This window comes from Physcomitrium patens, chromosome 22 (genome assembly GCF_059467195.1).
Source record: "Physcomitrium patens ecotype Gransden chromosome 22, ASM5946719v1, whole genome shotgun sequence".
NCBI lineage: Eukaryota > Viridiplantae > Streptophyta > Bryopsida > Funariales > Funariaceae > Physcomitrium > Physcomitrium patens.
In genome coordinates, this window is record NC_143431.1 from 8,617,765 (window position 1) to 8,688,689 (window position 70,925).

At 36.5% G+C, this 70,925-nt stretch overlaps 6 protein-coding genes across 29 annotated transcripts; 3 read left to right on the plus strand and 3 right to left on the minus strand.

Moving 5' to 3' along the window:
* The first annotated feature begins 34,638 nt into the window (after positions 1–34,638).
* On the plus strand, positions 34,639–39,543 carry LOC112274918 (lecithin-cholesterol acyltransferase-like 4). Its single transcript, XM_024504773.3, has 12 exons — positions 34,639–35,082; positions 35,303–35,394; positions 35,544–35,662; positions 35,865–36,000; positions 36,295–36,346; positions 36,482–36,582; positions 36,774–36,956; positions 37,107–37,264; positions 37,414–37,468; positions 37,769–37,822; positions 38,113–38,389; positions 38,723–39,543. Exons 1-12 carry the CDS (start codon positions 34,815–34,817, stop codon positions 38,959–38,961), a joined length of 1,734 nt encoding a protein of 577 aa, XP_024360541.1. The 5' UTR covers positions 34,639–34,814; the 3' UTR covers positions 38,962–39,543.
* Positions 39,544–40,264: 721 nt separating this feature from the next.
* LOC112274919 (bifunctional protein FolD 4, chloroplastic) lies at positions 40,265–42,956 on the minus strand. Of its 3 annotated transcripts, none has more exons than XM_024504774.3 (6): positions 42,908–42,956; positions 42,510–42,587; positions 41,496–41,806; positions 41,152–41,388; positions 40,844–41,011; positions 40,265–40,710 (listed from the first exon to the last, which is right to left on the minus strand). In XM_024504774.3, exons 2-6 carry the CDS (start codon positions 42,565–42,567, stop codon positions 40,534–40,536), a joined length of 951 nt encoding a protein of 316 aa, XP_024360542.2. In that variant the 5' UTR covers positions 42,568–42,587; positions 42,908–42,956; the 3' UTR covers positions 40,265–40,533. The 3 variants fall into 3 exon arrangements, with proteins under 3 accessions (XP_024360542.2, XP_090102349.1, XP_090102348.1); XM_090246223.1 differs by having other exon boundaries at positions 42,510–42,793; XM_090246222.1 differs by having other exon boundaries at positions 42,510–42,935.
* Positions 42,957–45,953: 2,997 nt separating this feature from the next.
* Positions 45,954–53,427, minus strand: LOC112275308 (uncharacterized). Of its 2 annotated transcripts, none has more exons than XM_024505560.3 (17): positions 52,729–53,427; positions 52,096–52,187; positions 51,621–51,782; positions 50,874–51,252; positions 50,528–50,646; positions 50,265–50,337; positions 49,735–49,970; positions 49,512–49,583; positions 48,874–49,069; positions 48,399–48,596; positions 48,131–48,207; positions 47,915–47,948; positions 47,587–47,715; positions 47,238–47,381; positions 46,900–47,070; positions 46,633–46,692; positions 45,954–46,377 (listed from the first exon to the last, which is right to left on the minus strand). In XM_024505560.3, exons 1-17 carry the CDS (start codon positions 53,233–53,235, stop codon positions 46,273–46,275), a joined length of 2,754 nt encoding a protein of 917 aa, XP_024361328.1. In that variant the 5' UTR covers positions 53,236–53,427; the 3' UTR covers positions 45,954–46,272. The 2 variants fall into 2 exon arrangements, with proteins under 2 accessions (XP_024361328.1, XP_024361329.1); XM_024505561.3 differs by lacking the exon at positions 52,729–53,427 and adding an exon at positions 52,475–52,570.
* A 3,636-nt stretch (positions 53,428–57,063) lies between these two features.
* Positions 57,064–62,660, plus strand: LOC112275064 (uncharacterized). Of its 8 annotated transcripts, none has more exons than XM_024505025.3 (14): positions 57,064–57,459; positions 57,806–57,908; positions 58,112–58,614; positions 58,729–58,791; positions 59,033–59,263; positions 59,553–59,630; positions 59,916–59,990; positions 60,315–60,513; positions 60,699–60,859; positions 61,169–61,226; positions 61,513–61,604; positions 61,713–61,853; positions 61,963–62,259; positions 62,417–62,660. In XM_024505025.3, the coding sequence occupies exons 3-14, from the start codon at positions 58,150–58,152 to the stop codon at positions 62,504–62,506; spliced, it is 1,950 nt and encodes a 649-aa protein (XP_024360793.1). In that variant the 5' UTR covers positions 57,064–57,459; positions 57,806–57,908; positions 58,112–58,149; the 3' UTR covers positions 62,507–62,660. The 8 variants fall into 8 exon arrangements, with proteins under 8 accessions (XP_024360793.1, XP_024360788.1, XP_024360791.1 ...); XM_024505020.3 differs by having other exon boundaries at positions 57,064–57,452; XM_024505023.3 differs by having other exon boundaries at positions 57,064–57,452; positions 62,422–62,660.
* Positions 62,661–63,482: 822 nt separating this feature from the next.
* LOC112275065 (late embryogenesis abundant protein Lea14-A) lies at positions 63,483–64,379 on the plus strand. Its single transcript, XM_024505028.3, has 2 exons — positions 63,483–63,820; positions 63,942–64,379. The coding sequence occupies exons 1-2, from the start codon at positions 63,615–63,617 to the stop codon at positions 64,189–64,191; spliced, it is 456 nt and encodes a 151-aa protein (XP_024360796.1). The 5' UTR covers positions 63,483–63,614; the 3' UTR covers positions 64,192–64,379.
* A 158-nt stretch (positions 64,380–64,537) lies between these two features.
* LOC112275067 (uncharacterized) lies at positions 64,538–67,703 on the minus strand. Of its 14 annotated transcripts, none has more exons than XM_024505038.3 (4): positions 67,247–67,703; positions 66,204–66,307; positions 65,258–65,410; positions 64,538–65,094 (listed from the first exon to the last, which is right to left on the minus strand). In XM_024505038.3, exons 2-4 carry the CDS (start codon positions 66,270–66,272, stop codon positions 64,954–64,956), a joined length of 363 nt encoding a protein of 120 aa, XP_024360806.1. In that variant the 5' UTR covers positions 66,273–66,307; positions 67,247–67,703; the 3' UTR covers positions 64,538–64,953. The 14 variants fall into 14 exon arrangements, with proteins under 14 accessions (XP_024360806.1, XP_073386270.1, XP_090102350.1 ...); XM_073530169.2 differs by lacking the exon at positions 67,247–67,703 and adding an exon at positions 67,001–67,087; XM_090246224.1 differs by lacking the exon at positions 67,247–67,703 and adding an exon at positions 67,001–67,040 and having other exon boundaries at positions 66,204–66,310.
* Between the last annotated feature and the right edge of the window lie 3,222 nt (positions 67,704–70,925).

Below are 70,925 nucleotides of genomic sequence, written 5' to 3' on the forward strand. Positions count from 1 at the left end.
GTTCCAAAGTTTTATTGTATCCAAAATGTCGTGCTACTGGAAAGTCATGAAGAGCTTGAAGAACACGTAATCGAGCTTCACCTTCTAGAACATATAGGCGTCCCTCAAAATATAGTAGATTCTTCTTGAATTCAAACTTAGAAGTATCATGAGACTTTGAAGGATTTTCCTTAATATCACGAATAAGAGGACCAGAAGACATACTCATCTGTACTTGCTTAATGAAAGTTGAAATAACAGTTAGTATTGATTTCATTGCTCAAAGATTAAGATGCTCAAGCTTCAAGAGAATTATTCATTGTTGATCGAAAGGAGCATCTCTTTCCTTTGCTATAAGATAAGATTGTCTAGAGAGTGCATCTGACAAACCTTATTATTTTTTTGGTCGATAAGTGAACTTGAATTTGAATCTTGACAAAGACATACTTCAACTGGCTTGGTGACGATTCAAAACATGTGATGACATAAAATATTCAAGATTTTTATGATCCGTATATACTGTGACTAAGCTAAAGGCACCTTCTAGATAATGGCACCATTCTTGAAATAAATCCACGATTGCAAGAAGTTCTTTATCATGGATCTTGTAGTTGATTTCGGCTACTAAAAATTTTTTGGAATGAAAAGCTATTAGATGAAGTTTATCATTTGTTCCCATTTGTGATAATACGACACCCAAAGCAAAGTCTGATGCATTTTTTTCCATAAAAAATGGCTTAGAAAAATCGACGCAATATAAGATTGGTGCAGAAATAAAGGTTGTCTTCAAAGCTTCAAATGCTACTTCTGCTTCTTGATTCCATTAAAGTTTGTCTTTACAAGTCAAACGTGTAAGTAGAGTTGCAACTTGTTAGAAGTCTTTGATGAAGATCCGATAGTAGTTAGCAAATTCCAAATAGTATTAGACATCTTTTACTGTTTTTAGAATCTTCTAATCCATAATACTTTAAACTTTCTTAAGATCCATCATAAGTCCATCATTTGAAATGATGTAACCTAAAAAGTCAACTTGAGTAGTATGAAATATACACTTTTCTATCTTGGCATAGAGTCCTGCATCTCTTAATTTTTGCAACACACGACGAACATGAAGTTCATATTTTTCTGGATTCTTAGAATAGATCAAGATGTCGTCTAGATAATAAACCACAAAATCGTCCAAAAACTCTCGAAAAACATCATTCATTAGATGTTGAAAAGCTGTTGGTGCATTTGTAAGTCCAAAAGGCATGACATTGTATTCAAAATATCCATACCTTATTCGAAACATAGTCTTCCATTCATCTTCTACTTTGATGCGTACCAAATTGTATGCTCCTTGTAGATCTATTTTTGTATAGATCTTAGCTTGATTCAACTGATCAAAGAATCTAGATATCAAAAGTAGCAAGTATCTATTTTTTATAGTGATTTTGTTGAGCCTTCAATAATCAACATACATCCGCAATGATCCGTCTTTTTTCTTCACAAATAAAATTGAAGCTCCTGTTGGAGATTTGGAATGGCATATGAAGTTCTTGGCTAAATTCTCTTAAATATTCTTCTTGAGTTCAGCTAACTCATTTTGAGATAAATTGTAGATTGGTCCAAATGGCGGTTGTGCTCTTTCTTGAAGGTCAATTGAGCAGTCATAGGAATGATGTTCTGGAAGAGTATCTGCATTCTTTTTTTTAAATACATCTTAAAAATCTTGATATTGGCTTGGAATGCCACTTAAAGCCTTTCTACCAGTAGAAATAGGTGTGGCATAAATAACACAAGGTGATCTTTTTTTTGCAGCATGCAAGAAAGCTCTTGCACCTACAAATATAGGTTTAATTATACTAGACTTATGTCTTTCTATATAACTAACTATACTCTTAGTTATACTTTTAGAAAAGTCAAGACTATGAAAAGTCCAATGTATTTTAAGATTATATTTTTCTAGCCAAGATAAACCTAAAATAACTGGATAAAAGGAGATCTAATGATATTAAATATTACAAAGCTACTATGACCATTAGTTGCTATTTCTATAGGAAGGGTTTCATGAGTAACATCTCTTGAAGACAATGGACGACCATTTATGACTTCTACATGAACAAGTTTAGTTTTCTTCACTAAAAATATGCTATGTCTTTTAGCAAATTCTTCATCTAAGAAACATGCTGAGGCTCCTGAATCTAGCAAGGTAGAGGCTTTATAATATTTAGGTCCTAGAATAATATTTATCGTAAAATATGGAGAGGGTTCTGAAGAGAGGATAGGACCTTCACTAGGCGTTGTACAAGATTCCAGCTACACAGTTCCTATTGTAGCTGGACAAATTTATTTTTCGATATGCTATCTTCTTTGATCGCCATTGTCGTAATACGTGAACTCTTGCTTGAGAATGCTACAGATACCTGACTGTAGAAAGAAGAATAGAAATTGTAACAACAAAATCCTAATTCTAATAGAATACTAATTAAATTCTAATTAAATCATGATAATGTTAAGCAAGCTTCAATCAAATTCAAAAGAACCTCAAGAAACTTCAAACAAATAAAAAGAATTCTTAAAGAAATATTAGAAAGATCACAAATATCACTCAAATACATCTCAATTCAATCTTAATTTAATTCTAGTTAAAATCCTATTGAACTTCATTCAAACTTTAGGCCAAAACTAATTGAATCATAAATCCTAATAAAATCCTAAATCCTAAATCAAACCCCTAAACAAACCTTAAATCAAACCCCAATCAAATCCTAAACCAAATCCTAATCAAATCCTAAACCAAATCCTAATCAAATCCTAAACCAAATTCTAAATCCTAAATCAAATCCTAACCAAATCCTAATCCAAATCCTAAATCCTAAACCAATCCTTAATCCAAATCCTAAATAAAATCCTAATCAAACCTTAAACCAAACCTCAATCAAATCCTAAACCAAACCCTAACTAAATCCTAAATCAAACCCTAATACAAATCCAAAACCCTAAATCAAATCCTAACCAAATCCTAAACCCTAAATCAAATCCTAACCAAATCCTAAATCCTAAATCAAATTCTAATCCAAATTCTAAATTCTAAACTAAACTATAACCAAATCCTAAACCAAACCCTAGTAATTCCTACAACAGATTTAAACTTCAATAACTAATGAATAAACTGTCGATCTTAACTCAAATTTTGCACAATTCTAAAAAAATAAGTGAAAAATAAGCACAAAAAAATTGAAAAGGATCAAAATTACCAAATTGATGATAACTTCAAAAATGTGCTTGGGTATTGACTGGCCTCCTTCTCCAATCTTGATGCCAATCTTCCAGAGCCAATATCTCTCTTTTCCACCGTTTGATTGATTTCAAAATTCTCATACACATAAAAAAAAAATTCTAATATCCTTTCACATAAGTTTCACTCCAATCCAACTAGTAGATTGCAAGAAATCTTAAAAACCTCCACTAGATCTAAAATTCTATTTTTTGAGACGTTGACCCATTTAAACCTCAATATTCTTCAATTTAACTGTTAGATTGAGCTCAAATTCACAACACATATTAACACAACTATAAACATAAACCCACAAAATTTCACTTGTAGATCTATTACAAAACTCTTGAAAACATCCAAAACGTAAACCCTCTTTTATTTCATAAAATGCAAGTCATCTGAAACAAATCTTGTCTTTACAAAGCTCTTACAAAGTCATATCAACTTCAAATCACCTAAAATCAATTCCCATAAAAATCCTATCTAAACTTCTATCAAATTCCACTCTTCGATCTACCAAAGAATCTTGGAGTTGTCATCGAGACTCAGTTTCGTGCCTCAGGGTCTGATTTTGATCCTGAATCATAACCGGCCCTCTCTGAGTATCAACATCTAGTTTTTTTTTCTAATTTTTACTAGAATTTACTCTTAACTTCCTCCTAAAGATGTCTATATCATTTATTTTTCCAATCTACCTTATTTTACTTTATTTTAGATCCTACAAAGTAAGTAGAAGCTATTTTTTCTAAAATGGTAGTATTACTACTAAAAGTTTTACTACCTTCCTATCTTTTATCCATATTTTTCTATCCTTTCTTTTAACTTGGCTCTTCTATAATAAGATTCATATTATCATCTTTGACCATATAGTCATGTTACAACATGACACCATACTCCTCATTTTATGGTTGCATCGCTTCTTTGGGTAATGTTAAGCAGCATGCTTAGATTCTCCACAATATAAGCACAATCCTTCTTGACGATGATGAGTCTTTTCTTGCTGAGTAAGAGGTTTGAAATGTAATGCATCAATTTACATATCCTCTACTTTCGAATGTATGTGTTGAAGAGATGTTAGTGTTGCCATTGAATTATAATAATGTTGAGGTCTACTAGTACAGTTCTCAAATCAGAATTCAAAAAAATTATTGCCGTACTTCATAGCAAAGTCAATGGCTGCATTCAATGTTTGAGGATCAGGTAAGTTGAGCATTAATTTTTTACGTCATATTGTAATCTATAGAGAAATTGGCTAATAAGTGCAGCATCATTCCACTTGATATCAGTTGCAAGTTCTCAAAATTGTGAAGCATAAAACGTTTCTAATCGATTGCCTTGTTGTAAAATATGAATCTTATTAGTTGCAACATGAATTACATCATGTTCTCCATACATAGATCGAAACTCTGCCAAAAAAGCCTCTAGATTATTCAATATTGAATCTCGTCATTCAAGAAAAGATGAAAACCATGATAATGCAAATGTCACGGACATATATATTTACCTCAATAGTTACTTATATGATTAAGTAGAAGTAGGTAAAATAGAATAATTTCATAAAGTCTTCTAGATAAGCTTCTTAGAAGCTTTATAGATGCGGTTTTGACTTTAGATGTATTCGTAGGTCAGAAACTTGGCCAAAAAGCTAACCATGTATTAATAGCTTGTGAAACAAGTTACCTCCGTGTAATAGCTTATGGAACAAGCCAACTACATGGCGCATATATAGATAACTTATCTTGCAAGATAAGACATGTGGCTAGCAAAGTCAACACATGTTGGAGGTCCCATAGGACATCGCCACGTGGCTCTTAATTAGATAGTATATATGGAGGTAAGAATGAAGCCTTCTTCACTCTTGTTAATGCCATTCTAGTCTTGGTCTTATTTCAAGACTTTCTAATCTTCTTGTTTTTAGCAATAGCCATTCTAGTTAATATTACATCACCTTTTGAGTGACTTTCTAGTTCTCTTCAGTGATAGAAGAGTGTATTGACGATTCCATTTCTTTGAGATTCATGCCTTGATATTTTGACAAGAGTGCTAACATATTGTTTGTATCTTGTTCTAGAAGTGAGTGGATTACTCCACTTCTATTATTGTATTTTGAAGGTTGCGGACTACCCACCTTTAAACAAAAAATCTTATTTTCTAACACTGATCTTTTCTTTAAAGAGAGTGGATTATTCTTCTTTGTAGGTTTTATTTTTAGAAGTTGTGGATTACCTTCTTCTAATTTAACTTTTGAATTTGTTTGAGTTGTCTATGGAAGAAAAGATTATGGATGCTACTCTCAATAGAAGTGAGAATAGATTTACAACTATAGCTGATCTTCATGAGCTTGTCAATACTCTAAGAATAAAAATCTCACGTATTTCCAATGTGAATCATGGAAGTATTATGCCTACGCCTATGGAAGAAATTCAAAGTCTGTAATAAGAAGTTGTGTAGTTGAAAGAAACAAGTAGATCAACGTCTTAACCAAATCTAGGGAGTTTTGCTTCTGTAAGTATGATAAGGACAAGGATTAGTATGCTTGAGAAGTTTGATAGAACAAGATCAAAATTTCGAGGATTTTTATAATAAATCAATCTCTATCTAAGTTTCAACCTTTTCCAATATCTTGATGGATTTATCCAAGTCCGATTTATAGGTGCACTACTACCAGGAAGTACTCTCTCTTGGTTTTCACCTTTAATGAAAAAAGATTCACAACTCCTTTATAATTCGAATTCATTTCTAGAAGTATTTACGACCACATTTGGAAAAAGTGATCGAGAACGAGTAGTAGAGACCAAGCTTCTATCCTTACGACAAGGATCATGATCAGCCACTACATATGCTACCAAATTCTAAAATCTTGCTTGCGACATGGACTGGAATGACAAAGCACTTATCAACCAATTTTGATATAGATTGAAGGATAGCGTCAAAGATTTGTTATTAATAATGTTAAAAGTAGAATCTTTGGAACAATTTATTATTCAAGCCATTACATGCGACAATCGTTTATTTGAAAGGCATCAAGAATAAAGATTTAGTTGGAGAGGAACAAGTCAAGTAATGGCAGCAACTCCTAAGTTTTCTGAAACATATTTGTCAAATTGATATGATACGTTTTAAACTTCTCATAGAGTAAAAAAAAAAAAAAAAAAAAAAAAAAAAAAAAAAAAAAAACTTGACTTTGCCAAGAAAGATTGTATTTATATTGTGGAGAAGCTAATACATTACTCAATATTGTACAAAGAAGCAATACAATTACAAAATGAGGAGCACAATTAATAATGAAGATAGTATGTCAAAAAACGAGTTTCTTCAGCTACTATAAGGACCGTGCGATTAACATCATATACAACACCTAGTAAAGGTCTTATCTTCTCTTCAGATCCCTCACCTTATTTTATAATAGAAGTATGTTTAGGACCTAATAAATACTAAGTCTTTGTCTTGTTAGATTCAAGAGCCTCAACATGTTTTATAGATGAAGATTTTGCCAAAAATCAAAAAATATCTTTAGTGAAGAAAGTTAAATCCGTACATGTAGAAGTCATAGATGGTCATTCATTGTCTTCTAAAAATGTAACCCATAAAACTATTCCTTTATATATAGCAATTAAAGATCATAACAGTGTAGTAGTATTTAATGTAATAAAATCTCCCTCTAATTTGGTTATTTTAGGATTATCATGGCTAGAAAAATATAACCCTCAAATAGATTGGATTTCTCGTAACCTTAACTTTCCTGATAGTATAATCCAAGATCGCGTTAGCAAAGTAGAAGTATATAAGTCTAGTACGTCCAAACCTTTACTAGTAGATGCAAAAACTTTCATGCATGCTGCAAAAGAAGGATCATCTTTTGCTATATATGTTATACTGTCAAGGACAAGAACTCGATGAAAAATTAATCCAGACAAGTGAGCCTTCACTCAAAGAAAGATAAAATATAAATAAATAAGTATGTATATTGAAAGAAAAACTAGAATGGCTATTGCCAAAGATAAGAAAACTAGAGACCCTTGAAACTAGACTGGAAGCAAGAAAGGAGTTGACAAGAGTGAAGAAGGCTTCACTCTTGTCTCTATATATACTATCTAACTAAGGGCTACGTGGCGATGTTCTATAGAACCTCTAATATATGTTGACTTTGTAGGACACATGCCTTGACTTACAAGGTAAGTTTTTCTACGTGTAGGCCACATAGTTAACTTGATCTTCAAGCTAACAACATGTGTGATACATGGCCAACTTGTTGACCACGTTTCTAATCCAAAAAGTCAATTAAAGACACCTATGAAGTCAAAGCAGCATCTATGAAGCTTCAAGGAAGCTTTCATATTAAATACTATAGAATTAACTTACTTTTACTTATTTTTACTTACTTCCACTTATTTGTATATGTAATTACTAGCTTACATGAGTATGTCCATGACATTACCCTCCCTTCTAGAGACGAGTTCCACGAGGAGTGGCCATCATATGTTGAAAAAATCTATGATGCGACGAATTGTATTCGCCACATACTCTGATCCTTGTTCTCTTCGAAGATGATTGATAGGGCCTCTCAACCATTAGTAGTGTCCCATATCAGGGTGGAAAGACCACCCAGTTATTTGATCATTGTTAAGGCCTTCATAACTTCCTTCAAATAGAACATTTGGAACACCATTAGGAGTTGTTCCTATCTCTAGCAAAATCACTAAACATCGGGAGTCCCCTCCCAAGTAGTGATATCAAACACGTTGTATCTCGCCATCTATTCTAGGAAGAACATGTCATTCTTGAAGATCTTCATCTTGATTGCGTTGCCTTGAAGGTTGTGACAATCGTAATGTCTTATCTGGCAGATCAGCAAATGAAGGCTCTTGAGTCAAATCCACTGGTTGTTTTTTTTCCATCTTCTGAGCGTCACAACTACAAAGAAGTTACAAACAAGGATTGAAAATAGAATGTTATCTTGCCTAGATGTTGTTTCTTTTATAAAGAACGTTTTCATCTTGATTTTGATGGATGTCGTCGATGAAAAGCCTCCACCGCCTTTGCTGCATTTACAAGATTTTTTATTGGCTCCCATGTGCATTTACAAATATCATATCCGCGCCAATGGACAAGATATTCCAATTTATTTTGGCGCTGCCTTAAATCTAACACTTCTTTTACTTCAAACTCTTCATTATTGTCCACTACTATAGGAAGAAGTGGAGCTTGTCTTCTTCTTGGTATGTCCACTTTCTTGTATGGTTCAAGAAGAAACACGTGGAATACTGAATGGATTTTCATTGACTCCGATAGATGTAAACGATATGCAACTGAATTGATTTATCCAGAAATAGAAAATGGTCCAAGCCTTCGATAATCCAACTTGTCACAAGGATGAATGGTCTTGATATTGCAACAAAGTAACCATACCATATCACTCAAGAGGAATGGTGGTTATTCCTTTTGATAGACATCCGCATTGATCTTTTGTTGTTCTTGAGCCTCTTTTAACTATGCCTTCATCATTGCATATAGCTCTGATAAATGAATCGCCAAATCTTTTGCAGCAGGATTATCAACTTTTGAAAAGTCAAAAGTATCAAGTCATGGATGATAACCATAATTAGTAAAGAAAGGTGTTTGTTTTGTAGAATAATGTACCGTATTATTGTAAGCAAACTCTGCCAATGGCAAAAGAGTTGTCTAATCATCTTGTTGGTAATTAATGGTACATCTTAAATATTACTCCAAAACTTGATTAACACGCTCCGTTTATCCATCACTTTGAGGATGGAATGCGGAAGATAATTTAATATCGACTTTTAGAATCTTGAAAAGAGTCCGCCAAAATCTTGATACAAATTGAGTTTTCCTATCTGATATAATATCCTTGGGTAATCCATGATAGCGATAGATATTGTCAAGAAAGAGCTTAGTTGTTTCTTCACCTGTGATAGATTTTGTACATGGTACAAAATGTGCCATCTTGGTAAAACGATCTACTATCATGAATATAGAGTCATAAGAACCTGAGATTAAAAGATCCATGATGAAGTCCATAGAAACAAAAGACCATGGTTGTTCTAGAATAGGTAATGGCTGAAGAAGTCCATAAGGTCGTTGACGAGGAGTTTTTGATCTCAAGCAAACATCACAAGATTGTACAAAATCTTTGACTGCTTTCTACATTTGTGGCCACGAAAAATCCCTGGATATTAGTTCCAAAGTTTTATTGTATCCAAAATGTCTTGCTATTGGAAAGTCGTGACGAGCTTAAAGAATACGTAAACGTTTTTTTCTTTCTGGAACATATACGCATCCTTCAAAATAGAGTAGGTTGTTCTTGAATTCAAATTTAGAGGGATCATGAGATTTAAAAGAATTATTCTTGATATCATGAACAAGATGGTCTGAAGACATACTTAACTAGACTTGCTTAAGAGAAGTTAAATCAATAGTCAATGTTGATTTTATTGCTCGAAGATGAAATTGCTCCGGCTTCAAGAGAACCATTCTTTGTTGCTCAAAAGCTGCATCTCCTTCTTTTGATACAAGATAAGAACGTCTAGACAAGGCATCGGATAAACCTTGTTGTTTTCCTGGCCAATAAGTGATGATGAACTCGAATCTTGATAAAGACATGCTCCAATGAGCTTGACGATGATTTAATACGCGTGTTGACATAAAATACTTGACGTTCTTATGATTCGTATACACGATGACTGGACTAGAAGCGCCTTCTAGATAATGATGTCATTCTTGAAAAGAATCCACGATTACAAGAAGTTCTTTGTCGTGGATCTCATAATTGATTTCTACTGCTGAGAATTTTCTTGAATGAAAGGCTACTGGATGAAGTTTGTTATTTGTTCCCATTTGTGACAAAACCACACCAAGAGCAAAGTCTGATGCATCTGTTTCCATAAAGAATGCTTTGAAAAAATCAACACGATACAAGATTGGTGCAGAAACAAAACGCTGTCTTCAAAGATTCAAAAGCAACTTTTGCTTCTTGATTCCATTGGAGTTTGTCTTTATAAGTCAAGCGTATAAGTAGAGCTGCAACTCGAGAGAAGTCCTTAATGAAGATCCGATAGTAGTTGGCAAATCCCAAAAAGCATTGGACATCTCTTACCATTTTTAGAATCTTCCAATCTATAATAATTTGAACTTTCTTAGGATCCATCATAAGTCCATCATTTGAAATGATGTAACCTAAAAACTCAACTTGAGTAGTGTGGAATACACACTTTTCTATCTTGGCATAGAGTCCTGCATCTCTTAATTTTTGCAACACACGACGAACATGAAGTTCATATTTTTATGGATTCTTAGAATAGATCAAGATGTCATCTAGATAACAAACCACAAAATCATCCAAAAACTCTCGAAAAACATCATTCATTAGATGTTGAAAAGCTGTTGGTGCATTTGTAAGTCCAAAAGGCATGACGTTGTATTCAAAATGTCCATACTTAGTTTGAAACGTAGACTTCCATTCATCTCCTTCTTTGATGCATACTAGATTGTATGCTCCCCAAAGATCTATTTTTGTATAGATCTTAGCTTGATTCAGCTGATCAAGAAGTCCAGATATTAAAGGTAGTGGATACCTATTCTTGATGGTGATCTTGTTGAATCCTCGATAATCAACACACATCCACAATAATCCATCTTTTTTCTTCACAAATAGAATTCGAGCTCCTGTTGAAGATTTAGAATGGCATATGAAATTCTTGGCTAGATTTTCTTCAATATACTCCTTGAGTTCAGCTAACTCATTTTGTGATAAACTATAGATTGGTCCAAATGGCGGTTGTGCTCCTTCTTAAAGGTCAATTGAGCAATCATAGGGACGATGTTCTGGGAATGTATCCGCATTCTTTTTTTCAAATACATCTTGAAATTCTTGATATTGGCTTGGAATGCCACTTGAAGTCTTTTCACTAGTAGAAACGGGTATAGCATAAATAATGTATGGTGATTCTTTCATAGCAGCATGCAAGAAAGCTTTTGCACCTATAAATACGGGTTTAATTGAACTGGACTTATGACTCTCTACTTGCTTAACTACACTATTAGTTATACTTTTAGAGAAAGTAAGAGTTCAGGAAATCCAATCTATTTGAGGGTTGTATTTTTCTAACCACGATAAACCTAAAATGACTGGATTAGAGGGAGATCTAATGATATTAAATCACTACAAAACTATTATGACCATTGATTATTACTTCTATAGGAAGGGTTTCATGAGTAATATCTCCAGAAGACAATGGACGACCATCTATGACTTCTACATGAACAAGTTTAGTTTTCTTTACTAAAGATATGCTATGTCTTTTAGTAAATTCTTCATCTAAAAAACACGCTGAGGCTCCTGAATCTAACAAGGCAGAGACTTTGTAATGTTTAGGTCCTAAAATAACATTTAATATAAAACAAGAAGAAGGCTGTGAGGAGAGAATAGGACCTTTACTAGATGTTGTGCAAGGTTCCAGCCGCACAGTCCCTATTGTAGCTGGACAAATTCGTCTTCCGACATATTATCTTCTTTCATAGCCATACTCCTCATTTTGTGATTGTGTCGTTTCTTTGGACAATGTTGAGCAGTGTGCTTTGATTCTCCACAATATAAACATAATCCTTCTTGACGACGACGAGTCTTTTCTTGCTCAGTAAGAGGTTTGAAACGTACTGCATCAATTTGCATATCCTCTACTTCCGAATGTATGTATTGAAGAGGTGTTGGTATTGCCATTGAATTATAGTAATGTTGAGGTCCACTTATATGATTCTCAGATCGAAATTCAAAAAGGTAATTGTCGTACTTCACAGCAAAGTCAATTACTTGACTCAATGTTTGACGATCAGGTAAGTTGAGCATTAATTTTTTTACCTCATATTGTAATCTATAGAGAAATTGGCTAATAAGTGCACCATCATCCCATATGATATTAGTTGCAAGTTGTCAAAATTGTGAAGCGTATAACGTTATTGATTGATTGCCTTGTTGTAAAATATGGATCTTATTGGTTGCAACACGAATTGCATGATGTTCTCCATACATGGATCGAAACTCCGCCAGAAAAGCCTCTAGATTATCCAATATTAGATCTCGTCGTTCAAGAAAAGATGAAAACCACGATAGTGCTGAACCTGAAAGAAGCGTACGAATAAATCTAACTTGTGATCTTGGAGTTGGATATCTTTGGAATTGAAGTTCAATCACAAGTTGCACTTGATTGATAAATCTTCAAAACTTAGATCTGGTACCATCAAACTTCTCGGGTAGGGTAATTCTTTGTTCTCTAATATTTGAAGGGCGTTCCACGATAGGAGAAAGAACATGGTTTGGTGCGAATATTGAAGTAGCTCCAACCATTTCTATATCTTCACTTCTTGCCAATCTTGTTACTCCTTGTAGTGGTAAATTGAGTTGATGTATCGCAAGCATTAACTCCCTCAAGTGCTCTTGCATTTGTGTCATTGCACTCTTCATTTTAACAAGTTTTGCCATGATAACACTTAGAAGAGAGAAGATGTCTAATATCGCTCAAGACAAATAGAAGAGAGGACTTGGGAACAAAGAAAATACTAAGGACAATATCAGTTTAGAAGAAGGTAATCCGCAACTTCTAATATGTTTATATCTTATCAAAAAAAAAGGGATAATCTACTCTTAATCAAGATTAGACAAAGCTCTGATATTGTAGGTGTACTCTTGTCAATCTGTCAAGGACAAGAATTCGATGAAAAATTAATTCAGACAAGTGAGTCTTCACTCAAAGAAAGATAAAATATAAATAAATAAGTATGTATATTGAAAGAAAAATTAGAATGGATATTGCCAAAAGACAAGAAAACTAGAGACCCTTGAAACTAGACTAGAAGCAAGAAAGAAATTAACAAGAGTGAAGAAGGCTTCATTCTTGTCTCTATATATACTATCTAACTAGGGGCTACGTGGCAACGTTCTATAGGACCTCCAATATATGTTGACTTTGTAGGACAGATGCCTTGACTTACAAGGTAAGTTTTTCTACGTGTGGGCCACATAGTTAACTTGATCTTCAAGCTAACAATATGTGTGGTACATGGCCAACTTGTTGACCACGTTTCTAATCCAAAAATTCAATTAAAGACACCTATGAAGTCAAAGTGGCATCTATGAAGCTTCTAGAAAGCTTCCATATTAAATACTATAGAATTAACTTACTTTTACATATTTTTACTTACTTCCACCTATTTGTATATGTAATTACTAGCTTACATGAGTATGTCCGTGATATACACCGATTTCTAATGGTGAAATAACGTCAAGTGGTATTCCTAAGCAATATCAAGAATTTCAAGATATTTTTTAAAAGAAGAATGTAAATATCCTTCCCGAGCATCAACCTTATAATCATTCAATTGATTTGCAAGAAAGAGCTCAACCACCATTCGGACCAATCTATAGCTTATCGTAGAATAAGTTGATTGCATTAAAGGAATACATTGATGAAAATTTGGCAAAGAACTTCATATGCCATTCCAAATTTCCAATCGGGGCTCCTATCTTATTTGTAAAGAAGAAAGACGAATCTTTACGAATGTGTGTAGATTGTCGAGGACTCAACAAGATCAATATCAAGAATAGGTATCCTTTGTCTTTTATTTCAAGACTTCTTGACTAACTCAATCAAGCAAAGATCTATACCAAAATAGATCTACAAGGAGCATACAGCTTACTTCATATCAAAGAAGGAGATGAATGGATGACTACTTTTCAAACTAGGTACACATATTTTGAATATAATGTCATGCCTTTTGGACTCACGAATGCATCGGACGCTTTTCAACATCTTATGAATGATATTTTTTGTGAGTTTTTAGATGATTTTGTTGTTTGCTATTTAGACGACATTCTAATCTACTATAAGAACACAGAAGAACATGAGCTTCATGTTCATTGCATGTTACAAAAACTTAGAGATGCAAGATTATATACCAAATTGGAAAAGTGTGTATTCCACACTATTCAAGTTGACTTCTTAGGATACATCATTTTCAATGAAGGCCTTATGATGGATCCCAAGAAGGTTCAAACTATCATAGATTGGAAGATTCCAAAAACAGTACGAGATGTGCAATATTTTTTGGGCTTTGCTAATTACTATCGAGTCTTCATCAAGAATTTTTCTCAAGTTGCAGCTCCACTTACACGTTTGACTTATAAAGACAAACTTCAGTGGAATAAAGAAGCAGAAGCATTATTTGATGCTTTAAAGAAAGAATTTATTTTTGCACCAATCTTATATTCCGTTGACTTCTCCAAGATTTTTTTTATGAAAATAGTCACATCAAATTTTGCTATAGGTATAGTGTTGTCACAAATGGAAATGGATGACAAACTCCATCCAATAGCTTTCCATTCGAGGAAATTTTTTAACAACCGAGATTAATTATGAGATCTATGATAAAGAGCTCCTTGCAATCATGGATTCATTTCAAGAATGGAGTCATTATCTAGAAGGTCCTTTAAGTCCAGTTACCGTATATACAGACCATAAGAATCGCGAGTACTTCATGTCAGCACGTGTCTTGAATCGTCATCAACCTTATGGACTTCTTTAGTCATTATCTATTCCAGAACAACCATGGTCTTCTGTTTCTATGGATTTCATCATAGAACTTCCAATCCCACGTTTTTATAACTCTATATTTGTGATAGTAGATTGTTTTATCAAAATGGCACATTTTGTACCATGTACAAAATCTATCAGAGGTGAAGAAATAGCTAAGCTTTTTATTAACAATATCTATCGCTATCATGGATTGCCAAAGGATATTATATCGGATAGAGGGACTCAATTTGTATCAAGATTTTGAAGAATCCTATTCAAGATTCTCAAGGTGGATATAAAGCTTTTTTCAACTTTTCATCCTCAAACTGATGGACAAACAGAACAGATAAATCAAGTTTTGGAGCAGTATTTGAGATGTACTATCAACTATCAAGTTGATTGGATAATTCTTTTACCATTGATAGAGTTTGCATATAATAATTTGGTACATTCTTCCACTCAATAAACCCCTTTCTTTACCAATTATGGTCATCATCCATGTCTTGATACTTTTGACTTTTCAAAAGTTGATAATTCTGCAGTAAAAGATTTAGCAAATCGCTTATCAAAGCTATATACAACAATGAAGATACAATTAAAGGAAGCTCAAGAACGACAAAAGACCAACGCAGATGCCTATCATAAGGAGCAACCACAATATAATATGGACAATAAGGTATAGTTACTTCATCGTAATATCAAAACTACTTGTCCTTGTAATAAATTAGATTATCGTAGGCTCAGAACTTTTCCTATTTGTGAACAAATCAATTCTGTTGCCTATCGATTACATCTACCAAAGTCTATGAAGATCCACCATGTATTTCATGTGTCTCTTCTGGAGCCATGTAAGAGAGTGAATATCTTGGAAAGAAGACAAATGCCACCTCTTCCTATAGAAGAAGATAATAACCAAGAGTTTGAGGTGGAAGAAGTCTTAGACTCAAGGTGGTGCCGAAATAGGTTGGAATATCTTATTCATTAGCGTGAATATGATATTAGGGAATGCACATGGGAGCCATCAAAGAATCTTGCAAATCGAGTAAAGAAAGTTGAAGTCTTTCATCAATGACATCCATCAAAACCAAGATGAAGAATAAGAAACCATTGCTATAAAAGAAACAAGATCAAAGGAAAATAACATTCTACCTTCTATCTTTCATTGTAGCTTTTGTATATTTGTGATGAGATGGAGCACCAACAACTAGCAGATTCAACTCAAGAGCTTTCATTTGCAGACTTATCACACAAAACATTGTGATTGTCACAACCTTCAAGATGACAAAATCGAGATGAAGATCCTCAAGAACGACACGTCCTTCTTCAAATAGATGGCAAGATACAACATGTTTGGTATCACAACCTTGGAAGAGAATCTTGATATTTAGTAATTTTATTAGAAGTAGGAACTACTCTTGACGGTGTCATGTTGTAACACGAGTATATCATAAAAATATAAAGAAAGAGGACTTTTATTAATATTCAGTTATCTCGAATATTGGGAGCAACGACCAATTCTAGTGCAAATACTGAGAGGCCAGGTTCAGTCACCCCGTTACAGTCAGCCGGGGCATACTGAAATGCTCAGTTCGATTCCAATAACGGGAGTCAGTAGGAAGGGAAAGGACTAATTCAACGACGGGTGAGTCTGGTTCGAAGAACCAATTGGATCCAATTTCAAGACATCCAATCCGGGTCCTCTTAGCCAATATGAGATCTAAATTCATCGAGCAACCCAATGCGGACCAATTATGGGAACATCCAAGTCTTACTACGGGCCTCTTAGCCAATATGAGACTTGAATTGGTCGGGTGACTCAATGTGGTCCCGATTACGGGGCTCCGATTTTGTTTCAGGCTGTTCCGTCCTTTGTGTTGTTCCAGGAACGTCCTTTCGGTAAAAGAATCTTTTAAAGGTAAAAACGAAGGAGAAAGCTCTGACGGCGGGAGCCAATTTTGGATCTAAGATGGAAGATTAAAGAAATTTAGAGGTTAGGATTTGAAAGAGGGAGAATTAGGGTTAAAGGAGAGGATAGGTTAAAAAATGAAGAGGGGGGGAGAATTAGGGTTAAAAGGGAGGATAGATTAAGAAATGAAGGTTTTTTTTTTTTGGAGAGAATAAGTTTTTTTAGAAGGATCAGAGAGCTAGCTTCATGCTTTGGAGTGGGAAAAAAAGACAGAGAATTGGGTTTTTTTTCTTCGTAGGGTTTTGAGAAGACGGAGGAAATCGTTGCTGAAGTCAGTGCTGTACTGGTGAATCAAGATTTTAATGAAGTAGGTGTGATTACTCTTAATTGTTTTATGAAATTGAGTTATGTCTGTGATGAAGAATTAAAAGGGTGTCTATAAGATTGAGTATGCGAGTGAATGAAATTTATTGGGTTAATCTAACGAGACAATCAATGGATACAAGATCTTGAGTATAAAGCGATATCGAAGATTAGCAGTTTGGATTGTTGGAGGTTCTTTGTAACGTCTAGAGACCTATCGGCTGGGGAAAAAAGGACTTCGGCGAGCAGTCAAAAGACATCCGTATAGATTTACGGTATATTCTTGTAGTTGTTTATATTCCAATAGTCAAAACTCGATAGACTGCTTGAATATTAGCGAATCTCCATACTACCTTCTACAGCTAGACGCCCGGTACGTTCTCGAGTAGAAAAGTACATAATATGACATAAATTGATGAATCCGACATAAAAGCTTGAGGTAGAAGGTATTGGATTTTGTTTGGTTTTATTTTTATTTTATGAAAAACGAAAATAAAAATTTTGAAGGATCTTTGGGAGGAGTTTTTGGTGGGGGTTCTTCTAAAGGACAAGGTATGCACATGGATCCGTCTATTGCTAGTATGTTTCAAGCCTTCTCATTATCAATGCAGCAACAGCAAAGCAATCATCGAAAGGAAGCTTTGGCAACCAAAGCATTGCAAGCAGTGGTCAATAAAATTGATCAATTTGATGGAAGAAATATTTCAAGGTATTTAAGATGTTATGTTCGTGAAATGGAATTAAATCGGGTTTCTGAGAAGAAAATGGTTGAATTATTTGGACTTGCCATAATGCCGGAGATAAGAAACCATATTGCATCAATTACGGATCGTTATGGGAATTCATGGGAGGTTTTTTCACATGCATTGAAAGACAAATATTTCTTGGAAGATGCTGATCGCGTTACTAAGAAGTTGTTTCTGGAATGGATTGAACGGCCTAATAAGAATTTGCAAGCAACAGAGCTACTAAGGGAATTTGAGAGGCAGTATTCTCAATTGTTGAAGGTAGAAAAATTGACATTGGAGCCGAACAAAGTTGATCTATTTCTTCAAGCTACTGATGGAGAATTGCAAGGGAAATTAGAACTCTTTCATGAAGACAAAGAAGAAGATGAAGGATTGACAACAAAGTGGAAGAACGTTGAAGATGCGGTGGGGTTGCTTACAAAAAGAGAAAGGAGGAAGGATAGGAGCAATATTCCGAAAATAGTACAAGCACCCAAAGCTCCAATACGTACAACACCACCAACAATGCCTACAGTTCAACCTTCGACATTCTTATGAAAGAAAGCAGATATGGAGATGGAAGAAATTATACGAGGAATGTGAGATCTTCAAATCAAATTGGCAAGACTTGAAGAGAATACTTCTACAAACAATTTGAAGAATGTTTCAAAACAAGGATATGTACAAAGATGCATTTGGTGAGATGATGCTTCACACACTAGAAAAGATTGCAATGAATTTAATAATATGATATGGCAAGGAATTATTTGCTAGAAAGATGGAAAGATAGCATTAAAAGATAGAAAGGATCTTCTTCAAATCAATTTTGGCAAGGGAGAAATGAGAGCATTGGTTCAAGATTATTTAAAAGAGCATGAAACAGCAACATGAGAAAGTGCAAGTTATGGTGCTAGAGTAGATGATGACCTTGGTGGAAGTACGAAAACTAGTGAGTTTTGGGCTTCTGCCATTTCTACAATGCAAGAAGGGAAATTACCTCGAAAAGCGTTATTGAGGACTGCAGCTACAATACGAGGTGCAACAGGTTAGGAGGATCCTGTTGAGTCTCTTTCAGTTCATGCATATATTGCTAAGAGCCAACATGAAGCTTTGATGAAAGAAAAGAAACGAGAAAATTTTGATGATACGAGAGAAGGAAATTTTTCTAAGAGGCAAACTCGAGGAGACAAGGCTCGGGAGGCAGCTTCATAAGAATTGCCTGTAAAGGATACCTCAGCATCATTGGAAAAAAAAACAAAGGAGACAAAAGATAAGGGCAAATCAATTATTTATAAGCTACTTTCTGACATTGAAGCGGCAACAAATTTGAAAGGGGTGTTGAAAGAACGTATATTAAACGCTAAGGTGGAATTCACATTGAAAGAAGTTTTGGAAATTGCAAAGAAGGAGTTTCATGATGTTATCATTGACAGCATTAAGCGAAAGAGGCAATTAATGGGTGAAATTGGAATTAGTCATGCTATTAATGCAAGAATATATAAAGATGAAGAAGAGGTTGATATTGGTTACAAGCAACCAACAAATGAAAAGAATGGATATAATCAACGAGTACGTTTCGAAGATTATAGTGATAAGGAAATGGAAACTTTGAGTCATTATACTCGAAAGCATTGGGCAAGGACAACTACTGAGGTATTGGTGAAAGTAAGAGATATAAAAGAACCAATTGTTGCTTTAGTCGACCATGGTTGTAAAATAAATCTCATGTCTAAAAATCTTTATAAGAAGCAAAAATGGCCAATTGATATGGAATATAGATGGACAATACGAGCAGCTAATAACACACGGGGCGAATTATATGGAGCTTGTCCAGATGTCAAAATTCGGATTGGGGATGTTGCAATGGAGCAACATTTCTTTGTTCAAGATACAACGTCTTATCCGTTGATTTTAGAACAACCTTATATTACGGCAACATGGATGGAAACAAAAATACTTGACGATGGTTCTGCTTATGCAAGGATACGTAACGAAGATGGGAGGAAAGTTGTACAATTTCTAACAGTACCTCCTAACCATGAACGGAATCGAGATAGGTTGAGGGAGAAATCATTACCAAAGATTGTTGAAGGATTTAAGGATTTTGGGGAGGTACCACTGTAAAGTGAGATTATGGAGGTACAAAAGAGGAGGTACTCTCACGAGATAAAGATGCCTTTGATGCGAGTTTTATTGATATTTTGGAGAATAGAAATATTATGTATAAGAAAGTTGATGATTTTAAAAGAAAAGAAAGAAAAAGATTATGTAATATTAAAAGAGAATTATGCAAGTTAAGTACATTACAAGATGATGAGAGGATTTTAGGTGTTTATGAAGAAAATGGACTGGAAGATTCATTGGAATTGATTACATCTATTGGGTTAGGGGATAATGATAAGATTATTGAGATTCATTCAAGAGAGGTTTATAACATACTTGAATCTTTTCAAGCACCAAAAGTCACAGTAGAGACGAGATATAAAACAGCAGATAAGAAGGTAAAGCCTGTTGCCGGACCATTATCAGATGATTCGAAGGAACAAATGGGAGAAGCATCAAAAGAAGCAAGTTTAAGAGATCCAATGAGTATTGGACATCAGTTTACTAAAGAGACTTTTGAAGAATTGAAGATTGGTTCTGATGGTTCTTTATTGTCGGAGGAAATTACTTGCTTCAAAAAGATGTTGGCTAAACAAGGTAGATCATTTGCCTTCGAATCTCATGAAATTGGGTATGTGGATCTGAATATTATAACACCTATGGTTATCTTCACTGTATCGCATGTACCTTGGAATCTAAGACCGATTCCAGTACCGAGGGCACATTTACCTAAATTGGTGGAACTATTAAAAGAAAAGATAAAGATGAAAATATTAGAACCTTCATTTGCGTCATATTCTAGTCGATGGTTTACGGTGTCGTATTACGTGTTGTCTTGTTCAGGAATACACTGGGTATCTGGCTGTGGAAGGTATAGTTATTTTTGCAAATAACAAGGAAACCCTAATAGATTTTATCCATGTATGAAGAATATAATTGAAATATCAATTTCCAAGTATTTAAAAACACTCCTCATAGTCATTTTAACCATACAATATTCCAATTGCTTTATTTCTTTTATAATTAAGTTATTTTTGTTTTTCTTAACAAGCCCTAACCCTAGCCATTGAGCTTTGACAAGCTGTAACTTTTGATCCAATCATCCACTTAGTGTGAAATTTTGCACCCAAATACCAGTATAAGCCTTCTATATGCTTAGAAAATTTCAGCCCAACCCAACTTACAGATTGCAAGAAAACGCCCAAAAACCGCACTGATGACACTCGGCCGCAACCTTGAAATTTGATGTAGAAACTCCAGAAGTGATTTCTCCTTTGTCAACCGTTAACTCCAATTCAAAATTGAATAGCTGCTTGATCTCCAAATCTTCTATTACCAAGCCAAAAATTACGTCGATCCAACTAATAGATCTTCAGATATCACAGAAACCCTATCCAACCCTAGACTGCCAACTTCCGACAATCCTTTGTACTAAAACCCAGATATCTCTTGCTTGCATCGTTAGATTAACACAAATTTTTGTATACACTTAGCACACCCAACTATCCAAATAATACCAAATTTCGATCCATAGATGCTATACGACTTGCACAAACCAATTAAAAATGCAAACCATCAATGTTTTATATAAAATCCGAAACACCAAAATAAACACTGACTTTGAGCAGTGATTGCTCTCCCCTCACAAACCCTAATGAAACCAAACTAATGACCTTGAAAAGAGCTTGAAGCTAGCTCTTCGATTCAAAAAACCCCTAATGAAACCAACCTAGTGACCTTGAAAAGAGCTTGAAGCTAGCTCTTCGATCCAAAAACCCGATCTGAAAAAACCCCTAATGAAACCAACCTAGTGACCTTGAAAAGAGCTTGAAGCTAGCTCTTCGATCCAAAAATCCAATCTGAAAAAAAATCCCCCCCTCATTTTTTAACCTTCCTCCCCTTTAACCCTAATTCTCCCCTCTTTCAAACCCTAGCCTCTGAATTTCTTCAATCTTCCGTCTTGGATCCGGAATTGGCTCCTTCCGTCTTGGATCTGGAATTGGATCCTTCCGTCTTGGATCCAAAATTGGCTCTTGCCATCAGAGCTTTCTCCTTCGTTTTTACCTTTAAGAGATCTTTTTACCAAAAACAACGTTCCCTGAAACGGCACAGAGAACAGGACAGCCTGAAACAGAATCGAAACCCCGTAATCGGGACCACATTGAGTCGCCCGACCGATTCAGGTCTCATATCGGCTAAGAGTCCAGTAGTAAGACCCGGATGTTCCCGTAATTGGATCAAATTGGTCCTTCGCGTCAGATTGGCTGAGGCCCGTAGTAAGACCTGGATTTTTCCGTAATTAGACTGCATTGGATTGTCCGACCAATTCAGGTCTCATATTAGGTAAGAGGATCCGGATTGGATTCTTGAAATTGGATCCAATTGGCTCTTCGAACCAGGCTCACCCGTCGTGTGAATTGGTCCTTTTCCTTCCTGCTGACTCCCGTTATTGGAATCGAATGGAGCATTTCAGTATGCCCTGGCTGACTGTAACGGGGTGACTGAACCTAGCCTCTCAGTATTTGCACTGGAATTGGTCGTTGCTCCCATTATTCGAGATAACTGAACATTAATAAAAGTCCTCTTTTTTTATATTTTCACAGTATAATCGTGTTACAACACGACAACAGTACCTAAGAAGAATGGATCACTATGGTTTATTCAAGATATGCAACCGGTGAATGCAGTAACTATCAGGAATGCAGGAATTGGACCTATTGTGGATGAATTTGCTGAGGCGTTTGCAGGAAGGGCGATCTATTCAATGGGTGACTTGTATTCAGGTTATGATCAATTTCAACTTACCGAAGGAAGTAGAGATATGACAACAATGAAGACACCACTTAGATTGGTTAGAATGTGCACTCTTCCTCAAGGCGCGACCAACTCAGTTGCGCATATGATGAATGGGATGAATAAGGTATTGAGAGATTTTATTCCGGAAAAGACTGTGCCTTTACTGGATGATGTTTCTATAAAAGGGTGCAAAGAAGGAGACAAGGATGAAACTTTAGATAAGAGGGGGTGTCGCAGATATGTTGTTGATCATATACAAGATTGTGAAAAGATTTTAACTCGGCTTAGAAAAGCTCATCTTACATTATCGGGTATGAAGTCCGTATTTGGAGTACGAGAAGTTGTGATTGTTGGACATTTATGTAGATCTTACGGAAGAAAACCAGATCCGACTAAAGTTGATGCAATTGAAAGGATGAAAGAGGATTGTGATTCTTTAACAAAGGTTCGCAGGTTTTTAGATGCATGTGTATTTTATCAAATCTGGATCCCTCATTATGCTCACATAGCGGATCCATTATATGAATTGTTACGCAAGGACTATCGATTTAAATGGGAAGAAAGGCATATTCAGGCAATGTAAAGTTTCAAGAAATTATTGATGTCACCTCCAATATTGAGGAAGGTTGATTATAAGTGCAATAGACCAGTGATTCTTACTGTCGATGCTAGTCCAATTGCCATTGGATGGACTATGGGTCAAGATGATTCAAGTAGGAATAAATTTGCAATTCGATTTGGAGCTAAAGTTTTAAGTATTCGTTAGCGTGCATACTCGCAAGTCAAAAGAGAACTTTGTGGAGTCGTTTCGGCTATGAAAATTGAAAAGGACTATTTGATTGGGGCAGTAGTAGTAGTTGAAACAGATTGCTTGCCATTGCTTGGAATGATTACTAACTGTTCAATGCCAGATATTGCAATGTTAAGATGGATTGCTTATATTAAGTCACTAAATCCAAAATTTAAGCATGTTACTGGGAAGGACAATTTAGTAGCAGACATGCTATCTTGACCAAGATACGAGAGGGAGGACGAAATGGTTGAAGACATTGATGACGTCAGATTGAAATTCTATTCAATATCAAATCTCAACAGAGAAGACAAGTTATTTCTTGAAGAATCTTATGAAGGAGAATTATTGGATATTGGTCATTACTTGAATACCTTGACTAAGCAGGGAAATTGGTCTACAGAAAAATTCAAACAAATAAGAAAAAAAGCATATGGATTTTTGCTTCGAGATGGATTCTTATAGAAGAGACCAAAGAAAGGAATTGGAATGCCACAACGAGTGATAGGCAAAAAGAAAGAAAAACTAAAATTATTAAAGGAGTTCCATGATAGTTTATGGGCAGGGCATAGAGGAATCTGGGCTACTTTTGCTAAACTCAAGGAACGATATTGGTGAAAAAATATGTATCGAGATGTGCTCTCATTTGTAGAGTCATGTGAAATCTGTCAATCGTATTCTAATATCCGACATCGAGATGGTCTTCATCCTACGTATCCTCTGGCTATTCATTTTAAATGGATTGTTGATTTGGTTATTATGCCAGTTGGGTTATGGCAGATGAGATATTTGGTTTTAGCTCGTGAAGATTTATCAAATCAAGTAGAAGGAAGAGCATTGAGGACAAAATCTACAGAGGGAATTTGTAGGTTTTTGCTTGAAGATGTCATTTGCCGCTACGGATGCATAGGAAAAATCACTGCAGATCGTGGAGAATTAAATACACAAGAAGCTCGTAAGTTCTTTGAAAGATGTGGGGTTAAACTATCACTGACTATTGCTTATAATCCGGAAGGGAATGCAAAAAGCGAACGTGGTCACCCACCGATTGCGAAAGCATTAGTTAAAGCTTGTAATGGGAAAGTTAAAGAGTGGCCACGACTTTTGTCATTTGCATTATGGGCTGATCGAACAACACATAGTTCGGTGACAGGATATATGCCAGTAGAACTTTTGACAGGTCGAAAACCAATTATGCCGATTGAAGAAAAGGTACTTACTTAGAGTATGCTACCATGGGAAGATGGATTGACAAGAGAAGAACTTCTGGCTATTAGGATTCGACAATTGGAGCTAAGATCGGAAGATGAGCAAATAACATTGGAAAGGTTAAAAAGAGCAAGGTTACAAAACAAGGCGCGATTCGATAAGCAACATCGATTGAGACCTAAAGCAATTGAGAAAGGTAACTGGGTACTTATTTATGACAATAGTTTGGATAATCAACATAGTACTTTGCGGAAATTTTCAAAACGTTGGTTTGGACCATATGTAGTAACAACTGTTCATGATAATGCGACTTACTCATTACGGGAGTTAGATGGTACAAAATTGAAAATACCAATTGCAGGGAAGCGAGTAAAAGTATTTAAACGAAGATACACGGAGATGAATATGGAAGACCTTAATGAAGGTATAGAGATTCCGCAGCAAGAAGATGAAATTGATTTGGATAATGAAGATGACGAAGACGAACTGGACAAAGACATAGAGAATATATTCTAAATCAAACAGCAATTGGGTAAACTGGTGCATACCGGAGGATGCATAGGTTCAGAGGGGGTGGATGTTGTGTTGTAATACAAGTATACCATGAAAATATAAAGAAAGGGGACTTTTATTAATATTTAGTTACCTCAAATATTGAGAGCAATGACCAATTCCAGTGCAAATACTGAGAGGCCAGGGTCAGTCACCCCATTACAGTCAGCCGGGGCATATTGAAATGCTCCGTTCGATTCTAATAACATGAGTCAGCAGAAAGGGAAAGGACCAATTCAACGACGGGTGAATCTGGTTCGAAGAGCCAATTGGATCCAATTTCAAGACATCCAATCCAGATCTTACTATGGGCCTCTTATCCAATATGAGACCTAAATTGGTCGGACAACCCAATGCGGTCCAATTGCGGGAACATCCAGGTCTTACTACGGGCCTCTTAGCCAATATGAGACCTGAATTGGTTGGGTGACTCAATGTGGTCCCGATTACGGGGGTTCCGATTCTGTTTCAGGCTGTTCCGTCCTTTGTGCCATTCCAGGAACGTCCTTTCGGTAAAAGGATCTCTTAAAGGTAAAAACGGAGGAAAAAGCTCTGACGTTGGAGCCAATTCCGGATCCAAGACGGAAGATTGAAGAAATTCAGAGGCTAGGATTTGAGAGAGGGGAGAATTAGGATTAAAGAGGAGGATAGGTTAAGAAATGAAAGAGAGAGAATAAGGTTTTTGGGGGGGGAGAGAATAAGTTTTTTTAGAAGGATCAAAGAGCTAGCTTCATGCTTCAGAGTGGGGAAAAAAGACAGAGAATTGGGTTTTTTTTTTCTTCATAGGGTTTTGGGAAGACGGAGGCAATCGTTGCTAAAGTCAGTGCTGTACTGGTGAATCGGGATTTTAATGAAGTGGGTGTGATTACTCTTAATTGTTTTGTGAAATCGAGTTACGTCTGTGATGAAGAATTAAAAGGGTGTCTATAAGATTGAGTATGCGGAGTGAATGAAATTTATTGGATTAATCTAACGAGACAGTCAGTGGATACAAGATCGTGAGTATAAAGCGTTATCAAAGATTAGCAGTTTGGGTTGTTCGGGGTTCTCTGTAACGTCTAGAGACCTACCAGCTGGGGCAAAAAGGACTTCAGCGAGCAGTCGAAGGACATCCGTATAGATTTATGGTATATTCTTATAGTCATTTATATTCCAATAGTCAAAACTCGATAGACTGCTTGAATATTAGCGAATCTCCATACTACCTTCTACAGCCAGACGTCCGGCGCGTTCTCGAGCAGGAAAGCACGTAATACGACAACGGTGTTCCAAATGTTTTATTTGAAGGAAGTTATGAAGGCCTTAACAATGATCAAATAATAGGGTGGTCTTCTAACCCTAGTATGAGACACTATAGATGGTTGATAGGACCTATCAACCATCTTTGAAGAGAGCATAGATCGAAGTATGTAGCAAATATAATTTGACATATCTTGGACTTCTTCAACATATGAAAATTGCTCCTCGTAGAACTCTTCCCTAGAAGGAGGGGTAATGTTATGAACATATATATTTACCTCAATAGTTACTTATATAATTAAGTAGAAGTAAGTAAAATAAAATAATTTCATAAAATCTTCTAGACAAGCTTCCTAGAAGCGTTATAGACGTAGTTATGAATTTAGATGTATTCGTAGGTCAGAAACTTGGCCAAAAAGCTAACCATATTTTGATAGCTTGTGGAATAAGTTACCTCAGTGTAGTAGCTTATGAAACAAGCCAACTACGTGACGCATACATAGATAACTTGCCTTGCAAGATAAGACATATGGCTAACAAAGTCAACACATGTTGGAGGTCCTGTAGGACATCGCCATGTGGCTCCTAGTTAGATATTATATATGGAGGCAAGAATGAAGCCTTCTTCACTCTTGTCAACGCTGTCGGGGTAGAGAGGTTTTGCCTCAAGAAAGCGCTGGGCTTCTGGCTGTCACTAATTACTCAATCAAGCTTAAAATAAGAAAACCCTAATTTTATATACATAAGTTCTCCTTTTGGGACAATTACATCAAATACTTAAGTCTTAAATAACCAACAACACCCAAAATATGGTAGAAGTACTCTAAAACCTTGTATATCCTTATGTGGGAATTCTCCCGAACCTCAACACCTCATAACTCTTGATCCAACCGTCCAAATAAGATCAAAATTTACATAAAGTACTGATATGTTGTTATTAATTTGTAAAACAAATTTCAACCGCAAATTCGTCGCGGATCTTGAGATATCTTCAAAACCCTAATAGTCGCTTCAAACCCTAATCTTTATATACCCGCGCGCAATTTTCTTCATAACTCACAAAACATAAGTCCAAATGCTACGAAACTTATATAGATAGCTTTTTAACACAAATGTTTACATTCTTTTAAAATTTGAGCGAAAATTTCGTTCGAAAATTCAAGTTATGGCTCCTAACACTACTTTGAACAAAACCGCTTACTTACTGCCTTTGATTTGAATGCATTGTCTTTAACTCCCTATAAATCCTTCACATAAATTCCAAATGCAAAATTTCCTTTGCAAAAGATGTATGTCTTAAAGTTGTCCTTTTAGCCGCACCTTCCGATCTCCAAAAGCTTCCGTAAGACTCCTCTTAAACTCAAAAGAGTAACAGTAGGTTTCAAATTGATACCTTAACTTCAAACGGCTATAACTTATTCACCCTAACTCCAAACCCTATAAAATTTCCACAAAAATTGTAGTCAAAACCCTAAACTTTACAGCCCTTGTCTCTGATTTCCTAATGGCCTCTTTGAAGTCGCCGAAACCCTTATCAAGGTCGCTGGCAGCCTCCTAAAAGTCCATTGGGCATGGATTTCGACCAATGGGGATGAAGATCCTTATTTCTACCTTCATCCAACCATGCCTTGGTTTCATCCCTCCCAATTAACCTCCTATTAGTTTAAATCTTCATCTTTAGGCCCCTATCTCCTCTCAAGGCTTCATACTTAACATTAAGGTTCTATAACTTTTATATACTATAAACAAACTAAGTAAGGAAAATAAAATAAAGTTTTTTCATACCAACTCTTTTTAATTTAATCTATTATCCACTCTAACATACATTTAGTTTTATTAACATTTAATGTGTTCTAACTAATTTTTACATACTATAAGCATTTACACTACGACAACGCCTTTCTAATCTTAGTCTTGTTTCAAGACTTTCTAGTCTTTTTGTTTTTGGCAATAGCCATTCTAGTTAATATTACATCACCTTTTGAGTGACTTTCTAGTTCTCTTCAGTAATAGAAGAGTGTATTGAGGATTCCCTTTTTTTGAGATTCATGTCCTTGACAACTGAACCTGAAAGAAGCATATCAATGATTGTAACTTGCGATCATGGAGTTGGATAGTTTTGGGATTGAAGTTCAATCAAAAGTTGTACTTGATTAATAAATCCTCTAAACTTTGAATTGATTCCTTCAAACTTCTCGGATAGGATAATTCTTGATATTCTAACACTGGAAGGGCATTCTACCATAAGAGAAGGGATATGATTTGGTGCAGATGCTGAAGTAGCTCTAATCATTTCTATATCTTCAATTCCTATATATCTTGTTGCTTCTTGTGGTAGGAAATTGAGTTGATGCATCGCAAGCATTAACTCCCTCAATTGCTCTTGCATTTGTGCCATTGCACTCTTCATTTCAGCAAGTTCTGCCATGATAACACTTACAGAAGAGAAGATGTCTAATATCGCTCAACACAAATAGAAAAGAGGACTTGAAAACAAAGAAAATACTAAAGATAATATCAGTTTAGAAGAGGATAATCCGCAACTTCTAATATGCTTATGTCTTATCAAAAGAAAGGAATAATCCACTCTTAATCAAGATTAGATAAAGCTCTGATATTATAAGTGTACTCTTATCAATCTATCAAGGACAAAAATATGATAAAAATAAATAAAAAATTAAGACTTCTCTCAAAGAAAGATGACAAAATAGAAATACCTTGATAGATATATTAAGAAAGAAACTAGAATGGCTATTGCCAAAAGCCAAGAAAACTAGAGACCCTTGAAAGTAGATTAGATGGAAGAAAGAAGTTGACAAGAGTAAAGAAGACTTCACTCTTGTCTCTATATATATTATCTAACTAAGAGCTATGTGGCGATGTTCTATAGGACATCCAATATGTGTTGACTTTGTAGAACACATGCCTTAACTTACAAGGCAAGTTTTTTTATGTATGGGCCACATAGTTAGCTTGATCTTCAAGCTTACAACATGTGTGGCACATGGCCAACTTGTTGACCATGTTTCTAATCCAAAAAGTCAAATAAAGACACCTATAAAGTCAAAGCAATGTCTATGAAGCTTTTAGGAAGCTTTCATAATAAATATTATAGAATTAACTTACTTTTATCTACTTTTACTTACTTCTATCTATTTATATATGTAATTATTGACTTACATGCGTATGTTTGGGATACTAGACAACGTACAAGATAATGTCTACCTGAAACATTTAATAGAATTATTTGCAATCATCTACTTAATGTAATCTATTTTTGTTTGAAATTATAGATAGATGTTGTTATGATGTAAATACATTCATATATGAAAACCTTATTTGACTTACTTTTCTTTGAACTTTTATTAAGTTCTTTTTTCTTCTTATAAATCTAATTTTTTTATAGTTTTGGAAAAGTTTTCTTACTTTCTTTTTTTTTCTTTTCTAAAATTTTGGCTAAATTTTATTTTATCTTTAACCTTAAATTTATCTTTGATTTAGTCTTAAAAACTTCTTTTATTCCTTTTACTTTCTTTTTAATCTTTGATTTTAGTAGATTCAGAGTTATATTTGTAGATGTAAGAAGAATTTTGACTTTAAGGTTGTATTTAGATTATTTATTAAGAATAAATGGAAGTTTGGATAGTATTAGTTGATTGACATTAATAGTGCTAACTTGAACCATTAGATTTGGTATTTTTTTAACTTTAAACTATTAGTTTTTGACTTGGACTTTGAAGGCCTTATCTGCAATTTCTTTAGCAAGCTCAGAAGCAAGGAGGAAGGAATTTTTTGCAAGTTGAAAAGAGATATTTAGAGAGAAGAACTTCTTGGTATGAATTTAGGTTGAAAAAATGCATGAATTGGGACTCAGATGAGAGAGTTATGCTTGTTTAAATTTAAGCTATTAAGTTGATACCTACTATCACTTTTTCATGCATATTAGGAGTTTTAAGATACTAACAAGAAATCAAAGAATTGGATTAGAAACAAGACTTTAAATTGAAAATTTCATATCCAAGGATTGATAGAATTGAGTCTAGAATGAATGAGATATGGCTAGTTAAAATCAGTAAATTAAGACTAGGATTTTGAAGAAATTAGAGAAATAGAGGGTTTTGGGTTTAAGCTAGAACTTGAGCATCAAGACGAATTTGAAGCCTATTTTTTTTGTACATGTCACTTATGATATAAAGAGCCTATGTCTAAAATCTCATATCAATTAAGACTTTGACTTGGGAGAAATGGTGAAATTAGTTCTCAGGTATTTACGGTTTTGACTTTCAGAGGTACCTACTATGATTTTGGTGATATCAAACAATTGGTAACAAATTTATAACTGAAAATTTATGTAATGATGATCAAAGGTACAAGTTTTGTCTTCCCAAATTTTAAGCTTATTTGAATGGCCAGATCTTGGGATATGAATTTTCTAGTTTTTAATTTGGTTTTGACTTTCAAAAGTACCTTCTAAGGATTTGGTGATATCAAACAACAAGTAACAAATTTGTAGCCAAGAATTTGTGTGATAATGGTCAAAAGTATAAATTCCGTACTCCCAAATTTTAAGCTTATTTAAATGCCTAGATCTTAGATTATGAATTTTCAAACTTCAAGTTTGTTGGTTTATTACAAATATAGTTTTGTAAATACTCAAAGAGGAATTTAAGAAGGTTTTGTCCATATTGGACCCAACTTGAATGCAAAGAGGGATCCTATATTTATCCAAAGCGGACTCTTGCTACAACAGCAGTAAAAGAGATATATGAGGTGCAAGAAATCTAAGCATAATATCAAAAATTATCCAAGTTTTGTAAGCATTAAATATTAAAAACTTATTGAAAATATATATATATATATATAAATATATATATATTGTACAAAAAAAATGAGTAACAACTAATTTTTAGAAAAGGATGAGAAAATTTTTTGGAGAGGTGTCAATTTAATAATTCCAAGATGTTGCATTAAGAATACACTAAAAATATATCAAATATTAATTTCTTAATATTATGAATAAAAATATTCTTTAATTTTTCTATTTTCAAGTAAAAAAATTGATATTTATGTAATTTAGTTAATCAAATTCAATAAAGTTTATTTTTTAAAAATAATTAATTATTTTTTTATAAAAATCTCATAATTATATTTATTATATTTTTTTTTTTATTTTCATAGACTATTTTATTTGAAAACTAAAATATTTAGGTTTTTATATTTTTTAACAACAAAAAATAAATTAATAAGATTATTTTAAGGTCTTTAAAAGAATAATAAATATCTATAATTGCAACAATAGTTATTCAATCTTAAACTAAAAATAAATAATTTAAATAAAAACTTTAAAAGAAAATTTTAAAATAGAATCTTTGTTAAAATAAGTCATTTATTTCTAATATAGTATAACATAGTATTTTACAATAATTTCAGAAGTAAAGCCATTGAAAAAATATAAATAAATAATGTGATTTGTATTTCATAATCATATTAAAAATATTGTTACAAAATTAATCAAATTAATATTTTAAAAAATTACATGAAATAAATATTACTAAAGAATATTAGTATAAAAGATGTGAAATCAACAATTAAATTTTCTATTTAAGAAAATATATCTATGTATTTTTTATTTAATAAATTAAGAAGTTAAAAAAACTAAAAATAATATAAAAAATTTAATAATTCTAATATAAATTTATTGAATTAGATTTTTAAATTTTAAAAATAATATTTTTTAAAGATAAAATATCAGTTTAACAATAAATTATACCCAGAAAACTAATTAGTTTAAAATTTACTCGTTATTACTATATATATATATATAATTAAAAAATAGAAAAAAAATAGATTATGTGACATGTGTATTTTGTAAAAAAATTATACATGTTAAAGAGTTAAATAAAGAATTGACCTTAACTAAATTAATTTTTTAAATAAAAATTGTTAGAAAAATAATATTTTACAAAGAAATGTTTATTTTTTAAATTATTGAATTAAAAAATTTTAAATATTTTTTTTTATAAAATAGATAATTAAGAAATAAATTAAAAAATAAGACTATGAAAATGTTAAGAACCTACTATAGGATTTAGAATAGTTTTAGGAATACAATAACTGATTTTATAAAGAATTATTATATTTATATTATTTATATAAAATCTCAAAAAAGAAATAGGACAATGTTAATGAAGAAACTCAATTTTTATTTGTTTTTAAGGTGATGTAGTGTTTCAAAAAATATTGTGTAATTTTCTGGGATAATCAAGCTTTAGACAGAGACTTCTTTAAAAATCTTGTTGTAAAAAATAGAACTATGACTTCGGAAGTTTACAATATAGTAATAATAAGAATAATTGAATTTATTTTTATTTTAAAATCGTTTTTTTATTATTTTTCAAACATCAAAAAAATATCATGGAAATTATATTTCATTGAATTATTTATAAAAAAAATTATAAAATTATTATATTATTAATTTTTAAAAACTAAAATAAATTTTGTGAATTTAATTTAATTCAAAATAAATTGCACTTGTCTCTTCAATATAAGTAAATTAATAAGATAATTATCTTTATTTATATAAAAAAATATGACGTATTATTTTGTAATATTCTATGTTTTTAGTCTTGAATATTTTTGAAATGTATTGAAGAATTTGAGAGACTTGTGAAAATATGACTTAAAACATTAAAATAGAGGGAATAAAATCTTATAATTTATTTTACTTGTAACGCATTTTTCTAAAAAAACATTAAATAATTTGGTATTGAAATTGATTTAAAATGCTACTTGCAAATGTTGATAATGAAAATTTGCATTTACTTTCAAAATTTTGTGTTAATCGGAAATTTCAGAAAGTAAACTCAAAAACAAAAAAAAATGAAAATAAAAATTTACCAATAATATAATTCGGTATTTAGGATAATACTTTCTTTTAATTTAGATTTTTCTATTACAAATTGAAAGTTGTTAACAACATACTTCATAACCAATGTAGATTCAAATCTTTTACTTGTATACATGGGGTCTAAATTATTGCAAATAAAAAACACTATTTTTAAATGGCCAAGCACTACTATTTTTGTTGATTTGACAATACAGAAATATATATTTAAAAAATCCAAAAAAATCTAAATTGCTGTTTTTTGCCAATATTATATGCATATATGTCATTTAATAATCTATAAAAAAATCATATCTTTAGAAATTTTAATGTAATTCTTTTTTCTTGAATGACTTCAATTACAATTAGTGCTATCACTTTTAACTTGTAACATATTTTTTGAGAATTAGTCAATAGAAAATCCTCAAACAAGAAATAGAGATCAGTCCATTTTTCTTATGTATAATTTATGAGATAGTATAACTTGTTGAAAAGAAGAAAAAAGATTGATTATAACTTGTAAGAATATGAATAAATGTGCATACAATTGTAGTAGGTTACTTCTATTCTTGGTCTAATTTTAAAATCAACAATTGATTCAAATTTTTTTGTTGTGAAATCAAACATGTTTCTACCAATTGTTCATCCAACTACTATTTTTTGATTTGCTTTTTTTTTTTTTTTTTTTGAAAAGAATCATTTATATATATATATATATATATATATATGTCTAATACCTTTCTTATCGAATACCAAAAATTGTGCCATCTCTCAAAGTTGTATTGCATGAAATACTTCTATTCCATAATAAAATCCACAACAAAATTAGCATGTTTCTTGCTGTGTAAAAAATGTGCCACTTTGATACAACTTCTTTGCCTTCTAAAAAACTAGGCACCCTTCAAAGTTAGACACATAGAAGCATTATAGCTCTCATTTTACACAAAGTTTGGACTCTATTATAAAAACCCACACAAAGTTCGTTCACACGTTGCTTGTGAAAGTGGAAACAATACCACATTTCTTCCCTTGGACTCATGTGCACCACAAAAAGAATATACTAAATATTAACACATTCTATTGGCACGCTACCTTCTAAGAAATCCCATCACAATCTGGTCCGAATCAGTCTTCATCCACTGCACCACGAATATTCGGATCCATCATCCGATAACTATTCATTCATTCATTCACGAGGACGTGTTTGGGCGGCTTCAAGCGACCCTTGCCTTCAATCGATGCTTGCGTTGTGCTCGGGTTGGGTCGGATTTTGCTGTTTGATGCTGTGGCTCGTCCAGGAGAGACGTTTGTGGTGTAGATTAGAATTGGGTTTCTGCTGAAATTGTCGGGGAGAAGCTGAATTGCTAAGAAATTAGTGGGGAATTCGCTGAGTTTCAAGTGAGGGGAGGGGAGAGAAGGAGAATGAGGTATTTCAAAGTCGTGGTGGAAGAGATCACAGAGACGATTGAACATTTGTGGCCGTGGCATCACAAGGGTGATGACGGACAGAGAGATGGCGACAAGGAGAGAAAGCTTAACTCGAATCCGGTGCTGTTGGTGCCTGGCATCGGAGGCTCCATCCTCAACGCCGTGGACCAGAACGGCCGCAAGGAGAGGGTATGGGTGCGCTTGTTTGAGGCTGACTATGAGTTTCGATCTAAGCTCTTCTCCTTTTACGACCCTGTTACAGGTACGACGTTTTTTTGGTTTGATGTTTTGGGTAGTAGTGGTGGACAATTGAGGTGTTGTGGACGAGATGTAGTGTAATAGGGTCCTGAGTCGGTGCATGTGTCTAAGTTTGGAAGTAATTTGGAACTTTCTAGTTTTTCTTTGAGTTTTGGCAGAATTCACCATGAATCGTCTAGTATGTTTGACATTGAAATGGAAGTTTATGTGTGGGTAATTGGCAGGGAAAACCCATTCATTGGATAAAAATATAACAATCGAGGTTCCAGAGGATCGGTTTGGATTGTACAGCTGTGATATTCTCGATCCTGATGTGGTTCGTCTCTCTTCTTTTGTGACTCTCCCATCTGTTGTGTACATTGACGTTTCTATTCTTGGGATTTTCGTATGGTACTTCAAATCAACGTATTTACTACAAATGCTGGAATCAATCGTCTCTAGCACTCACATGTCTGACTGTGGCAGGTTTTGCGTATTGATTCCGTGTACTACTTCCACGATCTGATTGAGCAATTGAAAAATTGGGGTTATGAGGAGGGTAAAACGTTGTTTGGTTTCGGTTATGACTTCCGCCAAAGCAATAGGTACCCTTACTTTTCACCTTTATGTAAAGGAGCTTTTCTTATCACAAGTCATCTATTTCATCCCACCTGCTCCAGTTGGCTCACTAGTGCCGTCATTCGCTTAGTGACCTTTTGCAGTAAGGCATGTCAATTTATCATGTTTCATCCAATTGAATTGTTTTTGACAGTATTATCAATCATTTTGTCTTCAAATGTAATGCAGGCTTGGGGAAACTATGGATCGACTGAAAGCGAAGCTGGAGATGATGTATGAGGTATCCGGCGGCAAGAAAGTGGACATAATCACGCATTCCATGGGTGGTATTGTATTAAAGTCTTTTCTGGCTCTTCATCCTGAGGTAAACGATTTTTGAGTTACTGTGACCACAAGACCAACAGCTTTGTTAGTTATTTAAAAGACGTCAGAATTTCGACAGGACTTTAGGTGCCAGTTTGTGTAGGATAGCATGAATTCACTTAAGCGACCAGTACGTATCCAGTATTAACATGCTTCACGTAGTTTATTCACGTTGTATGGATTTTTTGGTTTGTGCGCCTTACAGTTTCGCGTCGTGCTGCATTGTTCCTTGCAGCGCATCGACTTAGTTTTCTCCAGGTTCCGTTGCTAAATTTTTGTGGTTTGTTGAATGCAGGTGTTTGAGAGATATGTCAATTCGTGGATTGCTGTTACCGCGCCCTTTCAAGGTAACGGGCTTTTCTCTTCGTCTAGATAATTGAAGGGTTTCTCTGTTCCTCTTTTTTTAAAATTGTATTTTCACTCGGGTTGCGAATGAATATTTCTGCACCATTTTGTTGTCTGACGTTGTGACTACGTTCCAGGTGCTCCCGGTTTCATCATGGACTGTCTTCTTACTGGTGTGGAGTTTGTAAAAGGTTGGCAGCGAGAACTTTTCGTTGCTAAGTGGAGTATGCATCAGCTTGTATGTAACTTCATACTTTGCCTCTTCTTTTTTCAATTTTGAATTCCAAATTGTATATATAGTTTATATGTCACAGTGGTGAACTCACCGCCTGTGATTTCCTATTACGTACAAATTTTTTTGGAATAGGTCTTGCACCTGGTGTTTTCCTTCTCATGATTCTAGATTAATTGGAGATAGTATACTTGCAGTTGATAGAATGCCCATCAGTATACGAGTTGATTGCCTCTCCTCACTTCGAGTGGAGTGAACCTCCTGAGCTGCGGTTATGGCGGAAAAAAGCAGAAGAGAATGGTGACGAGAATGTGTTACTGGAAACTTTTGGGCCTAAGCACAACCTTGACGTTATGATTGCCGCTCTTAAAGATAACAAGGTTTGACATTGATCTGCAGACCTGTGGAAGAGTCTTTGATTTGACCTGCAGAACGTATGGTTAAGTTTTCAACTGATTTGATGCTGTTGCCCTTACCAGTCTGTCTCGATCCTGCTTGACAATGCATTTGTGTTCTGGATATTCTCTCAGCTGGATTATAAGAGCGCTAAAATACCTTTGCCTTTGAACGAGGACATTCTTAAGTGGGCACTTGAGACTCAGAGAATCCTGCAGACAGCCAAGCTCCCTGAAAGTGTTAAGTTTTACAATCTCTACGGCACATCGTTTGAGACCCCCTACCATGCCTGGTTAGTTCTTTTCCTTGCACTGAATTTAAGAGAAACCCTATGTCCATGAATGACATCTTTGCTTGTATTTTATCTCAGTAAACATTTCCTTAAGATCTTATTTCATGCCATTCGTACTCTGACCAGTAACTTAATCCTTGTTCTTTCAGCTATGGGAGCAAGAAATCGCCTCTGCAGAGGCTAACTGAGATCTTGGATATGGAGGTACTTTTTACAATACCATTTTTTGAAAAAATAGTCTCACCAGATCATTCTAGACTTTTATATGTTTGTCCTCCATCAACAAGGTACTTTTGGTCAAGCCTTCGAAAGAAGTTGGTATAAGGAACGGGACAGAACTTGTAGGAGTCCTGTTGCTTCGCATGTCACCGACGTTATGATGTGTACATACTACCGCATTACATGGAGTTGTGGTATGCTACCTCTGCGATTTCAAGTTTTGCATTGAATTGTTGTCATCTGCCATGTAGCTTTTTAATTAACTTTAACCCAGTAATGAAACAGGCTGAATTCTCATGTGTTGACGGGGATGGTACTGTTCCAGTCGAATCCGCAATGGTAAATTCGCACATGATTGCTTATTCGTATATTCTTGTTGAAAATGATTTTAAGTAGTTCTTTAACATTTTTTCTTGAGACTATTCTAAGTCTACATTAATTGTTCTAATCGGGCCTTTCAACACTGTTGAATTGAACGTCATATAATTTACAGTCTATTTTGAGAATACTACACAGCAAGTTCATATTTGATGAAATTTGATTTCAAAGTGTGGTTTTTAATTGGACTATATAGAAGTATGTTCTGTTTTCTATAAGATTTAGTTTCTGGTATTCGCTTTTGTGTACAGGCTGATGGTTTGAATGCTGAGGCGAGAGTGGGAATTCCTGGTGATCACCGGAGCATTCTTAGGGACCAACACTTTTTCCATATTATGAAGCATTGGTTGAAGGTTGGAGGCGCGGACCCAGAATACGATCCAGAAACAGACTATGTCATAGTTCCTAGAAGTGGTTTCGAGTTTGATAGCCATATGGAAGAAAGCATTGCCGTGGTTGATCGCGAAGGAACTGAGGAGAGTCTTAGCATCCCACCAAATACAGTCTATATTGCCACAGTTGAAACAGGTAATATTTTCCCGTTATTCAGCTTTGTGTTCATCTCTTTCCTGATAATATGCATTTCCCGCTCATAACATGAGACATTGAGTCTTATTTTTCAGAAACTTTACCCGAGGAGATATGTTTATACTTTGTGGCCTAGAACTCAGATTATTTAGAATTGCACCATGGATCTCATTCATGTTTGAAGTTTTATTAGCTTGGCTGTGCAACAGTAAATCTGATGCTATTCTAGGTCAATACTGAATCCAACTTCGTATATTATCATTTTAGATTTTGTTTTGTAGCGGTGGGATCCATCATATCTCACACGTATATCAATGACTGAATTCTTGACAGGCTCAGGTTCTTCTAGTGATACTCGAGCAGAGGCCCATGCTCACGTTCATCCCAAGGCAGGCCAAGTTGATGAATCTGAATTTCAAGTCTCGACCATCGGTGTTGCTGAAGGGGTAGATGAAGAGGAAACCAAGGCTGCTCTTGACCAAGTCATGGTTGCAGCATCTAAGGAAGCTAAAGCTCGCACGGTTGACAAAAAACGAATCGTCCATGATGATACATGTGTTCTTACGCACTAATACAACATTGAAACAGTCAGTCTGGGCTGTAATTGGCAAGAAAGCTGACGACTTACAAATGAACTCGCTTCCTCTTTAACGACCCTTCAAAGGCCGAAGGTGGTCTCTGCTATGTAAACCTATTTCTTATTGTTCAAGACCTACACAAGCTATATGTTTCAATTTCGCATCCCAATTCAGCCAAGGTATGGGCCATAGAAGCTCCAACATTCTATTAATATTTCTGTCTGAACGATAATAACGTAGGTCTATGACTTTGCTGTACATATTGAAAATGTAGGATAAAATCTGGTTGTGGGAAAAGTCGTTCAATCATTCCAACATTGTAGATACCAATCCCAATTTACGACGAAAGAATCCTGTATAGGTGCTTCTGATATTCTACTAGGAAGCGTAGGCTTCGTCTTGATTCTTTATATTGAGAACATTTCTTCAGGGAAGTGACATACATATAATATCGTAGCTTTATTTGTGTGGCTCATTTGGACTTAGAAGAGGACGTAAGGGTTAATTGTGTAGTATGAAGACTATCTTTATCTCCTCATCTTGTAAAGATTGTGAATAAAGCAGCGATGTACACAATTGGGTTTTCTGACCTTGTTCTGCTGTTATTGAGCCTCTTTGTCGTATGTGTGTGTTGGAATCTTCACCTACACATCTGGTAATTATTTTTGACCAACGTAGCACGGGTCGCAAAAAATTTCAAGTGCAACTTTCAGAAGTAGCAAAATTAGCAGCAATTGTCCTGTATTGTTCTCATTATCTGTGAGAACTGGAACTGCAGTTGGTTACAAAGCTACTAAACAATTGGTTATATAACTGTAGAACTCTTTGTATACAGAAATTTAAATCCTTAGTGTCGAATTACTTAATCCGTACGATTTCTCACGTCAGCTCTTTTCTGATAAGGTTAGAGGTCAACGTAGTTGGAGACATTGTATACACTGACCTCGGGAAAAAAATATGAAACCAAGAAAACTCAAGTTTAGAAATAACAGTTGTATTGCGAGAGTCAAGTGGTCACGATCAGTATTTTAAGTTCCAGATTTCGTTTGAGTCACTGCTCTGTGCCACACCTACTCATAGTAACAGTTAAGAGGCAATGTACTGAATCATGTGATGTACCACCAAAACCCCTGAGTGTTGGGAATAATTTGTAATGACTACTGACATTCTGTTAGCGTCAAATCGTACCAAATCACCTACGTAGCAAAATGATAACCGCACCAAAATATCAAAACAAAAAAAATAACCTTCAGCATCTCCATGCATCGTGAGAAAGAAACCCGGATCTCACACCGAGTTAGCACTGAAAAAAGAGCTAAATGCAGATTCCATTTGGAGAATTGACACATTAAGAGATCAAAATTATTCCCGACTCAAAATCATCTGTTCCGTCAGCTCTTCAATACGTTAACTCTAGAATGCCTATCCCAAGACAGGGAAATCAGATTCTTCTAACAAATGGTGACAATAATTTCGAAAGAGGCTTTTATCTGGCATGACGGTCACACCACATTGCACAATCGGGGTAAAACCTTCAATGACGCCAGTCTAACTATATTGCACCGGTTATGCATTTGCAACCCCATAAGCTCTTTTGGCAGCGTCAAGAGTATTTGAGAGAAGCATCGCTATGGTCATGGGTCCAACGCCTCCAGGAACTGGTGTGATCTTCGACGCTACATGGCAGGCCTCTTCAAAACATACGTCACCCACCAGTCGGTAGCCTTTTTTAATTGATAGATCCTACAACGTAAGGTCAGAACAATGTACAGTGAGGCCAACATCAGGTCACTGGCAGCAACACCAAGCATACAAGAAAATATCGATGAACAGAAACAGAAGGATCTCACATGCAAAAAAAATTAATACTACATACCTCCACAGCGTTGATTCCCACGTCAATAACAACGGCTCCTGGTTTCAGCCAATCACCTCTAACCAACTCAGCTTTTCCTGCCGCTGCAACCAAAATGTCGGCTTCTCTCGTGATCTCTGCTGGATTTGGTGTTTGCGAGTGCACAACAGTAACTGTAGCATTTTCACGCTGCAGGTCGAAGGTTGGTGAGCTAACACATGGGAAGTTGATTTAGGACTTGCGGGATTCAATTTAATTGAAATGTTGGAAGGCAAAAAACCTCAAGAGCGACAACATGTGAGATCGTCCACTCCGGAGATAACTCATACCTGTAGGAGCTGAGCTGCAGGTGTGCCCACAATATTACTACGGCCAATAACAACTGCACGCTTTCCCTTAATTTGCACCCCGGAGCGCTTAAGTAGTTCAATGCATCCTTTGGGAGTGCAAGACACAAACAAAGGTTTCCTCCCTTGCATCGCCAAAGTTCCAACATTGATCGGGTGAAATCCATCCACGTCCTTCTCATAGCTCACCGCCCCAAGAACCACCTCCTCGCTGATGTGCTGCAAGCATTAGAGCAACACTCCTTTAAGAAGAATCTCAAGAGCTACGTCCTCCTCGAATTCGCATAGCTTGGTCACACAAGAACACAATCACATCATCCACTAACCTTAGGAAGAGGAAGCTGAACAAGTATTCCATGAACAGCTGGATTGTCGTTGAACTCCTTGACACGAGCCACTACTTCCTCTTGGGATACATCTTCTGGTAGTGTTACATCGAATGACAGAATTCCAACTTCAGCGCAAGCTCTTTTCTTGTTGCGGACATAAGTCGAGGAATCTTTACGCGCTCCAACCAGAATCACAGCCAAGCCGGGTACATTTCCTACAGACTCCTTCATCTTGGACACTTCAGCTGTGATTTCCTTCCGTATTTGATCTGCGATTGCCTTTCCATCGATTATAGCTGCTTTCTGACCTGTTGCAACCGAATAAGGGACGAGAAGCATTACTAACGTCAGCCTTCTGTACAACTACAAACCACTACAATTCCATGTCAAAGATCTAGTACCAGCATTACCACAAATTTTTAAACAGAAATTTATTCCATTTGGCGTCACTGAATTCACCAAAGGGATCTCTAACTACATACATTACAACAATCGAGTTAAAAAAAAAAAAATCCTTAAGAATCACAGACAGGGTAATGTAATGCAATATTATGCAGACCAAACACTCGAAAAAAGTCAAGAGAAGCTCTAATGCCGTCATTCAACTGCACAGAAGACATTCTGCAGGAACAGATTATAAGTTCAAGAAACCGGAATAATGCTTACAATGAGTTGCAATACCAGCTTTCTACATCACATCCATTACATACACCTAAATTATATCTTCTTATGAAAGTGTTCTACTAACAATGTAGTAGCCTCTGAAAGGCAACATACAACGAATTACTTATGTAGCCAAGGAAACCTATGAAGTGGAGCACTATGATTGAGAGACTTTCAATACCGAATAAAACATAAGCTTTGATTTATCCACCAACTCGAACAGGTCCCACCGACATTACTCGTGGCCGATGTACTAGAAAGTTAGGAAGATGCTTTCTCCACAATCTAACAATCACAAGCAACTCATACCCGTTCCACAACTGCTGGCACTAGTTCCAGCATCCTTACCAGTTCCAGTCACAGTGGCAGACGAGGAATTGTGAGAAGCATCCCCTGTTCCCTCCATTGTCGGCAAGATACCCCTTCCTGCCATAAAAAAACAAAAAAAACAAAAAAAAACAAACAAACAAACAAACAAACAAAACCCAAAGTAATGTCAATCCAGCCCTTGTAATCAAAATCTTCCACTTCTCACCTCCCCATAGAGCACATTGCATTCGCACACGCCACACATTAGGCAATCCCAGGTTCACAACTGAGAATAACGCGCAAATTCGGAACGGAAAGAGGTCCTGGCGCCGTAAAGAGATCATTCTCAGTTCAGAGAATGATTGGCATCAAATGAGAATGGCAGTACGACAAGGAAAACAACAAGCACAACACCAGGCTGAGAAAAAGACACTCACGTATTATCTGCCTCCGAGTTGCTACAAAAACTGAGATGCATTCGATGCGAGGAGAGAGCATTAGCAGGGAAGTAGATCACATGAACCTTGCGGATCAAAGCATTGCTTCGACGGACTTGGCCTGACGGACGAACGAACGACCGTCGAAACCCCCCCTCTCATCTCGTTCGTAGTCGACGGGTGGACGATTTTCCCATCTTCGTTCGTCCGCTCTGTCCGACTGTAAATCAGGACCGCCTCCGATAGCGGTTCCGGGTATATTCCGGGTATTATATAGTGTTCAGTACCGGGTATATGCAGAGTATTAGAGAGCGTTCGACTCCGGGTGTATACAGAGTATTAGAGAGTGTTCGACTCCGGGTGTATACAGAGTATAGAGAGTATTTGATGCCGGGTATATAGAGAGTACTAAAGAGTGTTGGAGAGCTTGCGTTGGAAGATATTATCCAGTCTAATAGGATTGTATGAACAAAAACATTTTTAGTCTTAATAGGGGGATTCAAATATGGCACTTTTGTGAAACCAAGTTGGGATTCAACCATGATATTTCCAAGATCACTTGAAATCTCAAATCCAAAATATCACCATTCAAACTTTATTACCATCTTCAAGTTTTAGAAGTATCACTTAATATTTTGGTGATTTGGAAAGTCAAAGAGCAATGTGTTGTGGAGTCGAAGAGGGAAGAGAGTTACAACAAGCAACACAGTTTTTGGTATTTTCACTCATCCCTCTTTTGATATTTGGATTTCAAAATCCCCCACCTTGCAAAGTGGGTGATTTGGTAAAATATCAAGTGATATTTCAAATATCATTAGATACTTCAAGATCTCATCATGGATGAAACCCCCCTAATGATGATGATTGGCATGTAGCTATCACTTTGATTGTTGCACCAAATATTGTTGTATTAATTAATAGTAAATTGAACTGATTATTGTTTAGAAATATTTGTAGAAATTATATCTAGGTTTTTGACAAGAAGCCTTTAAACGTAAGATGTAATAGAATAAGTATTTAGATTTGAAAAAATAATAAAAAGCTTCACTTGGTGTGGATCGTACTATTAGCCAATATCAGATAAAGTTTTCAAATTTGATTTTTTTATTTTTTTAATCCTTTTACATACTTCATAAATATTTACAATTCAAAAATATCATTAAATTCTGTTTTGAATGGTGACATTATTTTATGTAACAAGGATTTGGTAGTTTCTTAATTACATTCTGTGCTTGAGTTATATTATTCAAGATATTACATGAATTTATTATTTAGTGGCATTGGACAGCTTGCTCATGATTAGGTGCATGATTTTACTTGTGCTCAAGTTGTATGATCTAATTGTTATATGTCTTTTTAATAAAAAAATAAAGTATATTCTTTCATTGATCATAAAAAATTTCTATGCAATAATTTTTTTTTAAGTAAAAGGTGTACAAACTTGTAAATATTTTAGGAATAGATATTAATCACTCAAAATTTAAATTTTTGAAAATACAGATGACATGACCATTGTGTTTATTTCTTTATAACTTGCAGCTAAGACAATAATGCATTCAAGTAGAACAGGAAAAAAATTCAAATTACTTTGAATAAATTTTGGATATAATACTATTTACAGAGTTTTAATATATATCTAGTAATATCTAAATTAATTTCATGAAACTTTGGGTTTTAATTTGGCATATCAAAAAGATTCTCAGTAAATTAATTGAATCCAAATGCCTTTTTTAATGTACCATTGCATACTTCCTAGTTCTTCAATAGTATTTCTGAGTTCTCCACATAAAAGAAGCAATTTGAGAAACTAGTAAAAAAATTATTTATATATTGTCACTTTTTTCTCTCAAAATCATATCAACTTCATTGCATGTTGATATGATCATTTTAGTGCGTTGAGTTGCTGCAGTGTATCTAATTTTCCTACATTTTAAAAAACTCCTTTGAACACAAACATGATCTTGTGATTTTGAATATCAAGGTGTGACCTTCACATTATTGAAGCTTAACTTGCCTTCTATAATACAGTCAATACATGTTCCTCACAAAATAATCTCTTGTGAAAGCATTGTATATGATTCTAATTTAATGATAATTTAAATTTTGTTCATTTCTAAACAAAAAATGAAAGTTGCAAAAATAATAAATTTACTTTCTCAAATTCCAATTACGTCATTTTTAGATTTATGCACAATGTTTTTTTTACACAAAAACCAAATCTGTTTACATGTTGCCTTGAATGAATCTATGCACATTTTTTCTTTTTTCACAAAAGATACTTTAACACAGTTCGATTAAAAGTTTGAATGCATGAGCTCCAATATCTTTGTTCCAAAATTGAATGGTTGACAATATTTTTGCATTGATAATACAACAATGGAATGATTTGGTTGTATAACGTTTCCATAAATGTATTTTGTATCACTACATACGCACTTAATCATAGAAATTGCTTTTTCTGTAGGAAATTGTATTTCTATTTTTACACAATTCAATCACAGCATGCCCTCAAAGAGTAAAGATAACTCCACCAACATTCTTGTGAAGCAAGTGCTGAAACAATCTCCCTTATGGGTTCAGTCTATACACATCATTCAATAACCTAGAATCTATGGTTGTAACACACAGTCAACAGCTGACTGTACCAATGGTGCAGCAATTTGACCTGAGATCTATTGCATATATAAAATAGACTGGTTGCGTGTAGCAATCAGACAATAAGAACGTGCTTTTAGAAGACAACTTCGAGTGAACGACAGCACATGCCGGAACTGTTCTCTTTAGAGTATTATAAACCAATAATTCAGATTACAACTTTTCGATGATGAATTTGTGTACCTCCTTTCAGGTTGGTATCTGCTGATCTGGTTGATATCACCCTACTGTGCCAGCAGAGGCAGACTAGGAACCTCCAATTGTTGTAGCACCGAGACACAATATTCTGAAACCCAACTCTACTTAAATACATTAGTAAGCTTGAAATGATATAAACTAAAGCTTTGCGGAGGTGAATTCCATAAGGAGAGAACGTTTCAAGACAACAATAGACCAATGAATTTCGCACATGGGGTACATTTACCCTGAGTGGTTTCTTTTGTTCTATCATGTACACTGTAATGGTACACAAGTAGTGATTTGTTGTTTGACCATTTTATACTAAATTAAGAATCACAATTAGTAGAAGCACTAAGTAAACTACCTCCAAAAGAATGAAGGGTTTTGTATTTGAATAGCAATGATAAGGTAACAAGATGCATCTTGTTGTAATAACAAATCTCAATACGTGTACATCTTCAAATGTGTTCTGGCACTCATCCGTTTCCTGTTCATGCCGCTTCCTCGCCAAAAGGGGCGTCGAGATTTCTTCAAGAGGACACATCAGCTGATTCTGGAGTCTCCGGCTCCATTTTCCGAAGCTGCTCCAGTCGCCTTAATACGTCTAATCGTTCGGGTCCATAAGCGCTTGGGATCTGCAGCTCCATGTCAATGGACAGGTTATCGATGTTGCGAGAAATACTTTGCAGTCGATCAAAATTTGTAAAGCAAACAGCTTAACACCTAGACATCAAAAGAAAACCTAGTCTCCAAGGGCCTCCTTCCTTCAACAGAACGATAAGTACATGCAGCGGGATGTTTGATGTTAAGTTCAATTGCTTTTCACAGTGCACTGCAAATATCAGTCAAATACTCTGGAGCATCCATCATTAAAGAGATGAAGAACTTACCAAACCAGGAGCATATTTTTGGATCGCAGCTAGAATTGCAGCATGGCCAACAGCAGTTACCTGCAGAGCCCACCAGAACTTGTTTGTCAATCACAAATGTCAGATGCAGATTAGCTAGCTTCTTATGTGACAGCACCCAAGGTACCAACTAGGGTTCTTTCGCTGCAGAGGTGCACTGAAGCGTTCGATGGAAACATAGCGAAATCAAAAAAGAGTATTCAAAAGTTTGAAATTCGCTTGAAATTTCCAGATCCTCAAAATCCTTACAGGCAGGAGCATTAAAATGCCGATGGGTACAACAGATGCCATGTCGGTAACTGTGCGTTTCAATATCTTCTTCTCGCGGCTGGTCAGTTTTTGACCTAACACTTTCCGCCTTAGAAGAACCAGAGAGGTTCCTACGTCCGTACCCAACAAACATGAGCCCCGCCATATATCCTGTATAAAAAGGAATCCATAAATTAGCAATGCAGATGGAAGCACAAACGAGAACGAGTTTACCAATGAACTAGTTTTGCTCAACCTTGTAAGACTAACTTCAAGAAAGTAAGACTACCCGGTCAAAAACATCCAAACAGTATTGATGGGAGTGTATGAGATCTTACAAGGCTAGCATTTTTCAGCTTTTCAATCGATTTTCTGAAGAAACCATAATCAGACAGATCCACATTTTCATCTATTCTAGCTAAGGCAGTTGTTGTGGCAATATCATATACAGATGCCCTCTTCCACTCCTCCTGTGACAATGACTGTAGCATGAAGAGATTCAGAATTCAAGTTGCTAGAAAGGCAGTAAATAACCATCAATATCTTATACAAGCACGACATCAGACTACATTTTTCATTCTAAACAATAGGTAAATAAACAGGTCACTACATAAAACAATTTGACCCCTTCATCTCAATTTCAGAAAAGACTACTTGAAAGTAAATAAAAAACTGAAGACATTTTACCCGTAGAGAGGCTGATTGAGCAGCAGATTGCTGAATGCGAGCCTCAAGCTCAGCCAACTCTGTCATCAACCGCTCAAATGTATTGACAATCTTTGAATCTAAAATAGTTGCCTCTACAGTTTTCTCGTCCTGAATGCCCACGTCAAGTCACTTATTAGAAACCTTACCTGCAAGAATTGTCAATTTTGCAAAGAAAACACTGTCCTCCTAATAATTCTTTTCAAAACGCACGCACAACTTAAAACGAATTAGGCAAACTACTTGACGTAGAATACTTAATCATTACATGGTTAAGCAGGTGCAATGTATGAACAGGGCAGAAACATACATATTTGTTTGCTACGTCTGAAAATTCGCGATTCCTGAGACATCCAACTGTAGCGGTCAGAAAAAATTCATGACTTCAAATTCTATCCCAACCAAGCTCGTAACTTTGATCTAAAATCTGCAACAGTTTTCATATATAAAATATAGAAGTTAAAGAAGGAGGGTTCTTGAAACCACAAAAAACTGATTCATATACTGCAACTTAAAATCAAAGTACCTTTGAAACTGCAAACTCGTGTCGTCTACAGTGGTTCCCGAATTGCGAACTTGATTGTTCCTACTATTATCCATCTCCTGCTCAGCATTTGGAACCAACCGAGCAAACCGATGTGAAACCAAATCAGCACAAAGTTTAGCTGTATAGATTCAAACCATGGTTTCAACCCAGGATGCGATGAAATTGACATTAGAACAATTAGAAGACGACCATCATGTGAAATGGAGGAAGAAAAAACTACAATAGCACCCCAGGTTACATCACCAACCTCAAGTTCAACAATCCTCATTTCCTTCGCAGCCGCTTTAGACTTGAGAGACGCCTTATAAACTTCGACATCCTGTTTCAGAGACCTGATCTTATCCAGATCCGCGCGTAGTCGTCCACTTTCTGCCGAGTCAGTCATCTCAGACTCCTTGACCAGCAATTCCAATTTCGATAAGGCAATATCCACGCATTGCATTTCCTGCACCAAACATGTCAGATTGGGTTTCCAAAACATTGAGAAAGCCATGAACACAGTTGAATCGTCTTCAAGATCGTAGCAATCAAAGGAGCCTCGCACAAAAGAAGGCAACACTGACGTGTGAAACTGTACATTGAGATGAGGCAACGGAGTGACCCAGGATAAATGATTAAGCACTGCACAATTCAGGCTAAGCAGAACTGTTCGGATTCAATAAGCCTGTGACGACAATATAATCTATCCCAGCAAAAACAACGGGAAGAAAGCATTCAGCCACCTTGTCTACGGTTTTTAATAGTTGATCCACCTCATGTAAAATTTTGCGCTCTACTGCAAGCTGACCATCCGTACTTAATGGTTCTAAATCTGAACCAAATCTGTCGGCCCCGCTGGTACTGGCCTCCTCTGCACACCTCTCTTGCAAATTTTGATAAATAGATCCGTTCATGTTTCCCCCTTCAGCTACTCCATTCCTGTTTCAAAAGCAGAAAATAATTGAACTTAGGTCATGAACAAGATGTTGTCATGAATGTATTAGCATTTATCTAAATTCCTAACCCGCAGAATCTCCATTGTAATTGCAATGGAATAAGCCAAAGGTTACAAACAAGTATGTTAATCCAAAGGAGTTCCCCTTCAACTTATGTAACACAAAAAAAAGTATAGTTGTTTGATAAAAATCATGCCAAGAGAGTAAGTAACAAGCCACACCCAAGAAAGTCAAAACTTCAAATTACTATCAAGGAGTAAGAAATAAGCAACTAAACGGGTGTTTCTCAACGCTATGCATAACTATAGCGAGAAAATAACTCTAAAATAAGACGTGTTAGGTCACAAGGTTCCATAAATTGGGGCTGCAATCAACTATCACATACAAGGTTCAGGGGATGATGATGAAGAAGCCAACAAACTTACCAAAGGCTATCATCTTTTCTACTACGCTTCACAAGCTCGTAAACTTCGTTACACTCTTCGAGGCGCTGTTGGCTGCACAGATAGACAACACGACAAGATTGTCTACATGTTACGGCTCCGATTCAACTTTTTGCAGTGTGCTGTCAAAACCCAGCGGTAATAGCACAAGGAACAATGTTCAGCACCATACTGTTCAAAAACTAACAGCACAAGTCAATATTACCTTTTCGAAAGGAATGTTGCAGCTCGAACGCCTTCTGGTTGCCGTATCCACACATTGTGCTCGACAAAGCTCTTAAGCCATATCGAGCAGACCTGAGCAGCTACGGCTATTGCCAGCAGCTTCTCTACCTTTCCAACTTCAGACTTAACTTTATCATTCTCTTCGTGAGCTCCGTGATTTATAACTGCAGTAGTCACTGGATAAAATGGAAGCCAGTCCATCTCTTCGCAAACTACCTGCATACGCACGAGCGCCAAGTCACCTTCATCAGCCAATACTGTGGTCCGCTCCTTTTGAAGGCCATGTTTTCATGGACCAGTGCAAAATTCTGAAGTCCTTACAAAGTGATAAAATATATTTGGTTAAAAACACAGCCAAGTATTGAAAAGCCCCTTAATTGACCCTCGAACTCGGAAACCGGAAAAGACTATTACAGCAAACAAAGCTCGTTGTAAAGTTCAAGTAGCCGAGAACACAACAGCTTTACTGGTATACCCTCAACAAAAATGACATGCCTGTACGAGACTGACCTCAATAAAGAGTTGGTAGACGGGTATTGTTGCCAATTGGGGGTAGAAAAGCACGCTACCACCTTCCATATACCTAATTCAAAAGTTTCGCTTAGAAATACCAATACTCACCAGACAAACCAAGATATTTCATTTTGAAAACCGAAGAAATCGATGGATACTGATTGCAGTAAAGAAACATCACGATTTCAGTAAGAGATTTCATGCATCATGTTCCAATATAGAAACCATTGAGGGTAATCATGGCTTTTTCATATGCTTACCTAAGTAGACTTTCAACAGATTCCTCTGAGTCGCTAACACCTTTAGATGCCAAGTAAGCTCGAGTATTTCTTCCTAAAACAGCAAAAAAACCGAAAACCGCTAGATCCATTTCAAGTACCTGTAGACACCACCCACATGTCAGACTAAAAGTACGAGAAACTGAAGTGACCAGCCATACTCTTCCAGTAGAAAATAACACATTTGGTTTGAAGCAAGTGGCAAGACCACAAATATCCTGCCCATACCTTATTCAGAAGGACGTGATTGAAAGATAAAATGAAAGTGTATCTTGACAGTTAATGTAATCAGTGATGTTAAATTTATATTAAGCTCGAAGCTGCTCACCTCAATAGGGTCTCGAGATTTAAGTCTTAACCTAACACCCTCCCTGATAAGAGCTTCCCGCAGAAGCTGATGCACAAGGTATACCCAGAACTCTCCTTCCGCGGCGTCCCGCCATTTCTTATCATCCGCAGCTCGAGAACCAAAATTTTCCAAAAATTGCCGCTTTAATCCAGTATCCGAGCAGAACCGATAGACCTGGTTCATTGGAATGAATTCCTGTAGCTTCTCCATGAGATGAGAGATTCTTTGCAAAAGAACCAAAGAAAATATAGGGTTCGAAACTGGGGCGGAGCCAAGAAGCAATAATGCGGCAGTGGTGCTGATGGCCAATTTCAAAAGCTCCACATCACTCTCATCAGACAGCTTTGATGCATCATCCCTATGACATACGAAATACACAGAACTTCAGGGTTAAAATTGTCTAGCGGAGCACAAGAGAGATCTATCTAGTTCTTTTCAAGGACATGTAATTCTTTGTCAAGCAGGGTACCCAGTACAATCGCCTCGTCACATATTCATTAAGCTGGAAAAGTTTTCAGCTCCAGAATAACTTCGAATAAAATGAAATCGCTAATAAAATCATTCTTTCAAGATATTAATTTTTTTTTTAGAGGGACAAATTACAATAACATTATATCATAGAGATATCAAAGTAGATATCGAGCTGTGATCTTTTGCAGACATGTAGCAGTCACTGCTTTTCACAGTCATCTGTAATTATAATGACAGAGGTATGGAAATATGTACGTGGAAGTGATGTTGAAGCGATTGTCGCCCTCCAGAATTCTGACAAAATTTGACGTTGCAAGTGGAAGCTGTTTCAACCAAAGCCAGTCATCAGCAGCAGGATCCCTGGATGATAACTCATGTCTGATAGAGTCTTCTAGCGGGGATGATATCTCCAATAGCCTGCACCCAACAACGAAAAACATTTCGCATGCTACTTCAAAAGGGAACCACGCATTCTTAAGAAAATAAGGTATCCACTTTATCATTTGTGCTACTTCAAGATTCAAATATGTTTACTCGTGTATGCGAAGGGAGACAGAGGCATGAATATATGTCTCCTTGTCTCCAAACCCTTTCTAGTCTTTGAAAGTGAGGAAACACTTGCCACTGCCTCCAATACAAAATGTCGAATAGGAACACGTAAAAGTCAGGTCTGAGCAGCACTAAATGTATTCATTCGAAAAACCCTGATACAATTGTTAAGAAGACAAACCTGCGCTGCACGAACACATGGGTACTTCTATCCTTCCCCTCACCTCGGGCAGCAATGTCAATAACTGATTGAAGGAGAGAGTGCACCGCAGCCTGTCAAAGAACCAAACTATATCTCAACACTTGTAAAAGATAACTTACTCAGAAGATTAGAATCCAGCATTCTTACTGTCACAGACAAGAAGAAACTTTCTATTGTCGCTTGCCGATAATTACTTCAGCGTCACCCTGTTGTTTGCAGATACTCTATCATGAATGGAGAAAGTAGAATCTAGACGAAAATCCTCTCCCGAAAACCTTTAGATTTTTCCAGAGAAGTTTGTATTATCTTCCATTTCATTATCAGCCCTGTATATTATCTAGTGCTAAAGCTTGCTCACCATTCAAAATCGATACAATTTCCAAAACCTAGTCGAGTCTTTACTGGAAAACCAACTGCTCTGTCTCCCAAACAGCCAGTTACCCTGCGAAATTAGGGCTGCTCAATCCAGACAGTGCAAAGCTCCCGTCAACTAATTGCTCATGTGCGCCCGTTCGATAACTAATATCACCAGGCAATTATGAAGCCACCAAGTTCCTTTGCAAATGGTACAGAATTAATCAAAATAAACAAAAACCAATACAATCGACGAACCTGATAGGATAGAGACTTCATCCACGCATTATTATCCATACGAAACCACTTGGAGGGGAACCAAGACGTGCTAGTAAGCAACTTCTGCTCCTCCAACTCGGCCAAAATCACTCTTGCCGTCTCGTGCATCGCCTGCACTAATCTCCTCCCTTCCTTGTCCCCCCCAATCCCCTCCGTCAATTCCTCTAAACTCCGCCCAATCTCCACTCTGCTCCCTTTCCTCTCGTCCACAGCCATGCCCTCCACCGATTTCGACGTCGCCGCCACAACTAACACACTCCTCACCCTCCGCTGGCCATGTCCGTATCCACACCCCGACCCCGCACCCTCTACCGCGCCAATCCACAGCTGCCTCCGCTCCAAACCATGGCCAACTCTCCTAAGACCCACGACGCACCGCCTCGCCTTCCTAAACCTACAAAATCGCACCTCCCGCAACACTACATTCCCGCTGCTGCACCACGCCTTCGCGGGCGCCTGGACCGCAGCGCACACAGCCTTCTCCATGAAGAAAAGGCTCACCCCCTCCCTTTCCCTTGTTCGTCGTTCCTCACCTCCTCACCCCTTCAACATGCTCGACTCAAACTCTACCCTCAGCTCTCCTGAACTACAACCAATTGCAAAATGCATAAATGAACAAACACCATACGCAAGCTCAGTCTCAGCTGGCTCGTGTTGCAGCAAGAAGGGAGGGATGGAGAGAGGGAGAACGGGGAAAAAAGGAGCCTTCAACACAAGGAGTTTGTGGCGTCAACAAGTTCCGTCATCAACAGGTTCCGCAGTGTGTGTCTCCACAGTTGGTAGTTTATCCCATCCTGGATTAAACCCGAATATCAACCCAACCGACGCCCGGATAACATTACCCCTCCTACCCCTCTCCCTCTTCCATCCCGTGTATGATCCAGAACCACCCGGGTATGTGATGACACCCAGTTTGCTTGCCGGCTGATTCTGTAGGATTGTCTTCGGAAGAACTTCAGGGTTGGAATTCTATCAGCTGGTTTGCAAATAGAATAATCATAATAATAATAAGTTGGAAATTTTGCAAGCGGGTTTTATGTCTAGAAGTCAACTTTGAAAAGTCGTAGTTTTAAAAAATTTATGAAGAATTTTATAGCGGTTGATGAACTATTATTCGGAAGCTTTAGTTTCTGGGGTAGTGTACAGTGAGAGGTAGCTATGAAAATGGAGCGCACCAATTCTAATTATTCTCGTTTAGGTGGAAAATTTTATTTTAATTGTATTTCTCTATTTTGAACCTTCGTTCTCACCTAAACCGCATTTCTCTGTCCATTAAAAAATAAAAATAATAAAAATATCAAAAATAATTTTGTGAGGAAAAACCTTTGGAACCATAGAAGATAGCAATTTATTTTTTTTTTTTTTTGAATTGGCAAGCAAATTTCAAAATTGGATTGAATGTTAATAATCAAGAGAAAATTAATTTTATAATAAAAGAAGAATATCTGCCATATAAATTGATTATAAATATTGTCTATCTAGTAAGACGTTAATATACAACATATTTAAAGACTCCAATAAAATTTGCAACCATATGAGACAAATTAGAATCATGTTTCATCTTCTATTTATATGTATGTAGAAAGATTACTTAAAATCTTGATAGATGTACTGAAGATAATATTGAAATATATTGATGTGTCTTTGAGAATGATCCTGAATATTGTGATTATACACATTGTGCTGTGTAACTTATGTGTTACAAGAAAATGCAAGTTTGATAGAAGTTTAATTTATAAAGCCAAGAGATACTTAAAAATAAATTGATTGACGGCAAATTGAAAAAAATACATGAATTACACAAAGAACATTTATCAATTTCTAAGATATAATACAGAAATCCAATTTTAACGAGGATTCTAAAACATGGAGAGAAAAAGTTATAAAAAATTTTAATCATAATTATAGGTAAATAAAATTGTATTATAAAATAATAAATTGAAAAATGCTACAAAGATTAATAAAACTATAATAAAATTTTAATAGAAGCATAAGCTTGTGATATGAACTAGAAATATATTTGCAAATTCTTGTGATTTGGATAGTATCACACAGTAACTACAATTCTTTTTTAATGACCACTATATAACATTCCATACTGTTTAAAAACTCTTCATCTATATCGCCTTTAATTGCAACTAAGTGTTCTAACATATAATCCTTCTATATGGTTAAAATAACATCTTTTTTTTCTAATTTTTCTTGCTGATTAATTAGTTTTAATTAAATATATATCTTCTGTCAAGAAAGCTAGTAATATAATAAACTTCAAGTTTTCTAAAATAGATAATCGTGTCATTTATGTTTTCTATTTTTAATACATTGATCAATTATTTGTTTTATATTTGCATTTTATTATGAAAATTAAATTTTATTACCAATGTTTTTCTTTATAACTCCTTTTTAGTTTTTATGTTATAATTAGAAGTATTATGAAACAACAAACTATTTGTAAGTTTCATCAATACAATATATATATTAATAAGATATAAGAGAGGAGAACTATTTAGTAAGATAACAATTGTTGGGTCCTGAAATTATTTTATTAGAAATATAAATCTTTACCATTGATATTTTTGTAATACTACAATTCCATCAACAGTATTGTGAAAATTTGATATGTGATTGGCTGAATTCTTTTAAATATCTTGTTTATTTCCTTTGCCAAATATTTTTTCATACTCTTTACCAAATATTTCAAAAAGTTTGAATAGATTTCACATATTGGTTGACAATTATTTCAAACAATCACAAATGAGAATATTTCAAAAAATTCAACCAATCACATATCAATTGAAATTTAGAGAAGCAAGAAATAAACAGAACTTAGTGGTGACTCTTTTTTATTAGATATTTAGTCAATGAAGGAATTTCAAAGATAGAATCCAATTTTTATTTTATTTTTAATATACAGCAATAATGTGCATATATATATATATATATATATATATATATAAAATCAGTATCAATATTATGAACATATTAGGAAATTTATTTAAAATAAAATCTTAAGTTAAAATAGTTTCATTAAAATCGTAACTGTTGAATTTTCAAATTAATCTAGATTTTTAGTAATCACAAAAATTCAATATTATACATCATAAAATTTGATTTAAGAACCTAAAAAGAGTATTACAGTGAGAAAGAATGAAGATTTTATATTTCTTTGATTCATTAGACATTCTATAACAACTATAATTTACTCTAGTCATTTTCGAAAATTTCAGATAGTGCTTAGTAAAAATATAGAAAAATAAAATAGCAATATTATATCTTCTCTTGTTGAGAGATAAAAAATATTTACAGATAGAATTTATAAGTGAATGCTAATTAGATATATTTTGTAACTAGATGAAATAGTTTTAATATATACTTTTTGAAAATATATCTTTTTATAAAGTAATTATTTTTCACTTATTTGTGCATCTTAATTTTAGTTTAATATTTTATAGCACAATGCTAACAATTTTGATTTTAGTTCAATTATTGAAGCATATATTATTCTTCAAATAAAATATTAATAGAATTATAGTATAGTTTTTGCTAAGTAAATACTCATAATCTTATTTAGAAAATTTTAAACTATAATTCTTGATGAAATTCAGTTTGAAGTTTTAATATTTTTCCTTAAAAAATTTTAAAATATAAAAAAAAAGAGAATATACATTATTTATAATATGGAAAAATTTATTAAAAAAACGAGAACATCAATGATTGCTTAGAACCATAGAGTTTACATTTTAAAAATGTTACATTATACTATATATTTCTCTCACAATTGATTTATATATTTATATAGATATATATATATAGATATGTAACTTCTGTTATAATATTTTAAAACTATTCATTTATCTGGTACTTTATTATTTTATTAGAATACTGCTGATGCCACCACAATTTTTGTTGTTGCCACAACAATCTGCCATCCACTCAACATATTTTTTAAAAATTTCTTTTTACTTTTTACTATTTAAAAATAAACAAAATCTAAACAAAAAGAATGTAGAGACAAAGGTTGAATTTTGAAGCGAAGCTTGAAAGGAATTGAACATGCCACGAGTTCATGCATATCCACGACACCCATAATATACAAAACTGTTCACTCATGCCAGCTTTAAAAAAATAAAAAGTTTCAAGTTATCACTGTGCTAAAGCGAAAGGCAGCGATAAAGTTGCTTTTTAGCAACCGTGTCGTCAAAGACCAGTCAGTTCATGTGTGGACGGACGACCGCGGTAGGCGTCTAGAGGTCGCTCGAGTGAGACGGTTGAATGGAACCTATTCAACTACCAACTACCTCCCCCATCACGTGAATAATACTTTGCACTCCCATCGATGGATGTTGAGCTTCAACTCAAGCCCGCCGGATTTGCATCCGACTTTTTCGATTCCAGGCATTACAACTTGTATCGCTCACTGTTACTTCGATCGCAGTAACGCAGTAAATTAGGGTTTAGTGGCATGGCAGAGAGAGACAATTTAAGCACAGACTGTTCTGCTAACAACCTCGTGTTGGTTTGCGTCGTCTTCATCACGCTGTGTCTTCGTTCACATTCTGCAGTACTCTGAAATGCTCACGGGTTAATGTTTTGAGGAGAGATGTGACTGAGTGGTGTCAGTAGATTTTTTTTTCTTTCACGAGCTCTGGGACGTAGATCCGGCATTTGCTAACTTCTCGTCTGCGGGTGTTTCACACATGGAGGTAAAGGGTCTGTGATGTTCCCTGTATTTGTTTTTGCTTCCACTGTTAGTTCACAGTAATGTTCCTGCATGTTTGGCGCATATATGCATGATGGTCACCGAATTTATTTTTTTGTCTCGCGGATGCATACAAGTGTTTTGTAAACTGCATTTAATCGTATACCATTGCATGATTACTACAAAGATACAAAACCCTTTTGAGGAGAATTAAAGTTTGCTCAGTGTGGTAGCGCTTACGCTCCTGTTTCGTATGTAAATCACGTTACAGCTACATTTATTGCTATGTTCTTCAGGGAGATGAATCGGAGAGCATTTCAAAGGTTCTAATGATAATTGAATGTGGTTAATGGTCAGATTCTGTCGGGGATTGCTGTACCAGGACTCAACGTGGTTGATGAAAATACCAGAGAAAGAAACGGGAAAGAACCAGAAATAAGTACTCTCGCCACTATTCGAGGCAAGAACCATACACATCACATCGTTCTTATTAATAATAAGAAACCCAATTTTTAGGAGCCAGAGAAACAGGGTCACTGCTGTCCGAAGTCGGAAGAATCGCGCTTATGGTCAGTAAACTACACACCAAAAAAACCAAAAACAAAAACAGAAAAGACGAAGTAATTATCTCTCTTCCCTGCGATTTGATTTGCGATTGAACAGATATTGAAAAGGGATTGGAGGCAAATCTACAAGAGTGCATGAACTTCCTACAGGTTTTGACAGAGGATAATTCAAGAAAGGAAATCGCAGCTGAGTGGGCTAACAGAGATGAACGTCAGTTTCCAGAACTTGAAGTGTTCCATGCCATGAGGCCGAACACAGCTCCGCCCAAATCTGCCACGCACCTCCAAGAGCACCTAGTATTTGTCCGAGGGGTTTCATGTGAATTTGATTGCAGTACGGTGGAGTCTGAGAGTAGCTGCGATTCGAATAAGCATCTTTTTCAGACAGTTTCTAAGATCGATTTAGAAGGGGATAATGTGCCTTTGAGGAACAAGACCGCACAACAGGTACATCCGCATCATGATTGCTACGCGGTGAAAACACTGCCCAGTAATTTGTTACTTGTCGACGAACGCATCCGAACTTTGTCGACCGAGCCGATTACTGAAATCCCCTCCCCGAAGTTAGCGGATTCGTCCACCGGCAATCAAAATGGCAAAGTAAGCCACTCGTAAGTCCGTTGTTCAACCTCGTCGCAAAGTAGAAAAGATTGTAAAGGTGTGAGATTAAGCAGGCTTATGTTTTCGTCTAATTTCTGGATAATTTACTCGCAGGTGAGTGTGTGTGTGCGGATGAGACCTTTTAACGAACACGAAAAAGTGTGCCCCCTAAAACAGGTCTCACACTTCTCAAATATATAGGAATTTTTCCCAGTATGCTCCCGGTAACTGAGGATTAAGGTGTTATTCTATTCGTCTGAATATGCTTCTGAAGTATCTTACTCTTTGATAGAGCGTAATTTTACCGAGGAAGGTGCCCTTCCAGCGAATTGGTTGCTTGGGTTCGGTTCAAACTGGATTGCTTTGTTGAAGATGTTATCTAGCTCCACATTGATCATAGTTTCTGTTTGCCTCGCAGGTATTGTGCTCTCAAAAGAACAAAGTGGTTGTGAAGGATTATAATTATCTACGCCAGGGCAACCCCATGAATAAATCCAAAGTGGAGTCTCAGTTTGACGTGGATAACGCATTGGACGATAGCTTTCTACCTCGCGGTAATCGACAGCGGAAGGAGGAGTCTCAGAGATGTATGTTTGAAATTCTTGGCAGACCTTGTGTGGAAAATTCACTGGACGGTTTCAATACTACGGTATGACTCCTCGTCATGCATAGAATTGGTCACAGTCATCATACATCAGTCCCTAACCTTTTAGGAACAGTGGCACGCTTGGAATGTCGTGACTGTCTCTTTTCAACTGTTATACTCCGATCGATGTTGTAGGGAAGAAGATTCTCAGAGTTTTCTGTGCAGTTTTGGCTCATATAGAACCGGCAGTGTTGTCCTTTGAAGCACATCCTTCAATCTGGTCCTTTCCAATAGGTTGTAAGTTATGAAAATAAAGCGGTAGATCAAACAAAGCTAACTTCCAGTTGTTCAGATTATGACCTACGGGCAAATGGGATCTGGCAAGACGTACACGATAGTGGGAGACGGTACAACTTGCGGCCGAGGTCTAGTGAGTTAAATTGTTTAAATTCCTCAATTGGACACTTCTACGCATCTCTAGGTTTCAAAATGTTTGTACACACTCCAGGTTATGTGCAGTTTATCAACGGCACATTTGTGTCTCATCTTTTGTTTTGACATGATTAATTGGGGACATTAATTTATAGATTATTTTTATTTTCTATTTCATTTTTCGTTATAAATTTAACTTATTTTTTGCCTTGGCAATATTATGAGAAAACTTGAATTCCACTGGACTGTTGAACTGAAATTGATATATTGGAAGGTCAAATAGGTGCCTAGGATTGTGAATGAGTTGATGCGTCGTGTTCAAGACGATCAAAGTAGCGGTGTCCACCTCACCATTCAGGTGCAATTTTTTTCCACGACAGAAATGAACGGAGCTTAGTAGATTTATTTTGTATCTAAAACAACATTTGGATATTCCATTTTTCTTCTTTAACTTTTATTTCTTTTTGTGACTTACTGGTATGCGATTTGAGAATCCATTAGTGATATTACAGAAAGAGTCCTCTAATATTTCTCTTGCCTTTATATCCTTTGAACATGACCTGTTCTCTTAAAAAAGAAATTATAAAATTAGTCAAAATATGCTTCACATGACAAAACACGTTTTGAATCGAAGTTTTGCATACATAAGGGGAAAATCACAAACAGGTTGTGGAACGTCCAGGTGAGCTACCTTGAGATCTACCAGGAAAAGGTAAGGGACCTATTGGTTGACAAGAAAGCTGAACACACAGCAGAAGAATCTGGAGTGAATTGCAGCTTAAGATGCACTGAGTTGCCGCTCATAGATGGGGGAGGCTCAAGCTTCTTCCTTCATGGGCAAGTCAAAGACCAATTGCGGGTTCGGGAGCATCCTGAAACGGGTACTCAATTTGTTTTAAGATGAAAAAATTGAATTGAGTTACAGCTATTTGTGCTTGAACTGCTTATCAATCACAGTCCTCGCTAAACTGGCGGGATGTAGCTGTAGAGTACTACCAGTCTCCTATTCTGACATTGATTTATTTAGTTGTCAAGACTGAAGGGGTCATACTCTTCTGGTTGGCAGGTACTTATGTTGAAAGCCCTAGGTGGAAGGTTGTAACAGCCCATGAGGAGATGGACAAACTTTTGAAGTTAGGAGCGGCGAATAGGATGTTGGGGTCGACAATTTCGCATGCTAGGCTATCCAGTCGTGGTCACACGCTCTTTACGATCAAGATTACAAAGGTGTTCAGTTTGTGTCCGCTCGCATTGTAGGTTGTTTCAGGCTTCCGAATTGCGGATATAAGATTCTGGAAGTGCTTAGGAAATAGTGTGTTTGGGGAAGGTGGTCAGTCTATTATTAGCCTTGCTATTTTCTCCTGTTTTTAGATTTGCGACTGAACGTTTCTACCAGAGTATTAATGTCTTTCTTCAAACCATCTTGTTTAACATTCTCGAGACTTCTTCCTTTGAAACTTCGACATTGTACAGGAGTCTTTGGGTGTAAGTCTGCGCATGTAAAAAATTAAGGTGCTTTTGGTTAATCATTTGCAGACAAATGAGAAATCACAACACACGAGCGTGAGCCATATTAATATGGTGGATCTTGCAGGCGAGAATTCGTACCATATTTCATTCTTGTCAACTGTTGCTGTCATTTGCACAAAGACCTCTCAAATAGAATTTTGCATAGTGAGCTGTAAGACTTTGAGCATTTATATTTTTCAGGTTTGTGTTGCCCATAAGCAGTTTGATGACATGTTGGAGTGCCCAATACTGATATATTATCATTCAAGAGCAAAGTTTTCAAAATTGTATTAGCTATGAAAAACTTAAATGTAGGACAGCTTGTTAATCTATTAAGTCTTACAAGTGTTCTGGCGTGCTGGAGCGTGCAGGTAGCGAGAAGATGGCCCTTGGTCAGAAGCCTTCAGCTGAAAGAACCTATGAATCCAAGTACATCAATCGCTCACTTGCGCAGCTCAACGACGTGTGTTTCCAACCAATCTGTCTTTATCAAGGCGAATTCTTTAGTTTGATACTCTTTAATGGTAAAATGGTATCGAAATTAATCAAACTGTAATCTGTACCTCGGCAGATGTTCACGAATCTGCCGAATGGTAGGTCGAATGGGAAATTTGTTTCTTATCGAAGCTCCGCCTTGACAATGCTCCTTCGAGAATCTCTTTCTGAGAACAGCAAAACTTACTTGGTGGCTAATATCTCGCCTGCTGAGCAGGTACAAAAAAATTCTTATTTTCTTCCCTTTGTGGAAACGTAAACATTTGGTCCCTAAATACTATTTCTTTTGACAAGTGGAAACAACTTTGCAAAATTCCAATGGGCAGGATTTCCAAGAGAGTATTCATACGCTACGGTGTGCAGCAAAAGCCAAGCGTATTCATGCCCCACCAAATCAGGATCCGGCAACGAAGAAGCAGATATTCATGAAAATGGATGAGGAAATACGCGTGCTTCAGTACCTTATATCGGATTTAACCAAGAAGCCGACGCCGTCAAAAGTTGCTGAACCGTTGAGGGCAGCGAAGGAAACGACAGATGTAGCAGAGGAGTTTCGTCCGACTGGAGAGACTGATTGCAGACGCTCGCTTCAAGAGAAGAAAGTACAGGTCTCTTCTATGCAGGTTCAAAAATTACAATGTTTTTCGTTGATTTCATCAAGCAGTCTTCATACATCCTGGTGTTGCACTACTCCAGCGGTTTTAATTCCGAATTTTATAATTTTGAAGTGAGACTAATTTTTTTAGACCAATGCTCATTTGTGAATCTTTTGAGCTGCAGCTCAGACTCCCGTCGCGACAACAAAAAGGAAAGCCAAGCTGGGCTCTGAATGCTAAGGATAGATTCGTCGTACATACAAAAATTACGTAAATGAAAACCTTCGAGGACACTTGGTAGCCTAACGGGAACGGTTTAAGAAAGGGATTTTATTGGTTGCTAAGAAGTAATAGAAGTGGTAATTCCGTTGCAATTTTGTCCACCAATGCTATTTTATTTAAAGTTTCTTCAGAGGCTTTGCTCGGATTACTGCCGCTTCTAAACTCATGCCCAAGCGAGTAATCTTAGGAATTTCTTAGTGATTTCGCTGTGTCTGGTTCTGCATAACTTAGAGCCCTCATATGAAAATATTCCTCAGGATCATATTAAGAATCCCTGTGCCTCAAGTGGGTTTTGAAAGTACTAAAAGGTTTACGGAGACTACAATTCGACGTACTAAAGGCAATTTCTTCCTCTTTGCTTTCCGAAATCTGAGAAACTGTCAAATGACGATTCGCCAAGTTAACAATTCGAGGTACTATTCGCGCCTTGTTCCTCTCTTCCCGTCCATATCCTAGGAAAACTCTGGAATAAAATCCACAATCAACTTGCCAGCAAGAGCACAGGGCCAAGACAACTCATGACCACCTGGATTCGTGCCCACGAGCCATTTGGACAGTTTTATAACACCTGCTCTACAGACGCCACCTGCAACGCAACGTGTCCTACAACTGAGAAATCTATTCAGTAACATTAAAAATTTGGAGGAGCTTCCAGATACATTCTCTTATTCTGTATCCAAAGCATCGTGCTGTTCAGGAGGTCGATTCCGATTTAGCCACTTTTACGATATTTTTAGGTTAATGATGTAAAGAAAGAAAGTCAATTCCGCTTCCTGTCCGGGATTTTAGGTCTGGGGTGGGATGACGGTGGAGGTGCGGTGGTATTGTATTGATGTTACACTCTCTGTAACAATGGTGAGTCGCCATGTGGAAGCGAGGCTTGTGATCGATACTGGGACCTGCAAGGTGTTAGGACATGTGTTGCTATAAATCTCTTGCTTGTATTCTGGCTCTCTAATTGACTGCCAAGGCACTCGTTATGCAGCATCTGAAGCTTGGAAACCACTGAATAGGTCGACTTCACATTGTGTAGATAGTTTGGGTTCGTCGCGATCTCATTAGAGGTTTGTTGCCAGAGTAGTGTTGGAATCGGAGACAGAATGGCAGGCTTGGTGAATAAGGCTAAGGATTTGGTGGCTGACAAAATTGCCCACATGGAGAAGCCCTCTGCTGACTTGACGGACGTGGACCTCGATGACATTTCTCGCGATTCCGTGAGACTCAAGAGCGATGTGCTGATCAACAATCCATACGACCATGACCTTCCCATTCTTGAAATCACTTACCGTCTCCGATGCGGCGATAGGTGAGCTCCATCTTTCAGAATCCTTGAATTTTTGTTTTGACCTGTTTTCCTCGTTTTTGTTCGAACTCGATCTGCATCCAGGGAAGATTCATTTGATTATTTGTATTGCGCCGTTCTGCAGGGAGATCACATCCGGCACTGTAGGTCACAACGGGTCAGTTGCAGCAAATTCAAGTACTGCCATCGCAGTGGGATCCAAGGTCCCCTACAGCTTCCTTGTCAACTTGATGCGCGACATTGGAGCAGACTGGGACATTGACTACGATTTCGATGTGGGCGTGAAGCTCAAACTTCCAATTATTCACTCCTTCACCATCCCCCTCCACAAGAAGGGCACGTTCAAGTTGCCGACACTGTCGGACATATTCTAATTTATAGATAGAAATCGATTGTAAAGAGATCTGCTTTTGTTGATAGACTTGTATATCGGCGCGATTTCTTGCCAAGAGGGATGTGCAGACACAGAGGCTACCATCTGTTACCAGTATGTTGTTATTTGAATACGTCTGCGTTTGCTTAAGTTGAGTTTTTCTCTAATCAAAACGGCGAGTTACTGTCACTTGTACAATCCCGTAGCTGCATGTGGTATTCTGATGATGGTATTGGATATTTTTTGTCTCATACTTTTGCAACTGAAGGTCTAAACACGTGTCATCCAATTTGGTGTAGCTAAGCATGCTCCATATTATAACCAAAACTTTTCAAAAAACTGGTTGGTTGTGATAATATGCTAGTAACATTATAATGCTTTAAGCAGAACAAAATAGATATTAAAGATAAGATTTTAACCTCATGAGAGCTTTGTAACAAAATGCTTGGCAATAGTTCTATTCTAATCGTTCTGAAAATTGCGCCCTCCCTGCACAGTACTAGAAACGTAATTAACACGTTCACACGTACCTCTAAACGAATCTATGCACAAAGGCCTGCGTCCACCTTGTTTCTACACTATGCCTGAAATCTGTGTTGATGCAGTTAGACATAGTCGAAACAGGATTTCACCGAGAGAGGACTATTGTACAAATGCATCTGTGCACCCTGCACCAGTAGCCCACCAACCAAATGTAGTCTGCAGATTCCTCTAGCATTCTTGAGACTATACATTTAGGTGGACTAGGATTTGTGAACAGGTACTAATCACCCAAGCTAAGTTGCATTCGACTGTGGAAGGGCCCATGCGCGCTCTCCCGCGTCGTCTTCATGCCATCCCATTGACGTCTGCTCAATTGAGCATACAGTGTCCCCGCAAGCGTTTCCTTCCACGTCAATCCATCCTGAAATTACAAAAAACGTCACAACAACGGATAAACAATTAACCACCCAGTTTATAGCCTAACAAACTACCCTTCACAAGAACGTAAAATGTTCTAGGTTTAGTCCTGATTCGCTCCCTGCGAATGTAAACGTTCAATTTCAGGTATGGAAATAAGCCTCTACCTCCATGATGCAGCCCTCCGTTGCTGGGCACCTGGTTGGCTGGTCGATATCTAGAGGCTCGTTGGGAAGCTCAACGACAAAGAAGGTCTCGAAGGGTGATACGCCATGCAGTGAAGTGGCGCGATAGATTCGGTTGAAACTGATGTTATATTCCTGCACGCCAGCCAATCGACATCTCAGTGAGACGGCCACCGAACAGCAGATTGAAAGCAAGCAACCAGCTTGCGCTACAAGTAGGTGCCGCCGCAATGACAAAAGGAGCTCGCGTAAGGCATGCAGCCACAACAGAATGAATCCAGTGTCTAGATTCTCTCGCATGTCAGCGCCTGATCATTTACCCAATTCCGCCAGAGATGACCTCACTTGCAGACCTACTCCCTATTAGCTCATTTGTGCTTGGCTAGCTTGGTGTATCGTATGTAAATTTAACTATGGAAGGGAAACTATCTCTGAAAATTGACACGCAACAATTACGAAAATCACGATTGGCGAACGCTTGACAAAGACCTGTTTTACTTCTCTACCTATTAACATTTGCATTTCTGCTACTTGTGCAATATTGTCACCCCAAAATCATCTAAAACCTTCTGGTTGTTCTGCTTATAAGAAATCCAAGGTTCTGGACAAAGTTACCCATAATGTTGTTGCAGGGAAGGGAATTCTGTAGAGCCTAGAGCGATGTTCTTCCAAAACATGGGTGATAGAGCTAACATTCCAGGGACTAGACCGTTATATGTCTATAATGACAGGGAGTCGCACAGCAAGGGGATTGAGAGCTTGGACTTTAGTTTAATGAAATCAATGTCTAGAACAGACACGAAGCTTGCCAAGCGCCATCACGGGGAATAAATCCCACCTCCTACAATGGCAACCAAGTCGAAATTGAGAAATACGGCAACATCACAGTGCGCGCGGAACATTATGGGACCTCAAAGAAGGTACCAACCAGTGAATGACGATGATTAGGGTGATGGTTGGGTCGATTGCACGAGAGCTTCGTGCAACCGCCCGCCATCTCTCTGGCTTAGTTGCACGCCTCCAATGCAGCACCTGCTTTACAACTCAACGTGCACTCCAGTTAGAGATCGGTAACAGCACTCAGCTCAATGCTATCGCAAACACAAAAGACTACAACCGGTCGCGCAGGAAGATTCTTGCGTTAGCTCTGATAACGTGAATATCTTGCTACGCACTTCTTACATTCTCAAGCGCAATGCTATACAAAACCGAATCGTTTACACATATCCTAGCCACTTGTTTTAATTGAATCGAAATGGACAAGCAAACAGCACACCATACCAAAAAACCTGAGGATGAAAGACATCCACACATATACGCAAACCTTGATGGTAGAAGACTCAAAATCAATCAACTTTGACTCAAGTACAACAACTCTCTGTCGATATACAGGCAAGACACCTACTCTACCGGGACCTCATCGACGCGTCACTGCAGTCAAATTGAACACGGCGAGCTCATGCCCCGAAGCTCAACAAAGCATTGCCGAGTCTGCAAATGCAATGCGACCGCTGCAACATGAGTACAAAACCGCAGCTGTAGCAGAATCAGAAGCACAAGAACCCACTTGTACGGGTGCAATCGAACAGCAACCTGAATTTGCACAATGGGGCAGCTACTGCATCGGCTAAATATAGTTCGAAAAACCTATCAAGTAGTGGGTCCAAATACAAGACTATCATTGGCACAAGCTGAAGTTGATCGATGAGGATAATATTTCATTACAATATATATATTTCCCTCAGGCGACCCGATAGGCCAAACGATTGCCGATACTTGCTGGAATGATAAAGAACTCCGGTGACTCCTATATACGGTGTGATCTTTAACTGCCCGCATCTGAGAACAGAATGTTCTTGGACAAAACGGAAACTCCAGAACCAGTGACGTAGCACCACAACACAGGCAATCTTGGTCAATCTCAACACTCACGATGAATGAACAACTGCAACGAAAAGCAACCAACTGAACCTTTTATTTTCCTTGTCAGAGTTTGTCTTCGCCACTCTCGATCCCGAGTCACCAAAGCCGACCAGGGGCGCCTCTGCCTCGTCACGTCCAAATATATATGCCCGTGGAGCTTCACGTTGGGGTGGATCGACAAGCCCCATCAACCCCAAACTGTAGCAGTCGTGGAACACACATCCACAGTCTCCATTTACCCAGTGTTTGTTTTTTGCAACACTAGACCTTGCACCCTTGCGTTCTAAACAGTAAATATGAAACAACAAATAAAGGTCGCTGCTCCTCCAAGTCCAGCTACTTCACTGCGCAGCTCCCCCTTCCTGTTTAAGACTATCGATGCTCTCCACACATGCCCTTCCTGTGTAAGACTATCGCTCCCTTTGGCTTTGTCTCACATGGTTCTTCTCCATCTGCCTCTCATAAACTGGGCAAACCGGAGCTCAGCATCCTCTGCTGATAGATCTGCATCGACCTCATTTCCTGAGCATACACTTTAGTAACTCAGTTTTTTCCTTTTATGATTCTATTTCCCCGTTTTCTCAAGTGGGACTCAGGATTGTGAATCATTTATGGCCTTTATGGTGTCTTTGTGCATGGAAGGTCCTGCTTTAGGCTGTTGACTTTAAGGGTACTGCTGCTGCTGCTTTGTGGCCATGTGGGTTTACAAGGGCCCTACTGGAGTCTCATTCGGGTCATCTAAAACTTTTCTCATTCTAGTGATGAGCGATACGGCTTTGCTTGGTTGGGAATTGTGTTCAGGAAAGCTGTTCGAAATGATGAGGAAAATTAGGGTCATGTGAGAAAATAGTTGTGGAATTCTCTGTGGGAAGCCATGACTTTGATGTCATCTTGTTTTAGTGACCATTTATAAAGTCATTTCTTACTTTGGTAAGATATGTGTATGTTGAGATCTGTGTGTCCATGTATGTATGTATGTATATATGTTGCAAGTGTAATATTTTTCGAACACAAACTCAAAGAAGATTACTTGGAAATAAGCAATATAATCTTTTGAATCTCGTCTTCGACTTCCTTCCCTTTTTTTTATTTTTTATTTTTAAATAATAATAATAATAATAATGACTTTTGGTTTTCCAAAATAGATTTGAACAAACTTCAATCAAACTTTATTCAGATTGCACACTGCATCTTGATAAGCATACATTTCTTTTTCATAAAAACAGTCTACAATTTTATGTGCATAAAATTGTGATATATTGTTAGCATTATATGACGATAATAACTCTCCTTAACAAAAATGTTTCTAATGATAGTTTATGAAGTATGAGAAACACCATCCAGGAACATTTTATAAAACATATATCCTAAGATATCCAAACCCCAAATGAACAGAGAAATGCTTCCCTAGCATCAGAAAACAAACAGAATTTCTGGCAGAAGAGCTTCAATGCAGCTGGAAATTAGGGCTTCAGTTGTGGAAGGGGAGGGACATGATCACCGTTTCCAATCTGAAGCATCATCCTGGTGTTGCAACATCGATGGGAGAAGCGTGTCCCTCACCATATCCCCAGTTGTCAGATTCAGCCAGGCACTGAACTAGAATTGCGGCCCCCACCTCCGGCAACTACCCACTCGATGGGATGAACCAGATGGAAGCTTCATGACGTTGGAACCCTAACCTCTGCCAAAAAGACGCAACAGACATCTCGATGTCTGTTGGTCCTTTCGGCTCACCAGAGGTCTGATCCTGTCGCAGCTTTTCGGGGAGAGTGATTAATCGGGATACACCAATCGGGCAGCAACTGTACGAAACCCTAAACCAATAAAAGGTCGAGGCTACACAAAAGAAGGACTAAAGCAGAAGCCAGCAGCGGGCTGCTGTTACGATGTACAGCTGATGATTCCCCTCTTTTCTAAATTACTATTAAAGGGAGGCGCAGCACATGAGGCATCAATGGCAGTTGTCTGGAAGCACATAAACATGGAGCTGTGCCTTTCCACTGCCCACAGGTACTGCACTCACTTTTTCCTCCTTCCCTCTCTTTGGGTCAGACCCATGCATCACCCACGAATTGGGCTATACTTTCGAGGATACAGCTAGACTTATGGGAAAAAGCAACAGCCTCCATCCAAGAGGTTGCCTAGACGAGCATTCAACCGAGACGAGAACATATCCATGCAAGCAGAAGACGAAGAAGAACGAGACGAAGTAGAATAAGAAGATTATGAACAAGAAGAAGAGGAGTTGTAGTTGCCCTTGTTGCCTTGTTTGGAGGTGACGTCCCTGCTCACTCCGACGCAGCACTTGTTAGAGATATCCAGAATATACACTGACCACATACACTGGAAGGGTATCACTCTCAATCCGGGTATCATTAAGGGACAAACCAGATCAACTGTGTGGGCAGTATATGTATTGTTCGAGCAAACATAAATGATAACATGTTGTATTGTGCTTAGCTAATCTGCTTATGTCTTTATGTTCTTTGTGTATGTGATATTATTCATGTTTTTGTAGAATCTCTACCTTCTAACATGGTATTAGAGCAAGCATAGATTGCTCCCAGAAACTCATTTTTGTTAGATATCTAATCTTGTTCATATCACCTACTCTCATCATGCTAAAGGACATCATTGTTCTTAAAGAAGTCAAGATGGCAAGATCATTGATCTTCCACTTATGGAAGTACATGATTACAAGAATTGCCAAATGATACAAGTTTTGGGACATCTTGTCACCAACCACCACAAGCACTTCCATGGAAACAAAATTAGATTTGGACAAATCAATCAAGGATAGATTAGATCAATTCATGTATATACTAACTATGTCAATTACATTGAATTTATTTATTGTCTTCACAAATTTCTAAGAACTAAAGAAGTTGTAGGAGTCTCTTCATCAATCCTTTGAAAATAGCAATAACAACAAAAAATTTGATCTTGAAGACAAACTTAGCATGATCATGTTTTTGCAAAAAAATTGAGGTAGAAAACTACTTCTCCTAATTTTGGCAGTTTCTACCTTTTGCCAGTAGCGTATACATCAAAGATCTAAATTTAATGCAAATTGTAGTAAAAAGCTTTCTTTCACTTATATGATTACTTCTTGAATTACCACACTAGCAATATGAATTATTGAATATTTAATTAATTATAATTGCAACTAATACTTGAAAGAAGCCACCACTTAATAAGATTGAGATTCAAGATACTAACCATTGAAGCACTATACAATCAAATCCATATATCATATAATTGGCACATGAAAGAAACTAGAGATTCTTGAAATTAGACTAGAAGAAAGAAATGAATTGATAAGAGTGAAGAAGACTTCACTCTTGTCTCTATATATACTATCTACATTTGATCTATGTGGCGACATTCTATAGAACCTCCAAAAATATGTTGACTTTACATGATACATATCTTAACTTGTGAGGCAAGTTTTTTTTATATAGGCGCCACATAGTTAGCTTATTCCATAAGCTACCAATACATGTGGTACGTGGTTAGCTTGTTGACGAAGTTTCTAAACTACTAATCAACTATAAATTTATGTAAAATCAAAACAATGTCTAGAAGGTACTATGAAATTGTTCTACTTTTATCTACTTCTATCTATTCATATTATTTAGATAAAAATTACAATAGATATATATCTGTGACATTATCTCTCTTTCTACGAACAAGTTTCATGAGGAGGAGTAATCACATGTTGAAG

Coding starts and splice junctions, on each gene's coding strand:
- LOC112275308 (XM_024505560.3), bottom strand. CDS start 53,235: ATGGAGAAGGCTGTGTGCGCTGCGGTCCAGGCGCCCGCGAAGGCGTGG. Junction 51,253..51,620: donor CGCTTCAACATCACTTCCAC/GTACATATTTCC, acceptor CGTATGTCATAG/GGATGATGCATCAAAGCTGT. Junction 49,070..49,511: donor AGAAAAGATGATAGCCTTTG/GTAAGTTTGTTG, acceptor CTTTTGAAACAG/GAATGGAGTAGCTGAAGGGG.
- LOC112274919 (XM_090246223.1), bottom strand. CDS start 42,594: ATGGCAGGAAGGGGTATCTTGCCGACAATGGAGGGAACAGGGGATGCT. Junction 41,389..41,495: donor TTCAGCTTCCTCTTCCTAAG/GTTAGTGGATGA, acceptor TAATGCTTGCAG/CACATCAGCGAGGAGGTGGT. Junction 41,012..41,151: donor CTGCAGCTCAGCTCCTACAG/GTATGAGTTATC, acceptor TTCGACCTGCAG/CGTGAAAATGCTACAGTTAC.
- LOC112275067 (XM_024505038.3), bottom strand. CDS start 66,272: ATGGCGGGCGGTTGCACGAAGCTCTCGTGCAATCGACCCAACCATCAC. Junction 65,411..66,203: donor CTAATCATCGTCATTCACTG/GTTGGTACCTTC, acceptor GCTGGCGTGCAG/GAATATAACATCAGTTTCAA. Junction 65,095..65,257: donor CGGAGGGCTGCATCATGGAG/GTAGAGGCTTAT, acceptor TTGTAATTTCAG/GATGGATTGACGTGGAAGGA.
- LOC112275064 (XM_024505020.3), top strand. Junction 61,605..61,712: donor CACTTGCGCAGCTCAACGAC/GTGTGTTTCCAA, acceptor GTACCTCGGCAG/ATGTTCACGAATCTGCCGAA. Junction 62,260..62,416: donor TACAGGTCTCTTCTATGCAG/GTTCAAAAATTA, acceptor TTTGAGCTGCAG/CTCAGACTCCCGTCGCGACA.
- LOC112275065 (XM_024505028.3), top strand. CDS start 63,615: ATGGCAGGCTTGGTGAATAAGGCTAAGGATTTGGTGGCTGACAAAATT. Junction 63,821..63,941: donor CGTCTCCGATGCGGCGATAG/GTGAGCTCCATC, acceptor GCCGTTCTGCAG/GGAGATCACATCCGGCACTG.
- LOC112274918 (XM_024504773.3), top strand. CDS start 34,815: ATGAGGTATTTCAAAGTCGTGGTGGAAGAGATCACAGAGACGATTGAA. Junction 35,083..35,302: donor CTTTTACGACCCTGTTACAG/GTACGACGTTTT, acceptor GGTAATTGGCAG/GGAAAACCCATTCATTGGAT. Junction 35,395..35,543: donor ATATTCTCGATCCTGATGTG/GTTCGTCTCTCT, acceptor TGACTGTGGCAG/GTTTTGCGTATTGATTCCGT.